Source organism: Camarhynchus parvulus, chromosome Z (assembly GCF_901933205.1).
Source record: "Camarhynchus parvulus chromosome Z, STF_HiC, whole genome shotgun sequence".
NCBI classification, from domain to species: Eukaryota; Metazoa; Chordata; class Aves; order Passeriformes; family Thraupidae; genus Camarhynchus; species Camarhynchus parvulus.
The window spans coordinates 48048658-48119141 of NC_044601.1; the positions used below are offsets into that span (position 1 = coordinate 48048658).

Here is a 70484-nt window from a genome sequence, read left to right on the forward strand (position 1 = left end):
CCTGGTCACACCCTTGTCCCCCCTCTACTTATGTGTCATTGGTCCCATGCTCTGCCCTTCCATTTGTGTACCCAATCCTTCTTAGGTGTCCTGGACACTCCCATGTTGTATTTAAGCTCTGTGCACTCTATCTTCTGTGGCAAACTTCCTCAGCCTTCCCTGGTTCGTTCCCTCCCCTGTTGGTCAATAAACCAACGCTGTTTTGCTGAGGTTGTTTGCTGCCTCCTTTTTGTCCACTCGCTGGCGTCACTGGCGGCCTGTTTATTCCCTCGTCCGAGGGTTGAGGCGCGAAGCCGACCACCTTGACGTGGGAGGTCGCGACCTCAGGTGGCTGGTCTGCCAAGCTCGTCTCCACACCGGAGCTATCGCTTGCTGCTGCTGCTAGCCGCCCCCAGGACTGCTGGACGTGTGCTGCCCGCTTGCTAGCTGGGAATTTCGGGCAAGGACTCCAGCAGCAAACGAATTTGTTAATACTTGAGCCTACTAACTGGAACAAAAACATATCCTACCCTTTCCTTACAGGGATACATTATTATTATAGGTCTAGAAGACAGTCATATGTTCATCTAAGCTGCATGTGAGAAGAAAATTTTATTTGTAGTTTTCCCCCTTAGGATACATATGTGTACAGAATAGCACATGATTAAGCACAGAGGTTCTGCAGAATTACTCTATGTACACCTATGTAGCCTGCAAGCAGTTTTGACAGTTATTGTCTCAGAGCACAACTCTCATAGGCCAAGACAGCAAACCAGATAATCTTTTTTTTCTCAATAATGATTTTATTGTAAAAAGAAGGGTTAATAAAACTTCTCTGTCCATAAGGAAATAATAAGTTCATATTTTACATATGAAAATATTGAAAAATAACCATCCAGCGACGATTACAGCATTTTATCAATGGCTGGGGACTCAGGGCATTTTCACTCATCATCCACAGCAATCAAAAAACCAGTTTTTTTGGTAATCCTGAAAAGTGTAAATCACATTGTTAGCAAAGTATAGAGGTCCAGCCTCCTCCTCAAGGCCCCCTCCTACTCTTAACTGTTGAATGTTGTTTATGACAGTGGCAGTACATGATGACATTTTCCAACAAATCCATGAGAGAGTGCTAGAATCAAAGTTCACTTGAAGCAGTATATATATTCCAAAAGTCATAAATTCTGTAATTAAATTTTAATTGCATTTAAGATACATGTAAGTATTTCTCTTTGTTCATATAAAAACCTAACTGTTGATATGCAAAGCTAACCACCTAATTCTACTTTGAAACCCAAGAAAAGCAAGCTGTTCTAAGGTTTAAACTTGTCCCACCACACACATCCTCAAAAGGATTTTTCTTACATGCTGTCAAATCTAGGACAAATTCTTAATCTTGAATATGAATAGAATGTTTTTCATTTTTTTCAAAACCAATAGTTTTGATATCAGATTCCTTATGCTTAATCTACATAGGAAAAACTTCAGTGCATCATCCTTTATAATCTCTGTTTTGTGTAGCTACAGCTCTGTAGGAATGCATATTAAAGGACTAGAAACAGGTGTTCTGGGGAAGCAGCGCTGCTTCTGGTTAAGTGAGCAAGAGGAGACGGCCAGTTATGTCATCATAGAATCAGTGTCTCCAAAAACCTCACTGATCAGAAGTAAGTGGTAGCAGCAGATACAAAGCACTTATGTTTCACACTTTTCTCAGGCAGTCATCCATCTAGTGGTAGGTTTCCTCTGAGAATAGAGGCTGTTTTCTGAGAAGTATTTAGATTTGGTGAACACACCCCACAGGCTACAGGGGTTTGTTCTCATGGAAAAGCGGCACATACGGCAATGGCATGAATCCTTATCCCAGCAGTCAGCTCCTGGTGCCAGTAATTTCAAAGAGGATACCCATCAGCAAGCACTCAGTTTATTCTGCCAAGTTCTGGAGTACTAACTCAACAGGGCTAGGGGAAAGAAATGTGCTCTGTAGGATGCAAGGCCGTTCTAAGAATTTCCTGGAATGCAACTTATTTTTCTTGGAAATTACATTTGCACATTTCCACCCCCTACAGCAACGCTGTCCTTCAAATTTTTATTTAAACCAAGACTAGAGGATTATTCTTCCAAATCACTATTCAGATTTTAAATTTAGATGGTAATGCTATGTAAGAAGAGCAAATGAAATCCAGGGCAGCAGATTTGCTAGCTCTATCATAGACTCTCTGCTTTAACATTTGTTGGCACTAGAGGAACTACCTTTGAAACCTTTTGGATCTGTCCACCCATCTAAGGCAGTAACAGAACATTATGAAAATCCACATCAGAAAATACATCATGTCTCCATTTCCAGTTGGTAGAAATTGTAATGCTTTTTATACCAATACTCAAAGGTCTCAAAAAGTAATGCTAACTTCCTTACCGCCTCATTTCTAGCCAATCTCAAAACTCCTAGCATTTACACAGAAGCATGGAAACATGTTAAAGCAACAATTGTTCTAGCTTGATAGAGCTCTGGAAACTCTGCTCATTGTCAAATGGCACAAATTCAAATCATTAAGTCACAGAAATCAAGAAAGGATTTCTCTCTTTTTCCTGTCCTTTAGTTAACAGGTGTATTTTAGGGTGTATACCCCCAAATACTTATCACAAACCTTCACATGATCTTTGGGAAAGGAGCTAAAATGCTTAAATTAATTGTCTATGCTATTGTAACTTGACAAGTCCCCACATGCCAGAACACCCCTGGTACTGGGGTCAGCAAACAATGTGCAAGTAATCAGCTGATAACTTTTTTTTTGAGATTGAAAACTCAAAGTAGTGAACCTAAGGTATTTTACTTCTAATTTGACGAAGACTTAGACAACAATTCGAAGTGCCTAAAAAGCAAGCTGAACCCTAATAAGGGAGATTTCTCTCGGAACTCAAGAGGAAATACACTTTTATCAAAGTAGCTCTATTAAAAAAAAATATCACTCGTATTAAATCTGAGTCTCATACTGGCAATGAAAAAGCTGATGCTAACCTGACAGCTGCTATCTAGCATATTCCAGATGTTAAGAAGACCAACTCCAAGTTTAAAAATAGTATTTGCCTCCCTAGTAGAAGGCCTGAGTAATTTAGTGTCAGATACAGGTCTTGAGTCCTGAGCACTTGTGTTGCCACAAAGGTATGAAATACATCCTACTGCCTGGAGAAGACTGGAGGTGGGTCACAGAAGTGTGCTTAATGTTCCGGACCCAGAGTGGTCTTAAAAGTTAACCTCCTTACCTTAAGGCAGAGTGAGCAAAAATCTCTCCTCTGAATCTGATCTACCCTCTCCAACCTGTCATTTCACAGAATATCATGCTATGTTTCAGACTCTCTCTCTTTTCTTAAGTGGTGTGAAGTTAAATTACTTCCACCTGAGTAAGAGGTCTCAGAAAAAAAAGGTTCATCATAATAGCCTATAATTTACTGGGGTCTACCACTCCCCATTACAGAATTAATGGAATAGGGTTATTTCTTCTAATAGACTCCTAAGTATCATTGAAGAGCCTTTTTTGTGCTAATTCTGTTAGAACACATGGCTAAGTAATTCTGACCCCAAACCATATATCATTAAAGGGCTTCAGCCAGTGCTCAGGGAATTAGTTCATTTAGAAAGTTTTTCTTCTAAAACACTGGAAGCATCCCATTCTCTCTGAGCATGCAGCTCCTACTTAAAATTGGTGACTTATTACAAAGTTACCTTGATCTATTCCTTCTGTTCTTTTCCTTTTTAAATTTAAAAGTGCATTTTGTGGCTCCTTTGCAGCTTCAGCAGGACAGTTGGGTCTTGGAAGCTGATTTCCTGGAGTGGGTCCTGGTCGGTTACTGAAATACTTCTGTTTCAATGCCTTAATGATAATCGAAGAAAAAGAAACAAGTAATTAGTATGAAGTGTAATTTACAAAGAGGTTATAGTGAGACCAAGCACTTTTAATTGGGACTTAAAAACTACTTGAACACTTTTATACTACAGAGTGGCCTTGGTGCAAATAAAGGCTGTGTCTGCAATTACTATCCACCCCACATTGATCTGTAATGCAAGAGAAAATTGCACACTCCTATTTTTAACCGTGTTCAGACATCCTGACAAAACTAGATTATTTTGTAAGAAGTCTTGTATAAGTGGCTTCTTGCTCTGAAGAGCTTACATTCTGAATAGACAGATCAGATAAGATGACGATATAAAAGAAAGCAGGAATAAAGAAAAATTAAAGGAACATTTTTGAAGTCTTGATCAGATTCACGATCTAGATACCAGCTGTTTTGTTAGTTTTTAAGATGGGTCTTTCCCCCACATTTCTCTAACTGTGCTGTTTCTACCCTGTAAACTGTGAGAAAGAAATCGCTCGTATTAGAGCAGAAGACAAACACTAGTCAGCAAGAGTGGTTTCATGTAGCAGAATTACATACCTTACTTTAAATTTTTGGAACCATGAAGTAGCTGTTACTCTAGTGGAAGGATTAAGTGTGATTAACAAAAAAGTAGCTGTCTCTCAGGTAATAATTTCTTGTGCCAGTTACATGATATTCAATGTCACCGATAAAGTTTAGAGTAGAAAAGTAATATATATTCAAATCAGTATCCTATAATACGACCTGAAAAATTACTACATACTTTTGAACTATCACAGAGATGTCTCAAGCATAGCAGAACTAATTATCTGGAAACTTAGAGTGAGTGTTCTTAAAGATGGTGGCCAAAACAGCCTGAATGTGCTCTGGAAAAGTCTTCTAGTAAATAGATACATAATACATGCACTGATCTAACTGGCTAACTGGCTTCAAAAAACATTTACCTGACATTAACAGTGGTTTAATGAATTAGGAGATAATCCAAGTGTACTATACCTGAGTAGCTGTTACTCTAGTGGAAGGATTAAATGTGAATAAGCCTTGAAGAAGACTGAGCAGATCATCACCAGCTGCACTGAAGATATGCTGAAGTGGCATTCCAGGGAATGGCTTAAATGTGACATAATCTGGAAGACTTGTCATCCCCTACAAAGACCAAAAATGGAATATATGTTTTTCCCCTAGAAAGAGTTCAGCTTTTCACAGAAAGTGAACTTCATATGGCTCTTTCACCAGAAGCTTTCAAAACATCTTTCAAAACACATTGCTAATACTTGGTCACTGAAATAAAATAACTAGAGGAATAGAAAGTCATAAAAGCTTTTTTTTTTAAGTAACTGTTACAGTGTGAAACAACTTTCCAAATGATCTGTCCTTCCCTTGCCTTAGTTGTGACCAGTCCAAAAGGAAAAACTGTTAAAGGAAGTATGAAAGAATTTTAGACTGGGTCAAACAAATGAAATAAAAACTCCTTTAGTGAATTGACATGGCTCGAGGGAAAATATTTACAAAAGAGTCAGTCTTCACCTTCTCTACATTAATAAATGTTATCTGAACATCATGTGCATTTTGATTTTAAATGCACAACTGAAACTTTATATGGACAATGGGAGGAGGGAAGGAAAATATGCACCAAGCAGTTAAACAAAAAATTAACTGTATACTTTTTTGTCCTCTAGGTGTGAAATCAACCCCACTGTGTTCACATTCTAGCATAAAAATTACACAGACAATTGTAACAGACAATTATACAAACATAATGATTTTGAAGTGTTTTAAGTATTTAAAGCCTTAGTTGTCACACTTCGAGTTTGTCCAAGTAAATAAAATATTAATACAAAGTCAAATATGTGTTCAATCAGTTATAATCTTGATAGTAAAGGCTGCAATTATTAAAATGTACATGTTTGGAAATGAACTTGGGAATGATGTCATCTTTGTTGTGTTAACCAATCTCCTATTCTCTCTTTTCCCCACTAGTATCTTAAATTTTCCTCTCCAAAGGAAGCAGAAATGTCATTGTGAAAACCTTAATGCATTCCTTTTAGAACCTTCAAGAAATATCAGAATTGTGGGGGCCTAGCAGTGCCTCACACAGCAGTTCTCCATTTGGCTACAGCTCCATTTCATGATCACATACCAAAGCATTCCAGCACCACTTACAATAAGGAAAAGCTGTATGGAGTGGGAGCAGAGGTGAACAAGTCTAGTGAGTGCTTCCACAACTCAACAACAGAAGACAACATCCTGATCAGGGAATTCTGGACTGCCTGTGCCTGGGAGCTGGTACAAGTAGCTCATCAGACATTATGTCCTACTTCCTGTCACACTGTTTAATAACCATGGTTAGGTAGGTAATTGTGTGACCTGACAGTAAGTTTGGCCTGGTGTTACTTAACTTGCTGTCATCTCAGAGAAAATTGTACTGATTGTATTTGTTTCAGGATCATTGTTGAGGCAAAATGTTTATCCTTAAAAATTGTTTATCCTTAAAGCTGTTGGTCTGTGTTTCGTACTATCTCCAAACTATAATTTACCAAGGCCAACTTAGGTCCCTGCAAATGGCTCCTACTTCTAAAAGTGATTAAAGCCTTCCAGGTTAAAGCATGCTAATTAAACAAGCACCTCAAAAACGTTAAGCAGCAACAATAATCTCACACTAGTAGCCATGTGAAACTGTGCACATAGAAAGGACATCAAGAAGTGTTGATACTGTTACTGTTGACCAGAGGTTCGGCAAGAGAAACAACAAATTTCAGCTGTTCCATGAGATGAAGCAACTGCCTTCTGAAAAATCTACTCAAGTATTCTGGTATAATCATTTAATTTCAAGAGCTAAAATAGAGAGTATCAAGTAAAACCAGTATCATTCTGTTAAACAAAACGACTCACAGGCCATTGTTCTTCCGTTGGAGTGCCCAGTGTTTCAAATATCCTTGTCAGCTGGTCAAGATCAGAGTCTCCAGGCAAAAAAGGAACCTGGAAGGACATGGCATTTGATTGAATTAGCTTCTGAACTTCAATTTTAGACAGAAGCTTTGAGTGATACTGCATAATTGCAAGGGAAAAGCCCCCTGTATACCATCTCCCCACAAAGAGGTACACTGGATATTTGAGGCATTCTATTTATGCTCAAATAGATTCTGAAAGGTTCATGAAACCAGGCTTGGTATCCTTGATTTGACAGCAGACAGCTTAAACATAAGACTAAGTTTAATCACAACCACATTAATGTAAAATTTACTAAACACAGAAAAGATTTTCTATCGCAGTTTTCAGCCTAAAGTCAGTTGGTCATCTTTTCACCACTTGTTCTCAGGAGGTAGCTTTTATATATATTTAAAGTGAATCACAAGTTTGCCTTATGACATTAAATGAAAACATGAGGGAGAGTAGAGACCCACTAGGAGAGAAAACTGTCTGATCAGTGTCACATGTCATTTAAATAAAGCAAAAAACTGAAAAGGGGATATCTGCCCAGTCCAACTTCTAGCTCACGTATCAGGCACACAATGTAAGGAAAAAAACTTGGTGACCAAAGCAAATCTATGAAGAATTAGAGGCAGTGTTTAATTAATTAGGACAGAAAAAACATAAAGGATATCCCTAGCAGACAGCATACTATATTGTGGCATCAAGAAATCCCCTTGAATATAAACTTTTTTCATAAAAAGCTCTCAGAAGTTGCATTGTCCCGAAAAAGGACACATACATTTCAAAATATCACAGTGATAAAAACTGAACCATAATACACTTTGTGTTTTGTGACAAACCAAAGAATCAACTGAATTCAAGAATTACTGGCTTACTAACTTTGCTTAAATGCATTCAGATTTAGCGGGTCTAATGCATATTTATGTATCCATCACCAGCGCCGCTTAAAAAGACACTGTACATTTCCATATCTGACCTGCCAATCAAATTCAACCAGCACACCTATTTGGTGTGACCAATCAAAGTAAAAGGTTTCTTTCAAAGCGTTTTCACACACAAGTCTGGTTATGATATGGCCACAAAAGCATCCAAAGGTGCAGAAACAGAGCAGAAGTCACTTAATCATGTAAGATAAATTGTACTGCAGGCTACTTCATGCCTTCAGCTGTGTCTGTACCCCAACCCTCCACTGCTCCCCTCACACTTTAATGTCTTCTCCAAAGAGCTGTACAATAAACATTCCACTTCAGTGGAAAATACTCAAGGTCCATTACATTTGTGTACCACACTGAGGAGTGCCATAGGATTATCCTGATGTTAACCTTCACAACTTCATTCCAGTATTGTCAACTAATCGCATTTTAGAAGAAAATTAGTCCTCCATTCATTTTCAATAAAACCACAATTAAGGTACTGGTGATTATAACTGAGGAACAGTGTATAAGGGACACCCTAAGCACGTATATGTATGTGATGTTACATTCCTAGAACAGTAGTGAACTAAAATAGGTATCTGTGGACTGCAAGAGTTACCTACTTGACCTCTACCAGGGCAAGACTGTGACAGTTTTTTAACCCAGGTGTTTAAAGACTTCCAGTGCTTGTGATGTTTATGAAGGCTCAGTTATTCCAGAAAACCACTTGCATTACAGTTAACAAGATTTTGGAAAGTTTCTTCTGGCCTATGTTCACCTGCTTTTAGCAGGAAAGGAAAAACCTATAAAAAGCCAAAGTGAACAGAAGGGCAAATACAAAATGCTTACATTTGAATACTTACTCTGAGGAGCAATTCAGCTAAAATACAACCAACAGCCCACATATCAACACCAACACCATACATTCTAGCCCCAAACAATAGTTCTGGGGCTCGGTACCACCTGAAAAGAAAACACATTTTGGAAGAATAACCTGGCTTTGCTCATGTCAAATGCTACACACTGTAGCAATGCAAAAGCTAAAAAAAGGATATAACTTCCACCTATATACTTTTCAGACATTGAAGAGCTGTATTCTGCAAAGTGTTTTGTTTAAGAAAAAATTAACAAATTTGTGCACACCTCACCACAGGGTCATGTACAACCACAGATTAATTGCAGTTTCCACTGACCTGATTGCAAGTAATGAACAGCAGACACGCAAGGAAGAAAGTTCTTAACATGCAGGTAAACTGAAATTTTCTTAAAATTTTATGTTGAATGAATCACGGCAAGACAGAATTCCTCCCACCTCCCAAGAATTCCCATATCAACAGACCTAATCATAGAGACTACTTTTATGTAAAATGAGCCTTGTTGTTTTGAAAAAACTACTCACAGTGCCTAAGAACAATCAAATTTAACGAAATGACACTGCATTTGACACTATTCAAAAGACAGAAATTCTACAAAGGTGTTAAACCAGCTTTGCCTAAATAGCTTTAGCATCCCAGCAGTCAGAAAGCAGAATGTTGCATATTTTGCAGCACCACTTTTTATAGCCTACCTTAAATAAGCATGCCATAAAAACCATTTATAAATATTTAAATTGGTTCAAGTGTTTGTCTCAAAATAGGTAATGTGAATAGCTCCAAAAATGGTTCTAGGTTCTTGTGATTAGCAGAAAGTAGCAGCTGTCTTGCTCCACAATCCAGGCTTCTAAGCAGATACGCACTATTTCCAGACATTTCAAATGAGCATAATTTTGACAGATAACAGGAACCACCCCCACAGATGCATACTCAGGTAGCTCTTACGGAGACTCTGTTAAACAATGTTTCCTTGTGGTATTTTTATGCAGCTCTTGCCATATCATATGAGCAGATGCCACTATGAATATGTTGATTTGACATGACATATTTCAAGAAACACCTGTAAAGCAACTAAACAATCTCTGTGTAAGAAAAAAAGCAGAGTGTCTTACCTTGTTACTACCTGGTGTGTATAAACTCTGTTTGGGCTTCCAAAAGATTTTGCCAAGCCAAAGTCAGCCAATTTTAAAACCCCATTTTCATCTAGCAACAAGTTATTTGGTTTAAGATCCTGACAGTATAGAAAACAAATAATGAGATTTGCCAGTATTGATAAAAACAGACATATAATGAATCTCCTGGCAGACATGTCATAACACTGTTGCAAAATGAAAGATTTAATTCTATCCTAAAACATACACTGTGAGCAAAAAAATTTAAACCCCCCAGGATATAAGTATTTCATTACATATGAAAACCATAGTGAGACAGACCCATTTAATATTAACACATTTAACTTGCAGAGTTTAAAAAAGCCTCTTGATAGGTTTTACATTTTCTGCAAGTACGGCAGTTATGTTGTCTGCACAGCTGCCAAATGAATAATAAAAAGACTTGGCCATTGCTTCAAATAATGGCAGAAATCATAGAAGTCACACAGTTCAATACAGTAGCAGTATATTGTGGGCTGACCTTGGGCCAACAAAGATCAACCCAACAGTATCCAACAGTATCCAACCCAAAAGCATCCACACAGCCATTTGCTCTTTTTATTCTTATCCCACCCACCACCTTCAATATAGGGGAGAGAAGATCAAAAGCAGGAAAACTCTAGGAGCAGTATAAAGGCAGTTTAACAGGAAAGAACTAAAAATCAAAGCAAACAAGCAAGGCCATGAAAATCTTCACCGTGCCCCAAAAGGAGAGTGATACATAGTCTCCAAACAGCAGCCAGCTTGAAAACCAAAATTCCCCCTTTTTCCTCTACCCCAGTTTTTACCACTGACCAAGGCATTACATGCCATGCAGTATCCCTATGGACAACTTGGGTCAGCTGTCCCAGCTGTATCTCCTCTTCACCTCTTGCCCCAAGCCTACTCATCAGGGCAAGGGCAGAGTGAGAAAAAGAGAAAGCCTTGACACTGCCTGATAGAAAGGAGAAAGACTCAAGAGTTCAGCTGCTGTGAAAAAAGTCCAATCCATCCCAGGCAGACCCAGTTCACAGTGATAATTAAAGTCACATCTAACTGGAGAACCTTTTATATAAGTATCAAAGTCATAACCACATCAGTAAATATTAACATTTCTGGCACTGCTATTATCTCTCCAAAACAGCAAATATGAATGCTTCTGGAATGAGATTGTCTAAATTCCAAAACTACCTTCATTAGGCTTTAGACTCTAAATCCGCCCAATGTGATTTTTGTTGCAGGATAAAGGCTGTCAATTTAGTACATGCTTACCCTGTGTAGAATCCAGTGCTGATGTAAGTATTCTAATCCTTGAAGTGTCATCAGCATATATGCCTTGATGTGAGACTGTGTCAACACAATACTTGTATCCTTTATAATAACCTGCAAAGTGTTGAAGTCATGGTAAAGCTCAGCACACAAGACAACCTTATCTCCACTCTTTCAGCTCAAAAGTTATTTCCACCTTTAAGACAGGCTTCAGATTGACAGTCATATATTCTCTACCATTTCACCCTTTTTCCAGAAAAATAGGTCGATTCTGGAGATCAGAACAAAAATGGGGAGTCCAGATAGCTTACGTGAACTTTGCATAACCCAACAATGAAAAAATGTGTGGGAAACAAGTTTAGCATTTAATCTCAGTTCCATGTTGATACCCAAACTTCCAGGACAAAGATGTACACATTCAAATGATAAAAGTGACAGTAAACTAGAAATTATATTTCCACTTATTCCCTCTTTCTCTTTGCAATCTAAGTAACTAATCTTTGTAAATACAATGGTTTCCTCTTCTATTTCCAAAAAGACCAGAGAGTATGGCCACTTGACTGTATTTAAAAAAAATCTATTCAAGTTTTCTACATTCTTTGATTTTTAACATTAAAATTCTATGGAAAGACCCCAAAGCTTGTTTGTTAATACTACTGTGCTTCTCAGTAATAGCCTTTCATAAGCTGAGTTACAGAAGAGCTAGGACTGCACAAATTTCATGTATGCAGCATATGCTTAATCACAACATTAGGCAGCAGTCTCAGCCGCAGCCTGAGTGATAACCACAATACAATGTAAAGACTGCACACACGTACATCATGCAGTTCAAAAGTATTTAATTTTTCTTTGTACACCAATCTTCTTCATCTCTAAACTTTGCATAATTACTATGTAAACAGAATGAATCCTCTAAAAGTCTACTCATTACTAACCTCTATTAGCAAAAATCTGATCTAACCTTTTCAAGACTTGCATTCACCTAAACTTCAGCAAGCCTGTCTCTAGAAGGTACCGAATTGCAATTACCTAGCATTGCTACATTTGAAAACATGTTTAAAGTGCCTGTGATTTTACTACCAGTTTGTCTCTTACTATATTTCAGTGTCACAGTTATGTGAACATGTTTGGCGTTATGCTTCTCAACTGTATTCCAGAAGCAATAATCCAGAGGTTCTACACTCTGACTGGAGTTCCAGAGAACTAACATAGTAAACACAATTTCTTCCTTTAAGATCATGCTGACAAGTATTTAGAAGTAAAGGAATTAATCAAATGAGAACTCAAAAAAACTGAAATTACTGAAGCTACTTTTAAGACATGATCTTAATCAACTGACATAATAAAAGTCACCTTTCGAATATGGGCAAATATAAGCCTGTTAAAGCAGCACTTTCATAAACCATCTTAAGATACTGAAATAAAAGGTCTTTAAAAATCTTACCTCTAAATCTGTTTCCATAAAATCAAAGACCAGACTAATATTCGACTTGTGTCCAAATGCATCAATAAGCTGCAAAACAAAATACATTATGATTAAGCAGGCTCTGATTCTTCCAGTTTTCTGAAATTCATCACCACTGTAGTCTGCACATGGATTTTCAGCTTATTGAGAATTTGTTTAAGTTCTTTGACTTGTAACACAAAAATTCTTACTCAGTTTAGCTTCTTAACTCAGTTTCCAAACCAGAAAAAAATTCCCATTAAATATGGCAATAACATTTCACATGACTGCCCTTCCTTCCTGGAGATAGGAAAAAAGAGCAAGATTTAACTTTGTCATGTTAACTACAACAGATAATGTAATGCAAACCTTGTCTTCCAAACTTTCCTACTCTAACTATCCTTTACTGAGACAAGACTAAGTTTGCCCATGGATTCAGCTCTGTGTATCTCCTTCCTGTAAGCATACAGTATTTAGAAATTTTAAGTGTTGGGCTTATAAACTTCAGACATTTTTAGATGTGTATTCATTTTTGTAGCTAGTTTTCCAAGGTAAATAAAACTCTTTTGAGGGCATCCAAACAGCCCTTTCTTAGGATGAAGCTGTGTAATGACACAATCAGTTTCTAATTCAAGATAACATAAGCATCATACTGAGCAAAAGCAAGAGATCATTTAGCCTGGTGTTCTTCCTTCAGGATGAGGAAGGTATGTGTGCAACTGGTGTAGCTCATTCCTCAGTCTCAGGTCAGTGTGGTGACCACAAGAATTGGCAAATTGCAAGGTATTTGTTTGAATAGTTCAGAACAGCAGTGACTGGGCCCCTTACACTCCCAAAACCCACAAAAGTTTTGTAGGGGCTACTAAGAGGGGCACAACACCACCTCTTGTTTTTAGAACCTGCTTCTGGAACTCCTGATCATAAATTTGTCTAACTCTTCTTTGAACTGTTGATGCAGTTTGCTTCTACACGGCCTATGGCAACACATCCTATGAATTCATTACACACTCAGTGAAGTGGTACAATCTCCACTCCTGCTGCCAATAGGTTTTAAATACATCTCTTATTTCTAGGACAATGGTGTTTGGAAATATAATTCCTGCATGGACACCACCTATCACCTTGGTTTTGTAGACCTCCCCATTACCAGCTTTTCCCTCTCCAAAGTGATGAATTCCTCACTTTTTCATAAAGAATATGCTCCATCCCTCTGCCATTTTAGTTGTCACCCCCTGCATATTCTCTAACCTTGATAGCTAAAGCAACCACTTTGAAAGTAGGGTCACAATCCAGAAGAGAACCATATTTCCACTTTGAAAAGTATATGGAAAATTCATATTTCATGTACTTAATCATAGTGACACTTTCTAATTATCACTATGATCTAACTTTATAGTGTCTTTAGCTCCAGCTGGGTATCTGTATGCGTAAGTATACCAAAATGCAACTGAACCTAAAAAGATACCAGTCTTACTCCTTCCAAAAGAGATTTTAAACATCATATCTATGTGCTAAAATAAGCCTGCTATTTTATACATGCTAATAAGCCACATGACTTCCCTGTTACCATTGCTTTAAAAAGCCTGCTTTTTGACTGTCACCAGTTCCATATGAAGCAATCAATCAAGTAAATTCAGCACTGTGTTCATTAGTAATTCTACCAGAGATGCAAAACCAAGCAATCTACATTTTCACAATTGTTCCACCATTAGTATCTATGTAGGCCCAGGCAAAAAACTGAAAGGATTTAAAAAAACCCCACCTTTGCCTTTGTTATTGAAATAGGCACATAATAATTGACATATTAATTGTTGAATTACTGAAAGTATTTGAAGACTGATTCTAGAACTAGCATTTATTTTACTTACACCAATAATATTTGGATGGCTTAGCTCCTGCAACAGTTTTATCTCCCTGAGGGCAGTCCTGTTGATTCCTACATTGATGGAAAGAAGAAAAGAAGATGAAAGAACAAAATAAAAACTCTAGATTAAGCTCCAAATAAACCTGTCGTTCTGCTACTCACAGAGTATTTACTACTACAAATTACATTCTTAACACTAGTCAATTTGCTAAATAACATGGACATTGCCATAACTAACTAAATTGCTGCAAAATAAAAATGGGCATACACTTTCTTCCGCGGCAAGTCCATTTCACACCATAGTAATCAGGCTTAGATTATGAAGCAACACATCTACATTTTGGCAAAAAGGAAAGTTGTAGGGAAAAAAAATCACCTTTTTCAGGGTATTGCAAGGCTTCCTTTAATTTTAAAGAAAAGTTTCATTTTGCGATCAGTCCCTCAACATGTCTCACTTCCAGAGGGAGGCATACTGTCAACCCTCATTAATAAACCTCTTTTCTTTTTGACATATCATTAAAGGCACATATTTTTCTACATTCATGCTGTAGCATATATAAGGCATAAAAGAGAGAGCAACCAAAACGTGCTTACTCTTGCTTGAATCTTCTCATAAGCAGATTTTATAGAGGAAAAATCAGGGGCCAACAGGGAGCAAATGGTGCCCTTCAGCAGTCACACTGATGGCACTGTAACAAACTATGGTTCCTGCAGAGTACCAATTCCTCCTTCAAAAATGCTAGAATGTGTGGCTTGTATGAAAACTGGCAAGCAAATACTCCTGTGGTGTATCATGCAGGAAGTTACAGCTGCACATGAGCTGAAAAACAGTGCTCTCCTAAAACCTGGCATATGATTCAATGCTAAGACTAGCAAAGTTTTGGGTCAAGCTACATGGATTACTTTACATTCCTGCTTTGCCTGTTTTAATTACATGTTTTGGAATCAAATTAACAAAGGCTGCTTTTGGGTAGGTACAGTCTTAGATGAAAACAAACAGCATGCCATGTTATCAGATAACACAGGGAAAGCAGATATGATCATTATTTTGAATAACATCTTTCATCTACAGCTAGACATTGTAGAGGCCAAAAGTAATGACCGCCCTAAGGGCCATTAGGCCACTGAGGGCCAAGTGGATCACAACCCTCAGGCCGCTGGCTCAATTGTGAGACTCTGGGATGAGCGATCAGTTTCTCTTTAAAAGAAAAGAACTGGAGAATTGATAGTGAAGACTCTTCACTGGAAAGTTGGTAACCTGACGAAAGAGTCCTGAAGGACAGCAGCCTGCACACAAATAAAATTCTGCTGCACCTCGCAGGTGATAAGACCAAGATTACTCGGCTTCAATTTGCCATATCCACACCTACAGGCACAGGGTTGGTCAGAGCACATGCTCCATAGGGCTGAACATGAAAAAAACACGACCCAGAGACAAGAGTTTTGATCTTGTTTTTATCCACTTTTTCCCCTGAACACATCACAAAAATAGAACAAAGGAAACATCTGAAACACACTAATACTCTCACTCGTCTTAAATACTTATGGCATAGAGATGTATTGATTAAAAAAGGTATTCTAAACTCAGTGCTGTTGTTATTATTACTATTATTCTATGCTATATTAATGTTTGAATTCCATTAAAATTGAGAAGTTATATACTCATATTTAAACATATATCATGCATGCAGGTGTCTATGCTGTTTTTGGTTGTCCCTCTGCAGCTTGTGAAGCAAACCTCTACTAAGCCTTACTGAGCTCAATTTTCTCAGCCAATGGTATGGGAAATTAATGTATCAATTCACAAAAACAAAGCAAACAAAGCACAGCTTCTACAGTATGAATTTGTTTTAAAACTCACCATCTTTAGCTTCTGATCTATGCCCCAGTTTAATCTGAAAATAAATATTTCATGTTAAGCAAGATTAAGATGGTGGGGAATACATTTTTATAGTGTTGCTCCTCTAAGACAGAATTAGAGTAATGAAGCACTTTACCAGCTGGTTTGGTTTTAACTGGAGTTTATTTCCCCCTTAAAAAATAACTGTCTCTACAGCATTAATTTTGACAAAAAAATAGCAATGAGGGCACTAAAAACAGACATAATGCAAATATAAACTACTTTGTAGCCACAAAGCTTTATTACATCACTAAATGAGCTTCTCCTTTGGGAGAAATGAGAGCTAAGTAATTGACAGTTATCTTAGAGTGATTCTAGTAAAATTAGCTGTAAAATGGGCTATAAACTCGGGCAGACTCTAGGTCCTTTTGTCTTAATCATCTAAGGACTTGAAATTTTAAGTCCAGAATCCTACCACTAATATTTCCAGATGATAAAAGTTAAGAAAATATTCTGATAAAACAAAGAATGCTCTCCACCACAGCCTCTACCAGCAGCAACCATACAAGACAAATATTGAAATGCTAAAGGAGTTAGTGCATTAAACAAGATTGCTTACTATTGATGCAGTTCAACCTGTTGAGTCTTCAAATAAAGAAACCACTGTAACATGCCTTTTTCATCCCTTACAAAGAACAGCTGAAGACCCATTTTTAATATAAAAACTTCCTGCAATTCCTTCAGATAGTAACAAGTGAAACACTTTATGACAATGTAAGCGTTTTCATCATTTGTATGCAAACAAGCATGTTGGAGATCCAAGATCACTTTTGTCATATTTTATCAAAAAACAATCATACTGGATAAGGGACATTACTGAAAAACTCTGAAGTCTAGTAAGGCCCTCTGACTACTATTCATTATTCTTTGTTCAAGCTGGCAGCAACACAGTAACAAAAAAAGGACTGAGGGTACTCAAAAGAGACTTGAGGGCCCCAGGAAAATTAATAAAAGGATATGGAGCACAGATAGTGATCCTTCTGGTATCAAGAAATAATACTGAATAGGAATAGGCAGATCCATCAGGTTGCCATGTGGCTCTGAGGTTGGTGTCACAAGAAAAACTCTGGGTTGACAGTTGAACGTTTGGACACCTGTTCTACTGACACCTGATGGGTTGCACCTTTCTCAGAGTGGAAAAAGAGCTCTGGCACAGGAGCTAGCAGGGCTCATTGGCAGAGCTTTAAACTGGCTTGGAAGGGAGAAAAGGAAAATACCTGGCCCAGTGATAATCAGTGGGACAGTGTACCAAAACTTGAGGAAATGAGCACTAATGGGCTGCCTTGATCTGCTTCATGAGGCGTTGGCTACAAAGCACGACACCTGAAATGTTCCTCTACCAATACACGCAGCACGAGGAGCAAACAAGAGGAGCTCAAAGCTTCGATTCAGTCCCAGAGATTTGGTATCATGGACTTAAGTGAAACCTGGTGGGATCAGTCCTGTGACTGGAGCGCCCTGTTGGGCAGCTGCAGGCTCTTCAGGAGACGCACACAGGACAAAAGAGGCAGGGGGGTGGCATCACATGTAATGGAAGGGCTGGAATGTACAAAGCTTACAGCTGGCAATGGTGCAATTGAGTGCCTCTGGGTAGGAAACAAGGGACAAATAATGTGGATACCATTGTGGGAGTCTGCTACAGATCTCCCAGCCATGACAATGATGCCAATTAATTCTTCTTTGAGGAACTAAGGGATGCTTCCACATCAACTGCCCTTGTTCTTATAGGGGACTTCAACTTGCCAGAAAGCATTACACAACTGGTACAGCCTAGGACAGAAGATTCCTGAAAACCTGGACAACTTTGTGGAAAAGGTCCTACGGGAGCCGACTCAAAAAGATGCCTTCTTGGATCTGCTGCTTGTCAACAGAGAGAATCTCATAAGCAAAGTGGAAACTGAGGCCATTTTGGCCACAGCAATCACGAAGCCATTGAATTTAAAATCTCTGTTTACAGCAGGAAAGTGCCAGCAAAACTTCAACCCTGGACATGAGGAGAGCAGACTTCAGGCTATTCAGGGAATTGGTAAGTAAAGTCACCTGGAAAAACATTTTTGCAGGTGCTGGGGTCCATCAGTGCTGGCTACTTTTTAAGCATCACCTCCTAAGGGCACTGGAACGGGCAATTTCCAAATGTCGCAAGTCAAGCAGATGAGGCAGAAGGACAACTTGGCTGAACAGGGATGTCCTCTTGAATATAAGGTAAAGAAGGAAGGTGTATGCTCAAGGGAAGCAGGGTCAGGTGACATGGAAAGAATACAGAGAGGCTGCTTCACACTTATTATTAGAAAGGAAATCAACATGAGATGATGGCAAACCTCAATGGACAAAGCTGCAAGAAACAAGGCTTCGCTAATTCAATTATTCAGGAAACATTTGTCTAAAAATGACAAGACTTGAGGTAACAGCACAAAGGTGATTCATGGGAGTTTGGGTTGGATATTAGGATAAGATTCCTCGTCCAGAGGGGCTGGGCACTGGAACAGGCTTCCCAGGGAAGCAGCCATGGCACCAAGTGGTGTATGGACAACTGCCCCAGGCACATGGTGTGATTCTTGCATTGTTCTGCACAGGGATGAGAGCTGGACTTGATGATGTTGATGAGTCCCTTCCAACTCAGCATATTCTATGATTCTATAGATTTTAAGGACCTTTATAAAGGATAACAGTCTGGAATGAAGGAAATCAGACACTGCCACAGGAACGATTTAAAATGAAAGGAAAAAAAAGCAACTATCAAGGTACAGTAAAGTCTGCAGTTTAGTACTCTGTGTGTGTTGGTTTGTTTGTTGACTAAACCTAACAAATAACTAGAAATTCAAGTCACAGACCATGCAACCCTTCAGAAACTCAGAAACACAGAAAAGCCACTCCCTCTTTTGGGGTGGGTGGGCATTACAGACAGGTTAACCAGATCATTTAAACAAACTTCTCTAGAAATAAAAATATGCCATTTCCCATCAAGTTAGTTAAAGAAAAAAAAAGAGCCGTTACGTTGGTCAAGAGTAACCAGACACTTTGTGACATGCTGAGAAGACATGCTGAAACTTACCTTCTTAATAGCAACGATTCGGTCGTTCGTCCTGTCCTTGGCTTTAAAAACGGTGGCGAACTGGGGACAGAGAGAATGCTGCCGTGAGCACGGCCTGACAGACTGCGTGAGGGAGAGGCCGCCGAGCCCTCCTAGGGCACGGGGCGGGCACCGCCCCGCGCCCCCCGCGCCTCCCTCCCGCCGCAGGCAGGCGGCAACACGGGCCGGGCCCAGCTGGGCTACCGCAGCCCCAGGGCCGCGGGCGGCCCTCGCCGCGCTCGCTCACCTGCCCCTCCCCGAGGAAGTCGAGCTTCTCGTAGCGCTTGGCGCGGGCCCGCGCATCCATGGCCGGCGTGATGTGGGGCGGAACGTGCAGCGAGAGCGGCAACGGGGATGCCCGGAGAGGCGGCGGCCCTGCTCGGCGTTTTAACCCCGCGGCCCTGCCGCTTCCGGCCCCGGCCCGGCCCGGCGCCTGCGCGCGCAGCGGCCCTCGGCGAGGCGCAGGCGCCTTTCCCGGACGGATGGGCCTCGGTTCGGGTGCGCGGCGGGTTCGCGCTGCGGCTGTCTGGTGCAGCGGGCAGCGGTTCGTCCCAGAAGCTGCTTCTGTTTTCACCCTGATCTCACGTCTGACATTCAGGGACATTTCTGTAATTTCTGTGCTTAGGGAGATAGTTTTTTAATAAAAAAATACTATTCTATAGAAAGGGTGCTCTCAGGCACTTTGTTAGGTTCTAGTGGAAATTCTTAATTGTACTTCTATAGTTTCTTCATTATGAATAATTACCTACAATATAGTACTTAAAACTACCGTCAATACCATCAATACTGCTACTGTAAGAGTAGTACAGTATTTCTCATACAGGAGAAATTCTCACTTGAAAATTAATTTCTATACATGCCCAAGCTTTGCTATTATTTAATAGATTAGTCTGTAAGACCAACAAAGTTGTGCAACTATGAAGAATAGCCAACATGTCTGAGAGCACTTCAGTGTCTTTTTCCTGCCTGTAAAATCATCCTCAGTGACACATCCAGGTGAGTCAGTCTAAACCTCAATCCCTGGAAAAGTGGTGGTGTGCCTCGTACTGGAGGCCATCTCTCCCTATGTGGATGACAAGAAGGTGATCAGGAATACTAACATGGCTTCACTAAAAGTAAATCTTGATTGACCAACCTGATTGCCTTCTACAAGGAAATAACTACCTGGATGGGTAAGGGGAGGGCAGTGGATATTGTCTACTTGATGGCAGTAGGGATTTCAACACTGTCTATTAACATCCTCATAGACAAACTCAGGGATGCGGGCAGGATGAGTGGACAGTGGGGTGGATCAAGAACTGGCTGAACAGATCCCAGAAGGTTACAGTCAGTGTCACAGGGTCTACCTGGAGGCCTGTCCCTAGTGGTGTCCCTCTAGTGTCACCCTAGTGGTGTTCAATGCTGTACTGTTTAACTTCTTCATCCATGACTTGGATGAAGGGGCAGATGCCTCCTCAGCAAATTCAGAGGACACAGAGCTCAGAAGAGTGGCTGATACCCTGAAGTGCTGTGTGGCCCTTCAGAAGGATCTCGGCAGGTTGGAGAGACGGACAAAGAACCATTTGAAATTCAACAAGGGCAAGTGTAGGGTCCTGCACCTGGGGAGGAACAACCCCAGGCACCAGCACAGGCTGGGACTGACCTGCTGGGGAGCAGCTCTGTGGAGAAGGACCTGGGGGTCCTGGTGGACAAGAAGCTGTCCATGAGCCAGCAGTGTGTCCTGGCTGACAAGTACCAAGAAGGCCAGTGGTACCCTGAGGGCATTGGGAAGAGCATTGCCAGCAGGTGGAGGGAGGTGATCCTGCCCCTGTACTCAGCCCTAATGAGGCCTCACCTGGAGTGCTGTGTTCTGGGCTCCTCAGGACAATAGAGGTATGGAGCTCCTGCAGTGGGTCCAGCAAAGGGCAAAAAATTTTATTTGGGGTCTGGAGCATCTCTCTTGTGAGGAAAGACAGGGAGAGCTGGGGCTGTTCAGCCTCGAGGAAATAGAACTGAGAGGAGACCTCATCAATGTTTATCAGCACTTGAAGGGAAATTGCCAAGATGGACCAGGCTCTTCCTTGTGGTGCCAAGCAGTAGAACAAGAGGCAATGGGCAGACACTGATGCCCAGGAAGTTCCGCCTGGACATGAGGAAGAACTTCTTTACAGGCTCTGGGATGACCCTGTTTGAGCAGGAAGGTCAGAAAAAATGACCCACTGTGGCTCCTTCCAACCTGATCTATTCCGTAACTTTGTGATCTCAACCAGTGGAAAAATAAAATGACCTTGTTAGATTCTTGACTTTTCAAATGGCTAATTAGAAAAATATTTTAATGGTGCAGACATCATATATATTCAATTGCTATTAGCCATCAACATAAAATCTTTCTCAGTCACAAACAAATCAGTATCTTGTGTGTTGTGTCAATCTTCTCACCCATCATATGGGATTTTATTAAAGCTATTAGTATAGAATAATTTTTAATATCAAGGCATTTTAATTTAACGCCTTTATTTGGAATATAATACCTCATTCTTCAACAGTGGCCAAGAAACTATCTTCTACTTTTATTCTGGACCTCCACGCTGTAAAAAAAAAGCATACAGTTAAATATATTCCACTAATAAAACTTAAAACTGAGATCAAATTCTCTTTTACACTGTTATAGACTAAGAGACATAGTTCTAGTTTTAATTTCTGATTTAAATATTGACCTATATAAGAACAGATAGCATGGATATCAGCATCCACCAGTCACAGCTACATTTTTTTCAAGGGAAAGTACAAAAAATTTGCTACCTACAATTACAGCTGCTTCCATGTCTCTGAAGAAACCTGACTCTTAACCTTTAAAAGGTCTGACAAACACAATGCTAACAGACACAAGTTTTAAAATAACTTTCACTGCCTACATTCCAAAGTGCAAAGGAAAAACAAAGCCAAGCAGAGTCATTACAATCTTCATGAGAAACCAGAAAGGCATTCAGTTCATTATTTTCCCAACAAAATTATTTTACAACTTACCTCACTGTTAAACAAACTTACGCAAAAAGTCAAAAAGTGTATTACTGTGGGAAATAACTGATTTCACTTCTACTATATAGATGCAGCCTACTTGCATACATGAAGATTTCTAGATTTCCTCTAACACAGTTATGCTATTTATGTCCTTACCATTTAACAAAACTTTGCAAGCATCTTTTAATTTCAAACTCACCATCACCTCACAAATTCCTCAAATTTTGTGCATTCTCCCTTTTCAACCATCAGTTTTTACAACTGAGAATTGTTGCAGAATAGAAGCAGGTTTTTCTTGCCTTTCATGTACAATGTCATATTTACAAGTATTGCAGAAAATATTTACATCAAGTTTAATAAAATGTTTCTGCTACTACAAATACAAGAGTTAATTTACTAATAAATAACTTATAAAACTAATTTGAGAAATATTTTTTACTTTGATCACCTGGTAATAGCCTTTTCTGGTCTAAGAACAGACTTCTGTGATCCTGCTCAGCAAAGTCAAATTACACATTAAACAGCTGTTATAAAACAGGTAGTGGTGGCAATTAATGCAGGCTATGACTATCACCAGCTTACCTGCACATCTGTTCTAAGTCCAAATCTCTCTACTCAGTGGTACCACAAGCTATTATGCAGTGAGATTTGGTACCTTCTGTATTAAGAATTGGTACATTGGGTACTGCCTATGAAAACCATGAAAGCCCAGGGCACACTCTTATAAAGAATTACTATGTAATACCATACCAAAAGATGCAGAAATTAAAGAAGAAAACTTACTTGAATATATTCAATCTCTTCATCTGACATTTGTTTTCTTCTGTATTTCTGAGGTAAACTTCTTGTTAATTCAGAAGTGTCTGGTGTGCCTTGTACTCTAACAGGTGAAATATTTTGAAAGGTCGGTGATGTGCCTCCTACAGATTCCTGTGCATTTGAAGCAAGGAGAGATGGCATACTTGCTTGTAGAGATTCCTGTACTGAAACCCAGATTTCAAAACCATTTACAGAAATATTACTAGACTGTAAAATTAGTAAGCAGCCAATAAAATCTACCATTGCCTGAAAATCTTATTCACTATAACAAACACCTAAAAGAATTAAATCACTCTACTTCTGACAACCTTCTTTTATTGTTGTTAAATGTATCAAGTGCAGACTCTAAAAATTCTGACAGGAGTTTGAATGGCAGAAACGCTGATGTGGAAACAAAAGATTTTTCAACATACACCCTAACAATGGCTTTTTCACTGGGAAGCTGTACTTGGAGAAAAAACATAAAGTTATGTAAATGTTTGTGTGTGGGCAATTATGTAGAAGATAACTGAGATTATGCTTTTCGTTTACTGCAACTGAAAAGACAGACAAGTGAAAAAGATCTAGAGGCTTACAGAAAGATAAGGCTTGCAGCCACAACAGGCCACAACATGCAATGCAGTGCTGTACCCATTTTTAATATTACAAAATGGCATCCTATCACATTTTGTTAATGATGTGCAGAATGACCACCAAGTATCAGGCATCAGCAATCAATGTTAATGAAATGTAAAGACCGAGGAGCGCATGAAGTTCTTCACAGGTGAGGATCAGGAGCTAAGCTTCGGGAATTCACATCAGAAAAGTTGCCTTGATTGTGCAGATAGAAGAGATGACAAAAGGGCAATGTCACAGTCAGTGTTCCAAACCTTAGGTCTGTCCCACCGTAGTTGATTTTACAATGGAAATATGCAATTGCCCCACTAGGCAGTACAGAGATCATAGCAATATGCTCATTTCAAGACTCAGTCCTATATATATGGGACAGGATCCATCCCAGGTGATGAGGGAGCTAGTAGTAGATGAGCTTGCAAAGCTGCTCTTGATCATTTACCAGTAGTCCTGGCTCACTGGTGATGTTCCAGAGGACTGGAAGCTGGCCAATGTGACACCCATTCATAAAAAGGGTAAATGAGGAAGGAGGATCCTGGCAATTATAGGCTGGTCAGCCTGACCTCTGTACCAGGTAAGGTTATGGAACAGTTTATACTGAGTGCCAGCACACAGCACTTACAGGATGGCCAGGATATCAGACCCAGCCAGCACAGGTTTAGGAGGGGAAGGTCATATTTGACCAACCTGAACTCCTTTTATGACCAGGTGACTGCCTGGTGGATGCAGGAAAGGCTGTGGATGTTGTGTACCTGGACTTCAGCAAGGCATTTGGCACTGTCTCCCACAGCACACTCCTGGAAAAGCTGGGAGCCCAGGGCTTGGACAGGAGCACTCTGTGCTGGGTTAGGAACTGGCTGGATGGTTGGGCCCAGAGGGTGGTGGTGAATGGTGCTGATCCAGCTGGGGGCTGCTCAGCAGTGGTGTCCCTCAGGGGTCTGTGCTGGGCCAGTTCTGTTCAATATCTTTATTAATGACATGGATGAGAGGATTGAGCCTTTCACTAGTTTAGAATTTACAGACGACACTGAGCGGGGATCGTGTGTTGATTTATTGGAAGGTGGGAGGGCTCTGCAGGAAGATCTGGAATGACTGAATGGATGGGCAGAGTCCAACAGGATGAAGTTTAACAAGTCCAAATGCTGAGTCCTGCATTTTGGCCACAGTAACCCTTGTAACGTTACAGGCTGGGGATGGTGTGGCTGGACAGTGCCCAGGCAGAAACGGACCTGGGGGTGCTGGTGGCAGCCGGCTGAACACGAGCCAGCAGTGTGCCCAGGTGGCCATACAGGCCAGTGGCATCCTGGCCTGTGTCAGGAATAGTGAGGCCAGCAGGAGCAGGGAGGTCACCCTTCCCTGGTGAGGCAGCACCTTGAGTGCTGTGTCCAGTTCTGGCCCCTCAGTTTGGGAAGGACCTTGAGACACCTGAGCGCGTCCAGAGGAGGCAACGAGGCTGGTGAGGGGCTTGCAACACAAACCCTGTGAGGAACGACTGAGGGATTTGGGGGTGTTTAGTCTGGAGAAAAGGAGACTCAGGGGTGACCTTATCACTCTCTACAACTCCCTGAAAGGTGGCTGTAGTCAGGTGGGGGTTGGTCTCTTTGTCCAGGCAAAATCTGACAGAATCAGAGAACACAGTCTTAAGCTGCACCAAGGGAAATACAGGTTGGATATCAGGAAAAAGTTTTTCATGTAAGGAGTGATAAACTACTGGATTGGTCTGCCCGGGGAGGTGCTGGAGTCACCATCCCTGGATGTGTTTAAGAAAAGATTGGATGTGGCACTCGGTGCCATGGTTTAGCTGAGGTGTCAGGGCATGGGTTGGACTCGATGATCTTGAAGGTCTCTTCCAACCTTCTAGTCATTCTGTGATATGTAAGGGTATAACACCTGACAAAGCTGAATGCTTTCACAGAAGTCCTTCCCAATGCTCCAGAAAATTGAGCACAAAAGTGCAACATCTAACAGCTGGACAGAAGCTCTATATAACTATAAAATAAGCAGCATGAAAACAGCATGTACAAAAGCATATGAGCAGCTGCAACAGCACAGTTTTGCCTGCCTTTGCCCTTCCTGGCTCCAGCAAGACCAATGACCACAAAGGAGAGGGAGCCAGTTTTAGCCTTAATGAGTCTGATGCAGTTGCAGGATTGGGACAATCAAACCTGCAGCACTGTGACGAAACTGCCATTGAGAGGCATATTAAGAAGCTGTCAGTCATAAGACTGGGTCTCAAAGTCCCAAGGTTGTTCAAAATTAATGGAAGATCCCAAACAGAGCAAGGCAGAAGTGAGCCCATTAGAAGCAGTGTATTTATTGTGAACAGGGGGCAAAGTATTTTTGTTTCAAGACATAATACACCCATACATACAAAAAAAAAAAAAAAAAAAGGGGGGGGAAAAAAAGCAAGAAAAAAAGGAAAAAAAGCAGTTTCTCCAAGTTTGTTTTTTGTTTCACCGACCACCAAAGTCTAGAGATGTGTCAAGGATTTTCCTCTACTGTATGTTTCAGTCTGAAGTGTAGTTGGAGTAGACTCATTAGTGAATTAAAAACATGAAAACTGCAATAATCAGAAATTTTACTGTTGCTGCTTTAGTTCTATTTCGGTCTCTACTACATCTCTCCCTTCTCAGTTTGAGACCATAATGTTGCAGCATTAATAGGCCCACTGGAATTTGGCTGGCCTTTCACATCCCTAGTTGGGCTCTGAGGAGCCATTTAGTGATGTAGGAGCAACAATCTGGTATAATTAAATGCCGATTTTGCTACAGCATTCAAGCAAGACAAAATAGGTTGCAGTTTACTAACAAGATGACAGATCCTGACGAAGGTAGAAAAGTCTAACATACTTAAAAGATACAGTCACAAGAATCTTCTGACACAGAGATAAACAAGAGGTCAGAAACACATTTTCAAGCTTTTGAGAAAGTAGTTCACTGGCATGAGAGGTGGTGCATTTGGCTGAACTGTTCAAAATGTACAGAATTTTTACAGAAGGTTATTGATGAAAATAGTTCCTGAAGAGTTCACAGCCAAGTCAGAAGAGGCATTTATTTATATGTACTGTGGAGGCTTTCAAATATTAAACTAAACTTAAAGCTAAACTGTGGTCTTGATAATCCTGTGACAAATAACTAGGCATAGTATAATATCAAAAGAAGCGAGAATAATGTAACAGAGCTTTTAAAAACAACTTCTACTTTTCTTTCAGATGCTTTTTGACCCAAAAGGACTTCTAAATCAACATATTGCTAATATAAGTCTGTTGTTTAAATATAATAGTATTGGGAATACCATAAATGTCAACACAGGTATAAAAGTTAATGTCAAAGATTGCAATGAAATATTTTTTTCCCCTTAGCATTCGTTAGTAACACAAGAAAATACTTCTTAAAATGTACAGAGGGCTGGATCTCCTAGCTATAATCATGTTTTGAAAAAACATCAGAAAATACATCACACACTTCAACTAAGAAAAGATGAGGAAAATGCAACATCATTTATGCAAATATCACTGCATAACTAAAGCTGCTTGAAACTGACTTGGGCACAGTAACTTCAGTAAATACTAATATTTGGGAAAATGTCACTTTATATAAAGCAGAACACAAACACTGGAAATCCTTGTGAATCTTTCTTGACAAAAAAAATATAGATTTGCATGCATTACGTGTCTACACACAGCTGCACAGAAAAGAAGTGGAGAAAGTTCAAGAGTTGCCTTCAAACTAAACCAAGCATGTTTCAAAAACCTCACTCCAACTCAGTTCAGCTGTATAGCTGAAAGAGACAAATTGGGTCCCCATTCTTAAATAAAACAGTCAATGTAAAGAAATATGGCACAAGCTGTATCCATACCCAAAATACTTACTTTTAGGTCTGGGACCACTTTTTCTGTCTGGGAACTTTATTAATGGAGTATGTGGCTTGACTACCTAGAAGGAGACCAGGTAGTGGGAGAAACAGACACAGGTTACCTTGAATAATAAAATGTATCAAACAACCACTCTAAACAGCTGCTCTCCGCACCACTACTCTGATACATTTACTGCTTCTTGAAGTCCTAAATTTACCCCAGGAAGAAGTCTACTTTAAAAAGTAGTCCTGCACCCTGAGGTCCAGAGCAGGTACAAGCTTTGTCTCCCTTTCCTCATCAGTCTGTGTGTGTGCAGAAACAGCCACTGCCATTGCATAAATGCAATCACAATGCAATCTGCTCTGGTGAGAACCCATCCAGAGTGCTGTGTCCAGCTCTGGGGTCCCAAAAGCAAAATAAACGCCATGGACTGGAGTTAGTCCGGAACAGGGCCATTAAGATCTTCAGAGGGCTGAAGCACCTCTCCTGTGAGGACAGGCTGAGAGCTGGGATTGTTCAGCCTGAAGAATGCTCTGAGGAGATTTTACAACCCAAAGGGCAGGTTCGGATTAGACAGATTAGGAAGATTAGGAAGAAATTCATTATTTTGAGGGTGGTGAAGCACTGGCACAAGTTGCCCAGAGCATCTGTGGCTGTCCCATCCCTGGAAGTGCCTAAGACCAGGTTGGACGGGGCTTTGAGCAACCTGGTCTAGTAAAGGTGTCCCTGCCCACGGCGGGGGGGTGCTGCAACTAGGTGACCTTTAAGGTCCCTTCCGATCCAAACCATGCCGTGGTTCCACAGTGCTTTAGCACTGCTCTGCCTGTAAAAGCAATTTCACCTTGCAGAGGCCCATCTGAGGGAGGAGCTGCCAGCCAGCTCCGTACCCGCTGCTATCACAGCGCCCGGCACCTGCGACATCGTGTGCGCGCGGCTGCACAGCTCTCCCCAAGGACATCGGCCGCTCCGGCGGTGTCTCCTCAAGCCGCAGCCGCCTCGACCTGCTGCTCGGAGGCGGCAGCAGAAGCGAGCCCCGCCGCCCGAACCAGGGCTCTGGCTGTCTCAGACACGCCATCCCGGGGCCGCCCTTACCTGCACCGCCCTAGTAGCGGCCGCCATCTTGCTGCCCATGGTGAGGAGCCGGAGGGACAGCTTGGGGCCCCGCCCACAGCCACCAACGCCGGCCGTGGGCGGGACCCGACTGTGGGCGGGGCCTGGCCTGCGAAATCAGCCGCTTTACCGCGAGTTAAAAAAAATTCCAAACCAAGCAAAACATTTTCAGGAAAATCAGCGGTTTATTTTTATTATTAAATCAAAGTATCCACTTACAAAAAATAGCTGGTGATCACTCACCAAGTTAAAAGTGAAGCTACACACGAAGATAACAAGGGACACTACACATTCCCAAACTGTGCTATGCCCCAAGAGTCGATTTCCTTCAAACATCAAAGAATGCCAAGTAAAAAAAGCGCAAATGCTAGTGAAGACATGCAATTAAAACACTGCTTAGCTGCACAGTCGACAGTATGAAGTCACCTCTGTAGACAAGAGTCAGTGCTAAAAAGCGCATAAAATTCCTGGTATTTAAAATAATACATACTGCCTTAAAAACAAAAATAATTCCAATTCCAGACTTGCTAATAAATTTTCCTGACTGAGCTTTTGACTGGGACTGAGCAGAGTTGTGCACCCTGCTTAAGCTCTATGGCCTGCTGGTCCCCAGGAAAGGGGTACAGCAAATCCTCAGTTTAAGTCCACTTCTACATGAAATCTTGAAACTTTTCTTGTGTTCTTGCTGCCTCTCAGAGGAAAGTAAGCGCTTGAGACAGGAGAGCTTGAGAAATGAGTCTTCAGGTAGTTTTCTTTTCATCAGCTCGACTGCCTGCATTGACACATTCTATTTCTCTGGAGAGAACAACATCTTCTAAAAAGGTCAGATTTTAAAATTTGAGATACATATAATTTATCAAGTTTAGTTAAAATGCACACAAATGTATAAAATAAACACCACATCTCCTGACTCACTGAAAATGCAAATTTTTTTCAAGCTGTAGAACAACTGCCTTTAAAGATTCATCTTCTGCCCAGTTAACTCTGCTTCCAATTATGATGCCCTATAAATGAGAAAGATTTACAGGTTAAAACAAGCCCTTGTAAAGGACAATTCCTAGTAAAACATCTCAAAGAAAGTCTGCTTTATAATTTAATTTGAAAGCCCTTGAAATTCACAAGTGTTTGAAGTAGGCAGGATGGAGGGAAAAAGGAGAAAGGGAAGTATTGCTTTAGATCCTATTGTTGATACATAGGCAAAAAAACTCCAAATCCATGCTCTTTTATTTCCTAGAGGGCCGTGCATACTAGCTCTATGTTAAACACAGAAACTTAGAGAATGTTTTTAACTATGTGAAATAAAGTTTGCCTCAACAAAAATAACACAGTTAGCATTCTCACCCTGCCATTCTGGATTGAAAAGGGGAATTTAAATTTAACCAAGGACCATTTGCTCTACTTAGGGCTGAGAAAATTTCAGGAATACAAAGCCAAGAGATAGTTGGCTCTATCGAGTCTAAATTAAATGCCAGTACAATATTAAATTTCTTGTTCTGAATTTGAGATGTAAGACTGTCTCTAAACTCTGCAAAAAAATAATACAAAGATGCTTGTGACAATTTCATTCTCTTAGCCTTTAAAGCGGGAGAAGTCTTCCTTCTATACATAGCTCTTCCACTGTTAAACTTAAAGGTTTTAACAACACAAAATTGTTTTCTAAGTTATATTTGCCATACACTATATTATCTTGAGTGTAATCAAAAATTGTAAACTTCTTCTAAAAGCCACACAACATTACCTGGAACACATTTTGAATTATTGTAGTCATCTGTCTTTCTTTTTCTAATTTATCAAGCATCTTCTCTGTTTCAGTTACATTCACATCTGTTTGTTTCTCCTTTTGCCTTTTCCTCATGGTATGAATTTCCTGTAGTTTCTCTCCTCCATATTTTTTCAGTGCTGTTACATTATTAGGAAAATTAAGCATTAAGTAATTAGGGGTACAGTAGAACTGAAGATACTCTTTTCCTCACAGCCACCTAAAGCACTTCCAGTTCATAACCCTTATCTCACACTCCACTCCTTCCCTCCTATATTCCTCAATATATTTCTTTTATGAAAGAAGCAACACATGCTATGGCTACTTGGTTATCAAACGACATCAATTGGTTCCCTGGCCAACTGCAAAACAGAAAGTACATTGTATGCTGCCTGCATTTCCCTCACACAGGGAATAATTTGCATCTCTGTCCTATACCCTATTTTTGAGTGCCACAAATTTTATAGGTCTTTTTTATACCTTTTAAAGACCCTTACTCCTTTTTCAGATTTCACTGAAACCAAATTCCAAAGTCATACAAGGAGCATATGAACATGACCTGCGAATATTACTATTTTTATAGGAAACCAGGTTAAAAGCTAGACTGATTAAGTGTTTAGGGGCAGTTCATGTGTTGAAAGAATGCTGGCAGAGCATTCCTTCCTTTATCTGCAGAGATATCAGTATGTTCATTTTTCCCATGTGAACAGTTATTTCACTGTGTTTGTTCATTACTGTCTACATATACACAACTCCCTACACGTGAATCAAACAATAGCTGTTAGAATTGGTGGCAAACCTGGTCACAAAAGAAAGAACATTCAAAGAACACATTCACCATATGAACTTCTGCATATTGATGTCACATCTAAATTTGACCCACTCTAACAAGACTACTGAAAACCAATATATATATATATGTACTTCTAAGCAAATTCCCTCTCTATTCTGCAAATACCTCATAAATGTGCCGTAGGACAAAAAATTATCTTTTAGGTGCTGTAGGCCTGATTAAAATGACTAAACAATGTGTAACTTTCTGAGGAGCTTACCTGAAATAATAAAATGCTGCCACATTGTTTTTGAGTATTGTCTTGCATCTCTCATTCTAATAGGTCAGTCTCACAAGTAGGGAACACACCAGCTCATCTCTACAGTACTTTCTACTCTTTTAACAAGTTTTACAACTGTGTTGAGTTTTGCTGCTTCCCATGTAAATTAATATTGCTACAAGAATAACTTTAAAATATGAACTATATGAACTCTACATTAAAATACAAACCAAAGTTAATACAGGTAACACACTTACAGAGTCTTTTCCTTTTAATGTCAATCAGCTGCTGTTCCTTCTGATGTACTTGCTGAAAGGAAAAAAAAGGTATTTTCCAGACTCTTGTCTTCAAAAATACTGAAAGATGCTAATTCAGTCCCCCAAAACAGCTAAGGGTAACTCTAAACCAGACTTACTTACATGATTACTTGAAGTAATCCTTAATTTTGACAGCAATAGGAACTGCACCCATGTTACCACATATTTAGCTTTGAATGACTTGTGCAGTCATGGTGCTTTCAAAGTGCGCTGCTGCCCGTGCTGAGGTTGGTTTACCTGCACAACCGTAACAGAAGCTACAACTGCCACTCACCTGCTGAATGTCAATGATTGTCTGGCTGAGCAATACTATGCGTTTCATTGTTTCCAGGATCAGACTAAGGAAGGAAGGAAACAGTTGCATACCTTAAGAGCACTAATATAAGTCAATATCATAAATGTTTAAATCAACTTTATTTAGTTTAAATAAAGAATTTCTCATTTCCCCTAATAGCAAATTAGTAATACATGTCACTTCTTTTTGCACTTACACTTACAATATCACTTCTTTTTACAGTTAATATACTCAGTGTCACTGTAGAGGCCAAAGAGTTCCATTACTTCCCTCTCGATTTCTCTAAGATTTCATTTAAGTCTGCCCAACATTTTACATCACAGAGTTTGGATGGCATCAAGAAAGCCTAGCCATCACAAAATGGCTGTGAATTAAAGCTCCTAAATCAAGGAGATGCAACCTCTTAGCTGTATTTCTGACAGAAATTAAATTTCTCATATTACAATTCATATGCATCCACCTGTTAATAATGGGCAGGCAACGAAAAGCTACTTTAAAAATGTTTAAGCTTTCAGTTCTATTTCAAAGACATTTTGCTCCTACATAGTTAGTTAATAAAGGCAGCAAGCAGAGGCAAGGCCCTGTTACAAGCCTGTAATGTACTCGGCTATCATAAAAGCAGGTAATTTAGGAACTAAAGACAAAAAGCTCTCTTGGCTACAAGCAGTTCTCACTAGTGAATTAAGAGTTATGATCTCTGTAATCAAAGATGGGTAAATTCAGAGCCCAACTGCAACTCTACCATGGGTGTATGACGTCTGATCATGCTGATTCTAGCCAGAAGGTAGACAGTATATATCATTCTGTCAAATCTAGAAAAAGGAAGCTTGCTTTCACAAGAGGTAAAATGAAATAATCTAGAAATGTGTCACAATAAACTGTGCAAAGTCCATTGCTTTCTAGCTGTTTGACTCCCAAGAACACCTTACCGTGAGTCCTCATCATCTTGTTTCAATTTGTTTCTCAGGGTATCCATAATTTGGGTCCTGCATATTGCAAGAAATAGCATATGACTGATGAGAACTCATAAGAAACTGAGAAAAGCAGGAAACAGAGAGAAGCAGATTTAAATAAGTAATATAAGAACATAATTTCCAGGATTCCACTTTTGTCCACTTTCACATTGGAATTATATAAACAAAATACTCAGTACCTTTTAAATACCACACTTAAATAATGGGCCTTAACTCTCAGGACAGGAAAGATACATCAATGATTATTTGTGAGAATGACAACTCCTTTTTCTCTTGACCAACATATTTGAACACCATTAATCCCAGAGTCTGCAGAAAGGAAGCTGGGCAAAAGCATGAATTCAAATAAACAGCCATGAAACACATGCCTAACATTATTAACTTCCATCTTCTCATAGGCATTTGGAAAATACTGCCAAGAAATATGCTTACTGATCTGTACAGTCACTCTTTCCCAACTGTAAAAGAACTTATGGGTGTACACATTTCAACCTGTAAGTTTTTTGTTTTGGTGGGCTTTTTTTTTCTTTGTTTTCTACAGCATATCCATCTGCATTCCTATTGTTCAGTGGTACTTAAAATCTCCTCAATCTCCCATATAACTTTAAAATCCTGTACCTATGTATATATGCATCTACGTATGCACACACACAGCGAAAAGCTCCAAATAAGGGCGAAGAAAATTCTACCTTTGCAGGGCCAACATCCTGTTCTGGAAAGAGGCTTTTGCATCCTCTAGCTCTCCTTCCAATTCTTGTATGGCACTGAAAGACAAAAAGCAATTAGACAGACAAACTGAGTGTGAAGATAACAGAGTTTAAAAGCAGTGTCACATTTTAACTTGCTTTCTACATATCTAATGTGAGAATTTTTCATGTGAGCCACAAATCATTAGGGCCAGGAGTAATTTAGCATGTGGAACTATATTAGTGAATTCTAGCCATCATGTAAAGGACTGCAAATTTAAAACCCACATCAGATACAGAAGTACATTGGGAGGATGAATACAACATATCTTCCCCACAATTCCTCTTAGTTTCCATTATTTTCACCAATCTTTTCTGAAGTACTGATTGTAAATCCAGCAATTCACTAAGAAGGAATAACTAGAAGAGAATTTTGAAGTTATCCAGTGACATACCTCTGGGTAAAGTGTTCTTCAATTTCACGAGCAAGAAAATTTTTCTGACCTGCAAAAGACAATGTTGCTAAAACAAGCACAACAGAGACTTTTAAATACAATCTGTAGAGCACAAAAGATTAGCATTTTTTTGTGGGAAGAAGTTATTTCTTACTTCTACCTTAAAGCTTCATTATCTTTTACTGTTAATGAGGCTAGGCTATCAACCAGCTGTATCAGAGAAATAATTAATTTAGCATTTTTTAGATGAGTTAGAGCTGGTTCTTGCCATTGCTCTATGTATGCCACTGGACAGTTCAGTGGAAGAGCATGTACCCAACTGAACCCTGGGCTGTATCAGAAATGTGGCCAGCTGGTCAAGAGAGGTGATTCTGCCCCTCTACTCAGCTCTTGGCAGCCTGGTGTGCTGCATCCAGGCCTGGGATTCCCAACATAAGAGGGACATGGATCTCTTAGAGAAGGTTCAGAGGAGGGCAATGATTAGAGGGCTGGAGCACCTGTCCTATGAGGAAAAGGTTGAGAGAGTGGTTGTTCAGCTTGGAGAAGGAGCACGGTGGCCTTGCTGAGTCTTTCCAGTCCCTGGATGGAGCTTACAAGAGAGCTGGAGAAGAACTTTTTACTAAGCTATGTAGTTCGTATTTGAAAGATGGTAGGTTTAGATTAGTTATACTGTGGGGTGATGAGGCACTGGTAGAGAGATTGCCCAGAGAAGCTGTGGATGCCTCATCCCTGGGAGTGTTCAATATCAGGTTGTCAGGTTGAATGGGGCTCTGAGCAAGATGATTTAGTGGAAGTGGCTGTGCATGGTGGGGGGTTAGGAACCAGATGTGTTTAATGTCCCTTCCAACTCAAATAATCTTGTGACTCTATAGGTAATGGAAACACCTTATATCAGTATTGCAGCCAAACACTTTGACAAACTTTTGGCAAGACTTCAGTGACCAGATTTCTGAAAACCATCACTACGTTTTAGAGGAGCCTAAAATTCAAACCCAGAAGAGGAAGGAGAGGGTAGTGGACAGCAGCTATATGGCATCTTCGCAAACATTCAAATATATCTCAAAAGCTGCCTAGAAAATGTGTTAAAATGTACAGCCAGGAAAAAAAACCCATCATTATCGTAAAGAGCACTTTTAATAAGTAATTAAAGAAAAGATTAACAAACTATGTAGATATAAATTTATATATAAACATATAAATATAAATGCCACATCCCATTCTTTGTTAGTGCAACATCCCACTGCGAGGAGGGATATACTTACCGGTAAGAACAGCCGTTTTGTACTCCATGAGCCGCTCCTTCATTCGGTCCCTCAGGCTGCGGCGGGAGTAAAGAGACAACGGTCAGAGGCTGCGCATCCCTTCATCCCACCCCCGGGCTGCTCCCCGTCCCGCCGGCACTAACCTGACGAGAGTGAGAACATTCACGCCGCCGTAGCCTCTGTTGCTGCCCTGGGACCACGCCGGGGCCGGGGCTGGAGCTGGGGTTGGGGCCGGGATTGAGGCCGAGGCCGGGGCTGGAGCTGGAGCTGGGGTTGGGGCCGGGGCCGGGGCCGGAGCCGGGGTTGGGGCCGGGGCCGGGGCCGGGGCCAGAGTTGGGGCCGGGGCCGGGGCCGGGGCCGGGGCCGGGGCCGGGGCCGGGGCCGGGGCCAGAGTTGGGGCCGGGGCCAGAGTTGGGGCCGGGGCCGAGTCCCCGCTCAGCGCCGCCATGACAGCACCTTCAAAACGCGCGGCTCCCGGCGGCCCGCGCGTGCGCCTGCGCAGAGCAGCGGCGGGGTGGTGCTGCCTTCTGTGGCCTGGTCCCGTACGAGGAAGGGAAAAAAGAAAATAACATTGGCAGAGCACAAGGTAAAGCGCAATAGTTCTTCCCTCTGACCTAGTTCTCACGTAGAGATAGAAGTAATAGGTGCAAGCTACTAACGGAAGTAAGAAATTGACTGCAAAAAATAAACACTAAGTGAAGAGAGTTGCTGCATAGAACCAGACTTAACTGGGTTTAAGAGGAAGTGCAGCTGTCAACCCAGCACAGTGAACCTGTTCGCCATTATACTATGACCTCAGGTGTCATATTCACACATTTTTGAACATGCCTAGGGATGCTGACTCCTGCACAACTCTGGGCACCTTGTTCCAATGTCTGACTACCTTGGACAGCCTCTGTAATTGTCTAAGGGAGGGTACATTACGGCTCCACTAGCCAGTCCCCGAGAGTCCTCAACAATTTCTCCTTCCTCTTTGAGCTCTGCCACGAGGCAGAGCAGATCACCACCTCACACAGCTGATTTCTCTGCTGCCCCCAAGTCCAATCTGGCAGACACTCCTCCACCAAATAGCAGAGCTCATGGCAGTGCTGCTATCCATGCACCACGCCGCGTGACCACGGCGGGAGCCACGGCACCTGAGCTGGCCCGAGCTCAGCCAAGCTCTCAGCACTGCTCACAGGCTCCAGGGAGATGAGTCAGCTGCAGGAGGAAGGTAACTGTGCTGCCCTCCCCACCGGAAAAACCCAACCAAACAAAAATTATAACAGCTTTAATAAGTTTAATACAAATAAGGTACTTTGTATATATAGTGAGCAGCATTCTGCTTAAATTCATATAAAAGTTAAAAATTTTAACCAGATCCCATATAATGGGGGACTACAACTGTTCAATGGTGCTTATCTTGGTGTTGGCGGTGCTGGTGATGCCTTAAAGGCCTAGAAATGAAATAAGACTTTTGAGCCAGTGTTAGTGTGGGAGATAATATAAAGGCTGGTCTTTATTGGAGGCCTCCAGGGGAAGATATGGAAAAATGCTGCTCCCCCCACATGGGGTGAATACAGTTTTATAAGTTTAGCAAATTAACATAACTGAACATAACAAGAATTCTCAATTACATGCACAAGTGATGAAGTAATTCCCACCTGTTCAACCATCTCTGAAACCTCTCCCACTCCCTGCTATCTAAGGATAGTAGCTAAACTTTGCTTTTGAAAATGTGTCTCAAAGAGCTGCTTTCAATCTTGGCTCCCAGGAAGAACCAAGATAGGATAGGGGCCTTGAACCCCCGGGGTTTGGAGCCTCTGGAATGTGTTTTATCTTTCTGCCTATCAGGGTAGGGAAAAGGTGAGGGGAAGTACGGGGGCTAGCTAGCAACTATGTACAACAATAATCTACAGAGCTATGAATATATGTGAAGAAAGTATAACACCAAAAATCATTCTGGCATCAGTGGCATATTTCTTCGTAACTGCCTGCAGAGAAATAAGGTTGATTATGTTTACCCTGTTCACTATTTCAGCTCACTTAATGCTTGGTGATCAAGCCAGGCCCATCCTAGTACACAAACCCCATTCATGGATGGTCCATGCCACCGAAGCAAGATAAAGATCTTCAGCTCAGAAGTGAGCAGATCTTATTTAAGTCTGTCTGCAGTGACTCAACTGAACCAGCCTCTATGTGCCATGTATCAATACATAACCACACATATTCCCCCCACACCCCTGCACCCTAAGATTCTTACCTTTGGCTTGGCAGCACACTTATCCACATTGATTACATTCTTTGACATATGACGTATAACTGAGAGAATATCACTCTCAGTGTAATGTGTAGCATTGCAGAAGTGGTAACTGAAAGGAAGGGAATCCATTAGGATAAGCCTGTTAGAATAATCCAAGTACACTGGGTTCTTCATCTTCAGTTTTGCTTGGACAATTATGGTGTCTTGTCTCACAGTGGGAGGTTTTAAAAGCTACTGCCCTACTGCTGTCCCCTTTTAGTGGTCCACAGGGAGACAAGAACATGGTGAAATACCATGAGAAATGGAGGAAGCGTCACCTTGTAAGAGTGGTCTTTTCAGGTGCTGCACAGGCACACTGAGTCACAAAGTAGGAGGTGGTCTGACAAGCACAACTTACAAACATGCATCTATCAAAGAGTTTCAGAGACAAACAGAAGGCAGCAGCTGGAATAATGGATGGAGGGATGTGAACCATGTCATAATTCACAATGCACAGCTCCATCAGTTGCTAGGCCAGAATGTTCAGTTTACCTGCAGTAAGTCAGAGTAGAATATTGGCTATCTCCAGGGCACAAGCATCCTGTCAAGCCTTGGTTTCATTAAACAAGAAGAAATACTTCCTTAGAGAACTCTTTCAGAGTACAGGGTTGACATTCAAGTGCCTTAATCACAGAACACTTCTGTGTTATATTAGGCTGCTCATAGTTTAGGACTGCCCCTTTCAATGGCAGTCTAGCAGTTACCTGCAATATCAGTGTCATGTTTCACTGTGGGAAACTGCAAGGAGTTCTTTTAAAATTAAATGGTCAGGGTCAAACGAGACAAACATTGCATCTGAGAACCGTTTATTCCTATGAAGAACAAAATGAAAGAGAGTTACTCTGCTAAAAAGGGGTAGACAAGACAGAGCAAGAGGAAGAAAAATGGGAAAGGAATGGGGGGTGGAGAAGAGAGAATGTGAGTGAGAAAGATGCCACTGGAGGTCAGGGAGTGTGTCCACGAGGTGGGGAGTGTGCACACTGCTTCACAGGCGACTGGGCACGAGGTGAGGGGGCACTCAGGCCCAGAAGCCTGGACAGGGTCGCAGTGAGGATCACAGCAGTGGGCTGGCTCAGAGGCCAGCAGGGTTGGATGCAGGTGGCTTAGGCAGGGACACAGGGAGACAGAACAGACACAAAGGTGAGCAAGAGCCAGCGAGGAAATGAGAGCCAAAAGGCAGGCTGGGGCCAGGGCAAAGAATCAGGGGATGGCCAACAGGGCTGACATCAAGAATGACAACAAGGCTGGTGGGAGTCTGTTACAGATCACCCAACCAGGACAAAGAGGTAGGTAACTTATTCTACAAGCAGCTGGAGGATGTTTCAGGATCAGCAGCCCTTGTTCTTGTAGGTGACTTTAACCTGCCAGACATCTGCTGGGAACTCAACATAGCAGAGAACAGGCAGTCTAGGAGGTTCTTAGATTGCATGGAGGACAACTTCTTGTCACGGCTGGTGAGTGAGCCCACCAGGGGAGGGAGAATGCTAGATCTGCTGTTTGCAAACAGAGAGGGGCAGGTGGGAGATGTGGTGGTCGGTGTCCATCTGGGGCACAGTAATCATGAAATTATAGAGTTTTCAATACTTGGTGAAACAAGGAGGGACATCAATAAAACTTCCATGCTGGAGTTCCGGAGGGCAGACTTTGGCATATTCAAAGAGTACCTTGGAAGCAGCCCTTAAAAGCAAAGGAGTCCAGGAAGCATGGATGTGCTTCAGAACGGAAATCTTGAAGGCACAGGAGCAGGCTGTCCCTATGTGCCAAAAGATGAGCCGATGAGGAAAACTACTGGCCTGGATGGGCAAGGAGCTTTTGAAGGAGCTTTTCTTTTTTTGAAATAAAAAAAAAAAAAAGAGGGTGTATCACTCTTGGAAGGAGGGTCAGGTATCTCAGGAAATGGTTAAAGGAGTTGCTAGGTCATGTAGGAAAAAAAAATTATAGAGGCAAAAGCCCAGTTAGAACTCAATCTGGCCACTTCTGTAAAGGACAATAAAAATTACTTTTATAAATACATTAATGGCAAAAGGAGAGCAAGGACAACCTCCATTCTCTGTTAGATGAGGGTGTGAATTTAGTAACTAAAGATGAGGAAAAGGCAGAGGTGCTTAGCACCTTCTTTGCCTCAGTTTTCAACTGAAAGACAGGTTGTCCTCAGGACAACTGAGCTGGTAGATGATGTCAGGGAGCAGAACAACCCCTGTGTAATCCAGAAGGAAGCAGACCTGCTGAGCCACTTAGATGCTCACAAATCCATGGGACCAGATGGGATCCATCCCAGGTGATGAGGGAGCTAGTAGATGAGCTTGCGAAGGCACTCTCCATCATTTGCCAACAATCCTGGTTCACTGGTGAGGTTCCAGAGGACTGGAAGCTGGCCAGTGTGGTGCCCCTTCACAAAAAGGGTGGGAAGGAGGATCCAGGTAACTCCAGGCCAGTCAGCCTGACCTCGCTGCCTGGCAAGATTATGGAACAGATCATCTGGAGTGCTGTTCACAGCGCTTACGGGATGGCCAGGGTATCAGACCCAGCCAGCACAGGTTTAGGAGGGGCAGGTTGTGCTTGACCAACTTGGTCTCCTTCTATGACCAAGTGACCTGCCTGGTGGATGCAGGAAAGGCTGTGGATGTTGTGTACCTGGACTTCAGCAAGGCATTTGGCACTGTCTCCCACAGCACACTCCTGGAAAAGCTGGGAGCCCAGGGCTTGGACAGGAGCACTCTGTGCTGGGTTAGGAACAGGCTGGATGGTTGGGCCCAGAGGGTGGTGTTGAATGGTGCTGCATCCAGCTGGGGGCTGCTCAGCAGTGGTGTCCCTCAGGGGTCTGTGCTGGGCCAGTTCTGTTCAATATCTTTATTAATGACATGGATGAGGGGATTGAGTCCACCAGCAGTAAATCTGCAGGTGACACAAGCTGAGAGCATATGTCAATCTGTTGGAAGGTAGGAGGGCTCTGCAAAGGGACCTGGACCAATGGGCCAAGTCCAACAACATGAAGTTTAACAAGACCAGGTGCTGAGTCTTATATTTTGGCTGCAGCAATTCCCTGCAGTGCTACAGGCTGGGGACAGAGTGGCTGGACAGTGCCCAGGCAGAAAGGGACCTGGGGGTACTGGTTAACAGCCAACTGAACATCTGCACCTTGAATATTGTATCCAGTTCTGGGCCCCTCAATTTAGGAAGGATTTTGGGACACTTGAACATGTCCAGAGAAGGGCAAGAAGGCTGATGATGAGCTTGGAACACAAGCCCTATAAGGAACAGCTGAGGGAGCTGGGGTTGTTTAGCCTGGGAAATGGAAGCTTAGGGGAAACCTTATCACTCTCTAGAACTACCCAGTTGCAGTCAGGTGGGAGTCAGTCTGTTCTCCAGGCAAGCACTGACAGAAGTTGAGGACACAGCCTTAAGTTGTCCCAGGGAAAGTTTAGATTAGATGTCAGAAAAAAATTCTTCACTGGAAGAGTGACTGGGCACTGGAATTGGCTGCCCAGGGAGGTAGTGGAGTCATCGTCCCTGGGCATGTTTAAAAAAAGACTGGATGTGGCACTCAGTGCCATGGTTTAGTTGATGAGGAGGTGCTAGGTTGGGTCATAGTTGATCTCAAAGGTCTTTTCCAACCTAGTTCACTCAGTTAAAAAAAAAAAAAAAAGGGGCAACAACTGGCTAGGGCCAGGGCAAGAAACAGACCTCAGCAGGCTGGAGCCAAAGCACAAGTATAAGATTCAAAAAGCTCCTCTAATCACCAAGCCTCAAATGAAAAACCAGAGTCTCAAAAAAGCCCCAAGCCCAAAACTCACACTTAAAGAGCAAGTTTCAAAAGGCCCCCGGCAATTGTGACACAATTACTTTTTATGCCCCTGGCTTCTCCCAGAGCCCGTCTGCTGGCAGGAGACCACTGGCCCAGTCCAACCTTTCACCATCTGATTGGAGAAGTCCCTCTGGGGAGTTCAGTGTCTCCTACTACCTGTCCCTTGTGAAGTGTTGCCAGGTGAATTCCTTCCAGAGACTAGAGGCTTCGTCTAGTTGCCTCCTATATGTTGCCCATGTGCACCCCTCCTCCACATGCCTCCAACAGCCATTGTTGAGGGAAATCAAAACTAAATTGGCTCCTCACAATCAGGCATGCATTTTAACACTGAATTTTGGTAAGTTAGACTCAAGTCACAGGAACAGATTAATAAAACTCATTTCTATGTGGAAGACATGTTTCAGCCAGGCTCAATTGCAGTACTCAAAAATTTTCAGCCATTTCAACAAGTTGCCACAGTTAAGTATTGCCTTTTCCAGATTCAATTTACAGTTACACCTGTTGTTAACACTTATGCGGTCTTTGAAGTTCTTAGGCAGTACTGAGACGGCAACCCAGAGGGAAGTCCAGGGCTTTCAGGATCTTCATCTCCATGTGGTGGAGATGGACCTTTGAGCAAGTGTGGTCAGCTGCATAGCTAAAGTCTCCAATATATAGGTGAAGAATCTCCTCATATTTGGTGGCAGTGTACATAGCTATGACACCAACCAGCAGCACCTTCAACTTGGAAACAGCATTGTCCTGTAGAAAGAAGCAGTAGAGATTTATCTAAATTACTTGGTTCAGAACACAGGCTTTCCACTTAGTCAGTGTAAGGTTTGTTATGTGGCAGGATGTTCATATCCACTTGCACAGAATAACTACACATCCTCTGTTACCTCGGTTGGCACCTGCAGGGCTGTTAGAAGGCCTTGACTTCAAATCAGGGAGAGGAATAAGCAGTTTTGATACATCAACTCACTGTTCATAGCCAAGAACTTTTTGTGGTACATACAATTGAGAATCGAATGTCCTTTGTTGGTCATCTGTATTATTAAGGGTATGTTCAACCATGTAGGGTGTTACTGACCAGCATTCATGCTTTAGCCTAAGGTAAAAGCCCTTTGTCAACTGGCACATCCAGTCACTTCTTGAATGTTTCTGGAGAGTGACTTTCCCACTTCCCTGGGCAGCCCATTCCAGTATCTGACCACCCTTTCAGTAAAGAAATTCTTCATGTTCAACCTGAACCTCCCCTGGCACAGCTTGTGGCCATTTCCTCTTCTCCTGTCCTTATCCAGAAGTTTTGTACAGACATAACCCATGGGTGTAGACCACAGGGTGCAAAGGTTTTCCTTGCTCACAAGACATGGGCTAGAAAGAGCACAGTACTAGTATTAGTAGTTGATTGGTCTATCAACCAGCATCTCTTCATATTATCAGCTGAGTTCAGTCCTGTATTTTAAAGTTGATGGAGGCTTACTAATGCCTCTGGAGAAATCATCAGTGAAAGTAAATCCCAACTCCAAGGCAAGCCACACCTACAAGGACCGTTTACTGCAAATGTCATTAGGTGCCTACCAACCTCCAGGTGTCTCAGATAGTTGTAGATGTCCTTCACACAGTTGCTACACAGGTTTGGGTTATTACTATCGTCCATGTCTGGGTCTTCAGACTCAAGCAAGACATTAGAAAAAGCCTGACATATTATCTGTCTTCTGCTGGATGGCATTCATGTATTTCTGTGGGGTTTGGAGACTGATGCTTTGACTACAAGGAAATTCAGAAAATCACTGCTGACAGCACCTCCCTCCACAGCCCAGTGTGGGCCAAGCTGCAATCCTGCGGCATGGAGCACTGCAGGGGCTCATGACCCCTATTTCAGGGCACCAGAGGGAAGGCACGGCTCTGCCGCAGCGGCAGCCAAGCACTGGGCTGGGGAGGGGGCATACAGTATAAAGAGGCCGGGACTGGTATTGGCAGTGGGACTGGGACTTAGGCTAGGACTCACTCAGGGGTTGGCGTGGCACGTTTTCCGTAGCGAAAGCTTCCCAGGGGCGGCGACCTACTTGACACTCGGCTGCCCGTGGTCTCCCTTCAGATTGGCGGCTGGGCGCACTTTCGGCTCAGCCACGCAGTGCCGATGTCCCCCCCATCGTGGGGGCGGTCGCCGTTCCATTCTTGGGGACCGGCGGCGCCCTCTTCTCTTTCGAGGGATCGGCTGCGGAGCGGGACTGCAGAGAGAAGGGCGGTCAGCGGGACGGCGCGGGGGGGCGTGCGCTGCACCGCCGCACCCCCGGGACGCGGGGACGGGGGAGCCGGGGCAGCGCTGCAGGCAGCGCCGGCGGGCTGGAGGAACGGAGCCGGGGCAAGAGCTCCGCACGGCTTCGGAGCCGAAGAGCCGTAGAGGCGAAGCTGAGTGGTTTCGCGGCTGCTTCTCTTCACACTAGAGGGCTGAAGGGGAGCAGAGTGAGGGAACGAACGGGCTGTCCCAGAGAAAGAAACACCCACCGCCCTCCCCGCCAAGCAAAGACCGGGCTGGCCCCCGCACTGCCCGCCAGGCTGAAGGGAGGGGAAGGGAAGGAGCGAGCAGGACACGAAGGCCGGAGCAGGTGCCTCCCCAGGGGCCACGGCAACAGCCCGCTCCCGCTCCGCTCCCCCGCCCGCGCCGAGCCGGCCCCACCGCGCACGTACCGAGGTGGACCCGCCGGGTCAGGAGAGAGCAGCGGCACGGCCGCGCTGCCGGCACCGCTCCTTTCAAGCGCCCAGGCGCCGCCTCTGGTTGGCCGCCCATCGCCCGCCCATTGTCTGCCGCGCCTCCGCAACTCGCGCCCTGCTTACGACCCCACGGCTTCTGCACCAGGGAATAAAGCCTTACTGGAAAACACGAACATTTTCCTCTTTATATACACACGTACTGCTCGCTCGGAGTTCCCTTTAAACCTGCTTAATCTTTCAAAGTGTTTTGTTTCAACTCTCTGCATACGGATCAGGTGATTCGATTGAACCTCCCCATGCCTTCCCAGTACTGAGATATTAATCAACTGGCCTACACCTGTGGTTTGAAAAGCTGCCCACAGAGCACAATTCCCATAGATCTTATGGGGAATCCTGAACCCTTCTTTGGTGAATTATTGGCAGACTAAACAAATTTAAGATGGACATTGTAAGATAGACAATGCTTGTTGCCATCATCTTCCTGCCAGGAGAGCCAGGAACAACACTGTGCATGTGTGCTGGGTAACTTACTAAAACCTGCCAAATGCAAGCTAACATGCAGGTCTGCACTTGCCTGTGAAGTATACAGGTATGGGCTCATCTTCACTGCCATGATCACAGTGCCAGCCACCTTGATTCGTTTTGGGTTCTGAAGCTACAGCTGAGGTAGGAAATGGCCATTTGCTCAGAGGAAGCTGTGACAAGCACAAAAGCTTTACAATTATGCTAAGATAATGATTTAAAAGACATACTCACACTCCTTTTCATCATCTTCATTTCATGTCACAATGGGGTTTTACTGAAATATTATCAAGTCTAGTACAACCATCTCAAAACAGGAGTGGCATATGTAAACATTAAGTGAAGCTTTGAGATTGGTTTCTAAAGCAAAACATCACCCTAGTTCTAGACTGAGCATAACTGTAGCTCATCAAGTGATGAGCCTTCTGGAGGAGACAAGGTAAGAAAAACACCATTAAATGGGCAGAAAACAGGATCCAGCTTTGAGGAGGTGGCGGACTCCCCAGTGCTGTCCCAAGATATGAGGGACTGCAATTTATGCACTTTATCTTCATCACTCTACACAAATGCAATGCAACTTCTAGAAGTTTTCTGACCACAGTTTTCCAAGTCAAGTCTTGTACTGCAGACAGTGTTTTAACATAGGGTGGGAGGAACTCCTTCAAGAGTAACAAAACAAACCACAGAAGCTGTACAACAATCTGATAACAAGACAAGCAGAATGGCTCAAGGACATCCCTAACTGCATTCCTGATAATATAAAGGAATTATATAATTCCTTTATCACTCTGTTCTGTCCTTCAATTTCACTAACATCAAGTCTATTCTTATTATTATGGTATTCAAGAACCACTGAATACCAGAAACAAGAAAACAGTACAACAAAACAATACTGCCATGATACATGGGATGGTGAAAGATGTATTGTACTTGTTAACCACGGAATTAATTTCTTAAATTTCAAGGAAAATATTAATGTGCTACAGATAAGAAGAGGGGGGCACCAGAAGCCTGTGAACAGATGTAAGCACAACTACCTCTGAAGATGTATTTTATTATCCCATTGACAGGTTTTCACTAAACACATGGATTTGTTTTCTTTGCAGTATTAAGTCCTCAACATCCATAATTCTTTCTTAAAGGCACTCTCTTTCACTTTCCAGTCAAGAAGTCTCAATTTACTGTTCGTTTCAGCAACTTGTCAAGTCCAAGACTCTTTCATAGTTTAGTATTCTAAACCTGAACTTCTTCCCTAGGTAACACATGGACGTACAGTTGGCTACAGTACACCTGCAGCTGTCATGGTATTATTAAAAAAAATGAGTGAAGTACAGGATAACATATCTTGAAAAGATGAAGTTTAGCAGAGTGCTAGGATGCTCACTGATTTATTACTTCTAGACTTCAAATACTGCATTTGCAGTTATTAATATAAAAAGTACAAGAAGTTTTATTTTAAGTGGTTTGAGTTATGATTCTGAGTCTTCCCAGGAAAAAGTGTTTTCATTTTTCTTCCCTTCCCTATTTCTCGTTGTTAAATCTGTGGTTTTCTTCTAAAAAAAATAGGTTGATACAAATGTAAAATGGTAACATATATTTGCTCTGGTGCCTTAAGTATAGAAATCAGATTTGTATGCTGAGACATAATATAAAAACTGTATATTTCTCTTATCTAACAAAATATGCAAAACACAGGACTTGATGTTTTTTAATCCCCATAATAAAGTGGTTTTTTCATTCCAAGAGTCTTCAAGCTATCCTTTTGAAAGAAAGAAAAGTAGTGCCCTGTTGATTGTTTGCATTCCAGTATAAACTACTTCTATTTCCCACTGCTAACAAGAAATTAAAATACCGATGTTCCACACTTTGGAGAAAGTATGGAAGATATCTGTGCTCATCTGCAAGTTTCAAGAATTCTGTTTAATAAACACCAAGTATAGTATATAAGATTTCAACTATTTTCACATTTACAGCAAGTACTCAAGTCCTTCTTATTTCCTTTATAAAAGCATCTCAATCCAATTAACAAAGAGAGTACACTTACAAAAATTCAAATATATAGTACATTTGTTTCTGTACACGTATGTGCAAGATCTCCCCGCAAAAATACAAATATGGAATCAATTAGCTTGACCATTTACATCTCCTTTGGCAAATACAAATTTGTATCACATGATGTAAGTACCATCTTTGTAGTATTTCATGGATTCTAGTTGCTGAGTCATTGCAAGGACATCCTGAAATCCTGTACTGAGTCCAGACATGTGTTGAAAATAAGCTTCTTTCTCCACTTGGACAGTTAAGTTGTTTACACCAGCATCTTTCAGAATTGCTGTGACCTGAACAGAATGGTACAGTTAACATTAGTATCGCACTTTACATGTATCTCACAATAACTTGCAGTATACTGGCTCTGCAATGCAGTAAAAAAACCCCCATATATCATTGTGAAGAATTCAATTCTCTGGAAAGCGAAGACTAGCTTTAGAGGGTATGGCTTTGCAACTTCTGCACACTGGGTGACTTTCAGTGTTGTGCATAGGAAACGTGTATCTTTTTAAGGAAAAGAAAAACCCATGGCAGATAGATAGTGGTAATCCGGTTTTAGACACGTGATTAGCATCCAGATATCCCTACTGTTTATTTCCTGTTTTGCAGACCTGTTTTAACACCTCCCCTTCTTTTCTCAGAGCAGACGTACTGCCACTGTCAGTCGTGTTTTGGCAGATGTTCTAGCAAATAACACTTTACATGACTAATTTCAAGCTAGCAGGAAAGGGGCAGTACAGCATTAGAGACCAGCTCTGAGACAATAATGGAGAGCTACAAGAAAAATCATACATGTCAGATTGAAACTTCAATCTGTGACCAAGAGGGAGATGCCGAGTAGGAAATTAAGGAATTAAGAGTCTAAAAACCTTGCACTGTACCTGCTGTACAATTCTCTGTTCCATCACATCTGACACCACTTGCACATGTATTGTGCCTGCCACCACAGTTGCAGAGTGACACCAAAAATGAGGATCCCTGTAGGATATAACTCCCTCTATTTTTTGAATCTGTGAAGAAATTTCATTAGCAAAAACTAAGTAATTTTAAACTTGTACATGGCTATTGGTAGATAGTATTTCACAAGGAAACAAAACTGTAGCACAGCAGCTTTCCAACTAAGCTATATACAGATATATCTTGTATTGAAAGGTTACCTTGCTACTACTGTAAAATTCTAGAAGGTAAAAGTCAAATCAAATGAAAACTCCAGAAGAGCAATGCTAAATAGGATGAGGAAAAAATCCCTTGATTTATGAACAGATCACAGGAACACAAATGGATACACTAATCAGAATACTGGTCCAGCATCTACTAGGGCAGTGGCTACCTCACTGTTTAGCAGCTGTATTTAGTTATCACAGCTGAACTTTATTCAGAGACATAACTTCTTTTCCATAATACATTAATTTTTTCAAATTGATCTTTGTTCTGGGTTGGCTGTGATGGTTTTTCAGAGCAGCTGATAAGGCACTGTATTTTGGATTTCTGCTTAAAACCATTTCGGTAACACACCAGTGATTTGGCTATTGCTGAACTGTTCAAGCTATTTCTTTTCTATCAGGCAGTTTCAAGGCTTTCTATTTTTCCCACTTTGCCCTTGCCTTGGCGGGTAGGCTGGGATGGGCAAGAAGCAGGGAGGTGACACAGCCAGGGCAGCTGACCCAAGCTGTCCACGGTGTGTTACTGCACACCATGTAACACCTTGCTCAGCAGTAAAAACTGGGGTAGAGGATGAAGGCAGGATTATGGCTTCCAAGGTGGCTGTTGTTTGGGGACTGCTTTTTTTTCTCTATTTTCCACTGCTCTTCCTTCACCTATTATATTGCTCCCAGGGTTTTTTTGCTTATGCTCCCATCCCACTGGTGGTGGTAAAGGAGGGGAGTGAGCAAGTGGCTGTAGGATGCTGGCTGCTGGACAGGGTCAACCTACATTAAACACACTTTTTTACTGTGATGTAATTTTTAAAATGCTTTTCCTATTATCTTTTAATCAACTGGTCTTTGACTGTTTTCAAAATGTACTTTATTCTTCCCAAGTCTCTCAGAATTGCTGTCTTCCCTCATCAAAAAGTGAAACCACACTTTGCATGTCACTGTCCTTTCATTACAAGAATCTCTCCCAGACAATTCCCATTTGTTCTTTTCTTTTTTCTTTTTCTCATGCAGACAAGAACACATTTTCCCATTCAGTAACTGACAGGACACCATAAGGATAGTCCTCCTTGAAGCCTCTAGTTGATGGCATCCTCAAAGAACTTTTAACTCATTCTTCTACAGAGAGGAATTCTCCACACTGAGGTCCACATTACTATTCTGGGCAGGAACTTAAAATAAGGCAACAGCAAAGACTAGGTACAGCCTCAAGGCAAACGCCATACTGCACCAGACAGGAAGAGAACACTCTAGAATGAGAAAATGATTTGAAAAAACAACTTAAGTTTTGCCATCTCACCTACTGTGAACCAGTATATCCTTCATGATATGGATAAATCAGAAAACTTGAAATTACAAGTTTGTGATATAATCCTGTACCCTGAATGTTTGTAACAAGTTTAAAAAGGATGCAGGTTTAGGGAACTGTATACTGCTTTCTCAGTACTACAGTGTGGTACATTTACCAAACTGTTACCATGCTTGTCTGAAATTATGGGCTATCCATAAAACCAAAAAACAGTGGAAGTCTTTTTAGCTGCAAACCAACTTTTATAGTTAGAACTAGTCATCCTGTCACTTCTCTGAAAAACAGATTTTAAACAACTTGAGACATGAAGTTGTCTAAGACAAGAGGAGCTGACTGATCTGCTTGATTTTAATAATCATTAGAAACAGTTACAGCTTTGTATGCTTGTATACAAAACCACTTATAATTGTACCTTTTCTAAAGCAACATGCAGGTCTTTCTCCTGTTCCGGAGGTATCCTCAACAAAAGCACTTGACAGGCATCTTTCAATAGTGGGATAACACTAAGAAAAATCAATGTAGCAATAAAGAGAGAGCAGAGTGGATCAGCTATGAGCCATCCAAATTGCTGAATAAATATTGTGGATACGATAACACCAACACTGCCAAGAGTGTCTGCTAACACATGCAGAAACACACCTAAAACCAAAACAAACAGAGTGATTAACAGATCTGTCTAAAATGTATGTATATATTCAATAGCAGAAACTTAGTAAGGCTTAGTAAGTATCCTCAAGCTAAACAGAGACGACTCTTTGCTAACCTGGGACAAAATACACAAAATACAAATGTTTAATTGTAAATTATTGTAAAAAACAATTTTTAATCTATGGGCCAAAGATGTAGGTAGGCATCCACAGACTAAAGTATATGCGAATATGTGGGATTTGTACAATATAGCATAATCATCTACCTCTGTATATAAGGACTCATTGATCCCTAACAGAGTTAGAAGATCAGTGTACACTGCTTGCTAATGTGGACATACATGAATGTACAGGCTGTTTTTTGTATGCCAATTCTACTCCAGTTTTACAAGAGAATTGTTTTTGTGCTATTGCTATGAATCTTATACTTTCTACTGCTTTAACTGTGAGCTCTTTCTCAATGTACACTCAATGGGCATAGAAAAATACTCTTCAACCATTGGTAAGATTAGTACTAGTTAGGTGTCAGGATTTTAAAGAATATTGTAACATGACTATATACAGACTTTAAAAAATTACAGACATGATGAATATGAATAACCAGGATAATCGAGTTAAGACATAAAATAACATATGAAACATGAGACTGTTCACCATATTCTGACAAGCTTACGCAGAAAACACCATTTTTAAAGGGGTTTTTTTATAAGCCAGACAGTTGGTAAATAACTATTTTCTAACTACTAGGGAAAAAATTCTATGCTGAACTTTTATATACAGTGCTCATCTCAGTTAGCTTCAGGATTTCATATTTGAAAGTTTTTCTTTACCACTTTATCTTCTGAATCACAAATAAAAACATATGCTATGCTGGTCTGTATTTGTTCTCCTGCTTCTTATCCCCTTCCCAGTATTGTTACAAACAGCTGTCACATGATTTCTAGAAGCATTGTAGTATCTTTTTAGATAGAGACACTGTACCTTCATTTCCAGTTTGAACTTACAAACAAGGACTTAAAACTTTTTGAGTATGGTTTACAGTGACCTTTTTTAATGTTAGCGAGTACTATGGATTACTGCTTTTTATTGTTCCTTATGTATTACATACATATGCACAGAAATATCTCACATTTCTTCAAGTTAAACTCATAAATGGTTTGAGCAATTCCTGTATAGTGCATTTAATGCCTGTCAGATCACTCCTCAAAAGCGTTTTTAGATTGAGGCATAATACTGCATAGGTCTGATCCTGAAAATCTTCAGTCTCCTAGAAATCACGTAAATGCCTTATGATTCAACAATCTGTACTTGCCTCTCATGTTGGTGTTCATGCCTCCTCCAGAAGATCCATGGGCATGTCCATGGCTGTGGCCATGGTCACTGTGGGAATGGCCGTGCCCGTGGCTGTGGCTGTGGCCATGGTGAGAATGGCTGTGATCATGTGTGGGACAGCCTCCTCGAGAAGCGCCATGGGAGTGCGCGTGGCTGAAGGCGCAGATACCAACAAGGTTTACGATCAGCCCTCCAACAGAGACCGGCTGTGAGAGGGAGAAAAGTCTTTAACTCCACTGCATCCTCACAGGTATTCAAACTTATTTTCTAGAACATGGTAACCAAAACCACCACACACTTAATTAAGGAAAACCGTGGAAGCCACAACTTCTCTGGGCAACCTGTTCCAGGGCCTTACCATCTTCACAATAAAGAATTCTCTCCTAACGTTGAATTAATTCCTAATATCTAATCTATACCTGCCCTTCTTCAGTTTGAGGCCATTTCTACTTGTCCACTAAATGCCCTGGCAAAAAATTCCTCTCCAGCTCTCCTGAAGGCTCCCTTCAGGTACTGGAAGGACTATCACCCTGGAGATAAAACATAAATGAACCATTAACTGCAAAACTACACTGAAACAGAAGGATAAAACTTACAGTTAGCATATTTGTATCTATATCTGGAGGATCTACCAGTCTTGCCACTGATTCCATGAAGACAAAGAAAGCAATCACCATCAGAAAGAGGCCATTAATAAATCCAGAGAGAATTTCTACACGTCCATACCTGAATGTAAACACATATACATTTGAGAGTGAAGAATGGGTACTCTGAACAAATGTCAAAGTTATAATAAATGAAGTTATAATTATTTCAATACAGCATTAAGATTGCTGTAGCTTTTTTTCTCAATGTCACATAATCATGTCTCAATTCCTGAGTTATTTTTTTCTGGTCAAGACGTGGCCAGTTTCCAACTGTCCAAACTCCATTATAATAGAACAATGTGGAAGTATTCTCTTATATATACTGCCCACTCAGGACTTCAAACTGCTAAACTGCTTTGCAAACACATAAAGTTCTATTATTTCAGCCAAATCTAAATCTTCATACGAACACTGGTTTTTGACATAGATTTCTATTTGACATAAATGCCTAGCACAAGGCAATTTCTAAAGAAAATTCACAGTGATAAAAGTTTTACTTGTAGAGATAAATGAAAGTTACATTTCAGACATTTTTTTTTGACAGATAATAAGAGAATAGCATGAGTACAAATGGAAGAGAAGAGACACAGCAAAAAACACACAGAAGCATGCATTACTAAAATATCCCATACATACCAGGACATTTTGAAAATGAGCAAGGAGAGTTAAGTTTCAAATAGTCCTTAAAGAACCCAAGATACACACCCATATGAAAATATGCGAGTTGCTTTCCACCTTGTCATCAGAGCTGCAAAAAGCCCCATCACTAACGCAGAACAATCAAAAAGCATGTGAAATCCATCAGAAATAAGACCAAGGCTATTGGTCCATACTCCATAAAAAAGCTCCACAAAAGTGAAAGCCTAAAACAAAACAGAGTTTAAGTTTTTCCTTAAATATTAACTTGCGTATTAATGTTTTAGTAGATAGAAGGATATTCTTTTCATAGAACACTCAATATTTTTCAGAGGTATTACTCTAAGTATTTCTTGACCATTTTTCCTCTCTTCCAATGAAATACATGATGCACTCCAAGTCTATAAAGACACATTTTTTAACCCACTCTCCTTACAGATTCACACATAAAAACCAACTCTTTACAGGAGTAAATTTTCTGTTTCAAATTTTGAACTGACATTCTGCAGACAAATTCGAAGCATTTTATCATTAAAAATGCAAGAGTTCTGATCTAATACATTATTAGTGTAAAAGTAATGTTGTCTATAAATCTGTTAATGCCAACATTTTCTTCACTAGTAAGTTGACTGTTTAAATCTTAGGAATTGGTTCTGAGAAAGGTACACAAGTAATTTTTAATACATACATTTTTAATACATACATTTACCCTGTATTATTAATCCATCTGCTCAAAAACTTTTTTCCAATCTTTCATATTCCATAATGGAATTCCTTACAGTTAACACAGATACTTCAAGTTTCTCCCCTTATTTTCCAGAAGATCTTTGCAAATGAGGTTCTACCAGTTTTGCTTACTGAATCATCTTTTCCTATTCAAGAAAGAGAGAAGCTAAAAATAAAACTAGCCTGCTCCAATATGACACTAATCAATCCCACAACTTGTACTTTATTGTCCTAATCCTTATCACTTTCACTGAGGGCTTATCAGTTTCACCTGCTGGCAACATTGAGGTATATCAACCTTCAACATACTATCATACAAGTATTCAGTTACTGGTGTAACCCTTACACATAGAACCAGTGCTGCACTGTGACAACAAATCAGTGATCACTACTTACATTGCCCTGTCAAAGGCCACTTTCAAACGAATCAATTATGGGAATCTTCTAAAGAATAACTCTTCTTTTTTCATTATATATGCACTATTGTGATTGGGTTTGAAGAAAAAAACCATGCACTTACCAGATTTAGGCACAAGAAATAGAAGATCTGCCGAGAATCATACTCCTCAAGGATTTGTTTCAGTGACTCCTTAATAAACCGGGGCAATGACTGGGAGCTTTGCTGTAATGCATCACCCATGAAGTTATAGAGAGGAGTGCCTTCAGGGGAATAGCCAATAAGGGTACCCTTCTGCCCTTTCCTGGAGGGGGAGGACAGGATATTGGCAGCTGCAAGGAAAGTATTGAAGTTTTTATTGCTGTTTCTAAGCTTCACAGCTATTTTATAATGTGTTTAATCAGCAATCAAAGTTTACATGAAATTTTCTGGCAGCAAATTGATTGCCAACTTCATCTTGAGGTTTATTATTGGATTTCAGTGCTATGTAAAATTAGATCATCGCTTCCACAACAGATCACATTCCTTTTTTTTTTTTTGGTAGACAGACAATAGAAGAGCGAAAAGCTACAGGCTGCCTTATGCCAAAGAATCCATAAAAGCTCATCCAAAAGAATTCTGCACACTTCAATTTTCTGATTGGCTTCCCAGTCACACAGACCACAGATTTACTATAGTTTAGACAAGAATACGTACATAAAACAAAGAAGACAGCACTCACTACCACACCTCCAGAAAGAACATGCTCTGTGCTTTCATGGTGTGGTGGCTTGTTCATAGCTCGAAGCTGGTCTGTTATTGGATGCGTCCAAAAGTTTCCAAAAAGCAGAGCACTAATGAAAATAAGAAAGGATCCATATCGAGCACATGTGGAAGCTTCCATCTTCACAGAGCATATGGACTCCACGTAGAAATCCAAGATCACAACAAAGAAGATGACTGTTATGAAAGGCATGATGAGAGAAGACCAAGACTCTACTTTACTCTGCAACAAAAAAAAAATTTCAAACAGGACTGCCCACCAGAAGAGTGATTGTACTTACAGCATTAAATGTAGTTCACTTGAATTACAAGTGTTTCCACTAATCCATAAAACATAAATACATTTATCTTTTCAATTTATCATATAAACATATCATTCCAGATATAAAAAGAGACATATATCTAAAATGCACTGAAGCATTTTATTTTAAATACTCTCCTGTTTGCAAAAGGAATTCCATATACAATGCCATGGTTGCAATGGCCTATTCTCCCTATGCACGCAAGCATAAAGACAATACGACAATATTAAAATGACAATAAATGATCTACTTCTTAGGGATAAAAGAGCACTGTATTTATAAAGTCATTAATGCTTGTGCAATATGAGTAGATGAACCCGAGATATAGTATCTGAGCTAGAAGGATGAAACACATTTATCATACAAACAAGGAAATTAAAGTATCACACAGATAAAAAACAAATACAGAAAAAAAGCATAATGGAAAATTTTCAAACAAAGCTTACTACAAAAATAAAGACAGCAACACTGGTAATTTTAAAGATATTTTAAAGGAAAGATTCAAATTACAATTCACAATCATTACAAATAATGGTTTATTTTTGTACTTAGTATCTTACCTCTGTTGTCAGAGAGAGAACAATAACCCATGGGCACAACAGAAGGACGGAAACAAGGTGGGACAAAGCCTGAAGACGCTTGGCTCCACCTACATCTACAGATAGTTTTCGGGATGCCATGTGAAAACCAACTTTGCAGCACAATGCCAGTACCAGAAGCAATACTCCACCCTGGAAACATAACAGGATTCCATTAGCATTTCTTAAGTACAAAAACCTCACTCCAAACACAGTGACACTTACAAGGAGGAAATATTAATGTTTTCTTTAATCTGGAAACAAAAGCCAAAACTAGGATATTTTCTGTAATTTTTACTCTAGCTACAAACAGTAACACAGCATACAGAGTTGTGCCTTAGCACTATTCACAAGCCTCAGTTGAACTTTAAAACTCTCAATAGTGTGAACTGGCATACACCAGCAGCAAAATGGTAGCAAACAGCATCTGAGGAAGAAGAAAAATCACTCAGAGTTTTCCCATCTTCCATTATTAAAAGCGTGTTGAAAGCATACATAAACCCCCAAAGATTCACATCATCTTGTCCTCTAGAATCTTCATAGCCTTTTCATCCACTTACCTTTGAACACACCTTGTTTCTTCACAATATACTCTTTCAAAATCTTTCTTTAGATGAATTACAAGACACACAGCATCTCATCTCCCTTAGATCACACTTGCTTTTCTGCACCATTAACCAGTCTAATATTTGATTTATTTTTATATTAATACATTTTCAGCTGCTCCATTTTTTTCCTGTTTTAGTCCTCAATTAAGCCACTTTACCAAGACTAAGCTAACACAACTCAATCAGCCAGTTCAACCCTGTACAGTCAGATTACGATATTCAGCTATTCATACCACCAAATACAATGGGACTATCTTACTGAGAAGTATCAGAATCTGTGTCTTCAAATACAAGTATAATGTAAAGACTGGGGAAGGCTAAATATGCAGAAACAAAACACAGGTACCAAAAGTGAGGAAGAAGTGGTTTGTAGGCAAAGCATTATAAACACTAAGAACACTGATGACAGAACATTTCACGATAATTTTAAAGTGACTTGTTAGGCTATGCATTACAGCAAAGTCCTTATCAGCTACAGAGGTTGAATATTGTATGGTTTGGCTTGCTGTATTGAAGCTCCTCATAGTCCAATCAGTGTGCAAAAATTACAGTGCTAGTTCAGTTCCAATATGGGGTAGGGATGTCCAACCTTTTGGTTTTGATTCAGGCTTGGATTAGCTCAGATCTGGTGAAATTCTTACCTTCAAAACTTAGATAAAGATTCTAAAATACATATTATTTACCTTGTGATCTGCAACACCCAGGAAAGCAATGATTGTATATAGAACATGAGTAAGAGCACTGTCATGATGCCCCTCAGCTAAATAAAAAATTAAGGAAGAATTTCTTTAGATTTTCTTTTTTTTTAAGCAAGAACAAGAACAGTCAAAGGTAGCAGAACACAGAAAGCAGAGGTAAGCAAACTGAGCTTTATGATGTGTTGGCATGCGTGGGACAACCAGAGATCAGGCCCAGCTGTCAGCATGGGTTTGTGAAAGGCAGGTTCTGACTGACCAGCCTGATCTGCTATGATGAAGTGACCTGCCTAGTGAATGAAGGAAAAGCTGTGGATGCATGGACTTCAAGGCTGCATGGATGCCTTGGACACAATGTCCCACACGAGAAACCAGCTGCTCCTGGCTTAGGCAATTACACTGTTCATTGGGTAAAAATCTGCCTGGATAGCCAGGCTCAGAGAGTGGTGGTCAGTAAAGTCACATCCAGCTGGTGTTCAGTCACCAGTGCTGTTCCCCAGGGCTCAGTACTGGGGCCAGTGCTGTTTAATATCTTCACCAATGATCTCATGGAGGGCACCCTCAATCAGTTTGCAGGTGACACCAAGCTGGGTGGGAGTGCTGATCTGCTGGAGGGCAGGAAGGCTCTGCAGAGGGATCTGGGCAGGCTGGATCATGGCTGAGGCCAATGGTGTAAGGTTCAAGAAGGCCCAGTGCTGGGTCCTGCCCTTGGGTCACAACAACCCCAGGCAGCTCCACAGGCTGGGGCAGAGTGGCTGGCAAGCTGCCCAGTGGAAAAGAACCTGGGAATGGCTGAACATGAGCCAGGCTGTGCCCAGTTGGCCAGCAGGAGCAGGCCAGTCATTGTCTCCCTGTACTGGACACTGGTGAGGCTGCACCTCAAATCCTGTGTTTAGTTTTGGGCCCCTAAGTACAAGAAGACACTGTAGTGCTGAGGTGTGTTCAGAGAAAGGCAACAGAGCCGGGGAGCACTGACAAGGAGCAGCTGATGGAGGTGGGGGCTTTTAGTCTAGGGAAAAGGAGGCAGCTCAGGGCAGATCTTACCAACTCTACAACTATCTGACAGCATTCTGAACCCAGGTGGGGGTCAGTTTTTTCTGACAGGACAGAAAGAAATAGCCTTAAGTCTCATTGTATTGAGTAGATTGAGTATTAGGAAGAATTTCTTCAGACAGAATTATCAGCATTGAAACAGGCTGCCCAAGGAAGTGGCTGAATGAACATCCCTGCTGGTTTTTAAAAGACATGGATGTAGCACTTAGGGATATGATTTAGTGACAGGCTTGGCAGTACTGGGTGAACAGCTGGACTTGATCATCTTAAGGTGCCTTCCAACCCAGGCCATTCCATGACTGTTTTATGATTCTACTCACAGAAAACTAAATAAATTCATCAATAAGGTTACAGAATACACCATTTGCGTAATTCCATGTTTTTATTCTTCCTTTGGAAAGTTTACTTTCACCTTGTTCGTTTTCACTGCCTATCTGTAGATGTACTACCTTTTGTCAGTACACTATGATAAGTTGAGAACTAGCTTCAAAATTTTAATTATAATTTAATTCAGTACACTCAATTTCACATTTTTTCTCCTCCAGTACTAAGAGTCACTTGCTCTTTCACATAAGAAAGGATACGATGTTCTGCTATTTTAGCCATGAGGTCGTCGTTATCAAAAAGTAGTAAACAGATGATAGCTATGATGAAAAATGCAGCACCTCTTGTCTGTAAAATAAACCCAAACAAATAATAAACAACCAAACAACAAAAAACCCAAGTATTTCTAAACTGGTGCAACAGAATACTGTAAAAAAATCTAGGAAATCGGTCCTCTCCTTTCCTGCTTCCTGATCAATGTAAGCATACTCCAATAAGAAAACCATTAAAGAAACCCCTATTATTTTTTAAAAAGTGACCTTGACAATATAATTGCACATTTTTTCTGTTTTTCAGACTTACCAGATAACCCAGGACATATCACCACTGCAGCAAGCTAGATGCTGGTATCTTATGAACTTTAAGTGTGATTACTTTCTTCATGGTGTCTTTCTGCCTGCCAGAATGCACTGCTACTTCAGCCTGACGATTTAATATTTCATAGCATCAATGAGCTACAAACAAGATCTGTACAAACTGTTGGATTTTGTCTTATGGTACCTAAAGGCTAAAGAACTATGCAAAGACTATCAGAAAGAATAGCTCTGAAGTTCTTTCGCTGGGAAAGGACAGAGGTAGCTATGAAATCCCAGCTCCCAGAGCTTTCACCATCTAGATTTAAACCACTGCAAGTAGTATGTCTTACTATTTCACCACTAATTAAACTAAAAAAGCACATTTTCTATGAATGTGGATCCAAAACACAGTTTGCTCCAGGTAGAGAAGTACTTGAATTTATAGGATTTAGTATGTTTTACATTTGGTAAAAGAGATTTTTAAATACCTTTGCTGGTCCTCCACCTGAGCTTGTGAACAAGACACTAAGGAGAGACACAACAACCACATCACTGTGCTCAAACAGTAATAATGTCCTATTAAAAAAAAAAGAAATAAATACTCTATTTACAATGAGTTTACCTCAAAACCTTGATATACACTATTTCAGCTAAAATTAGTGACACAACAAAGATCTATCCTATTATTACAACAGCAGGTTTAACAATTCAAAAGAAAAAACACAAATCAATTTGCCTTCACCAGCAACAGATCTAGCTGCAGACAACTATACATGTTGCAAAACAGGAACTTCCTAATGCAAGTAACAGATTAAAATTATTCATTTATGGATAACTTTAAATTCTATTTTCTTCTAACAACACTACAAGATACCAACTTGCTCAAGTTGGAGTTCTTGCTCCCACTATAATACCTCCTCTAAACCAGTTTCTGCTTCCAGAGAAAAAACATGTCTTGTTCTGTACTACTGTGTCCTTTTCATTGAGGTGCTGATGACCTAGTAGCTTATGCCACCTCAAAACCTCTTAATCACTGAAAATAAAAAATTCTAGCTTCCATGCTACCTCCTTCAGACAGCAAACGCTAACTACCAAGCTGTATTGACAGCTTTTCTGAGCAGAACATGAAAGTAATTCTTGTCCTCAAGTTTAGCAAATGCTTTTGCAATCCTCTCTACAGCAATAAACCATGACTGGACCCAATGTAACTGGTCTGGTTTGGAAAGACTGCCAGCATCCAGAAAGACATAAGAGTATTAACTACATTAATATAATTTATCACAGTATTATTACTCTTAGGTATGCCTTCTCCTATGTAGATGATAAAAATTCACCTTCATAAAATATATAATTTAAGGCTTTACTTTCCTCTCTAGATTGAAAGATGCTTTCTAATATATTAACCTTTATTTTTGAAAGTCTAGCTACTCTTTCATAGCTACTCAGTCAGAAGTACTAACACACAGCACAAATGGTTACCCAATTTCAACACAGAGCACACAGCCAACCAGATAATGAAGTACTCTGCAACAAGTCCAGAAATTGATTCTAGTCACCTGTCAAAGAATACCAGCTGCTACCATTAGCCATCAAGCCATGGACTCTAAATAGGTAAACAGTTGGCATTACATGAAGGAGAGCAGGGAAGTGACAAAAACTGCACTAAGTCACCTTGATGCATCACTCACACCAAGTGTTTAAGCACTATGAAGAATTTCACATGCATCTCATTTAAGAAATAGTTCTTCTGGCAAAAGAAATTTACCAGTTCTACAGAAATTATGTGTACTTTTTCCCAAGCACTAAAAATTTCACATGAAAATTCGTAAGGATTCAGTAAGTTTTTGTATATACATCAAATGGCTAGAAGCATTGTCTGACAGACAGAAAAAAAAATCAAAAGGAGCAAAACAGGGAAGGATCACAAAAGAAAACCAGTATTTACAGTAGATATGTATTTACCTCAGTGGTCCACATAGAGTAAGGCCAAAAAACCATAAGAGTGAAATGATACATCCAACAACAGCATGCTTAAAAATTTTGATCCACTGCAAATGAGAGGTATTTCATTAAAATTTTCTCCAAAGTTTCAAAATAAACACTCTATTACTAGCATTGTTTTAGCACAATAGTTGTAGAAATTGAGGGGAAAACACGTGCTTTGTAAGTTCCATAATTATAATTTAAAGTATGATTATTTTCTTGGATACTTTGCCAGGCAACTAAGATTTATGTGCACATACTATGAACCAGAATTTTTTAATACCACAGTCCTAAATTCTGTAACATTGTCTGAGTTCTCTTCAATAAAAATCCCGAAAATTAGTTAAAAAAAATCAAGTCCATTTACCTATCTTGTAATCTATTGTATATATCAGAAAAAGATAAACAGAATAAAAACAAGATAAAAGGTACAAATTGAGGCTAAGACCTTATACCTACAAATACTTTTGCATGTGTTATATTCTTTCTTCAGGAATTGGGCTGTAACTCAGATATTCAATACCTTATTAACCTCAGGTGCAAGTTTTAGAATAAATTAATTCTGGAAATACGGTAAACAAGGTGAAGCACCTACAACAAACATAACATCTTCAAAATCCAGAATTTGAATTTTTTTAGCAAAAGTAAAACCATATATGGACAGATTTTTCTGAACTCAAATCAAAGATGCCATTTATTCCTGTTTACATTTTTAAAATTCTGCCATACGCATGTAGTAATGAAAGCAGTTGACACAAGGAACACTTTGAGGCTATCCTTCAGATTCTGTCGACTTGCTGCACACACTAGATCAAGTTTTTGTGCACACATTTACATAAATGCAAGATGAGTATGAAGAAGGTGAAGAAAATTTATTTCTTATAAATCAGCACCTTCCAAGCTGGCTCTACTCTAAACTCCTTGGGATACTGAGAACTCACCAAGGTCTGATGAGCAGCTAGATTAGGCCCTCATCACATGCATATGGGACTCTTCTGCTCTGAGTGAAAAGACTGGAGCATTTTGACATCTTGGTAGTCCAGAAATTGCCTGTCTAACTGTCCAGGTCAGCTAAGTAGACTGAGCTGTTTGAAAATCCACTCCCTACAGCTGATGCTGGCTTGTTGATAAGGACAGCCTTTTCACTATACTCTCAAAAGAAGCTATCAAAAGCGATGAACAACCAATGTTTCAGCCCACAACACACTGAGTTAGTAGTATACCTCTAGAACCTGTAACCACATCTTCTAAGTGGAGTCATCTTTGTTCACCTTTCCTTTTTGGCAAGAGCCATACTGCCAAGAATATTTACGAAGATGCAAGTCACTCCTACATATGTCAACTCACCTGACGCTTGGTTACCGCTTTTCCAGATGAAAATGGTTTTTGAAACAAAACCATAAAAAAAGCAGACCTGTCAAAAGGAGAAAGATTTGTCTATTAGTTCATTAGCACTCAGCTTTTTATTCAAACCAGATCTAAACAACTAGGTTTCTCATATCTGGCTCAGTTTACAAAATGCTTTCCTCTACATTTTATCCATTAACAGGCCACATTGACAACAGTCACTGGTTTTATTTTCCCTGCTGCATTACCAGCCATAAATACCATTTACTCAGTAGAAAAACTGGGAGAACTACTCACATGGGGTCTGATTGTGGTTTGGGGATGGCCCAGGTATCATCATTGTGTGTTGAGCAGATGCATTGTGCATCACTTCCTTTTATTACTATATTTTGCTTATTAACTTATTAATAATTTATTAGCTTATTAATTTCAATTATTAAACTCTTCTTATCGCAACTTGCGAGTTTTACTTATTGTTTTCTTCCTCATTCTCCTCCCCAGCCCCCTGCGGTGGGGGAAGGTGAGAGCACATTTGTGTGACGGTGGATTGCCAGCTGGAGCAACAGTCGCACCATCATCAACAGCACTGTCAGAACAGGCCCAACTTTGAAGCTGGAAAAACACTGAAGTTTCTTGAGGGCAGAGAGGCCTTATAGAGACATGTGGAAAGACTAGAAAGGTGGATAACTGCCAATGATATAGAAAGAACAAGCGCTGATTCTCCATCTGTGGCAGGGTAACCCTGTTTGCATGCACAAAGCAGGGAACAAAAGGATGGACAGCAGCCCCACAGAAAGAAATCTGGAGGTCTGGGTTGATGGAAAATTGAATATGGGTCAAGAAAAAGGGTCAGCTGTATCCTAGGGTGCATTTGCATTCGAGCACAGCATCATCAGCTGCTCAAGGAAGGTGACTGTCCTGCTCTGCAATGCTCTGATGGGGCCCCAGCCAGGACCTGTGTGCAGTTTTGGGTGCCTCTGTACCAGAAAGACATCAAACTGTTAGAGGGCATCTGGGGGAGGCAGCCATGATGGTGTAAGGTTTCAAGAGCAAGAGGAGTATCTGAGGTTGCTTGGTTTGTTCAGCTTAGAGAAGGCTGAGGGGTGACCTCATGGGACCTTCTTCAGTGGAGGGACGGGGGAGGAGGAGATGTTGATCTCCAGTGACCAGTGATAGGGCATGAGAGGGAATGACACTGCATCAGGGTAAATTCACACTGTATATTACGGAAAGGTTCTTCCCTAAGAGGGTGGCCAGCCACCGTAACTGGCTCCCCAGGAGTGTCACAGCTCCAAACCTGTCAGAACTCAAGGATATCTGGAGAACACTCCATCTGGAGAACACTTCAGTTTCAGGTAGTTGTGTGAGGAGCAGAGAGTTGGACTCAATAGACCTTACGGATCATTTCCAACTTGAGACATTGCAAGACACTGAAATTACAGTGAACAGAAATGTGAAGCAAAAACACTGCTATGAACAGACCACTTCCTGGATTCATTATTATGCCTTCTCCTCTTCGAATAAACGATAAAAACATAATGCAGGGTTACAACCTTGACGCTGTCAAAGAACACCCAAAGTACTACGCGTGGGGGACAAGGCTCCACCCTCTGCACACTCACCCCAGCTGCACTACGAAGATAAACTGCACGAGGTGGACTACTTTCAGAAGATCATACGATTCAAACAGCCCCACGGCTTTTAAAACCTTGGCGAAGCACAGCAGCACGATGTACCGAGTCAGCCTGTGGAAGGAGAGAGGCCGGTTCGCACCTGCCACGCCGCCGCCCGGGCCCGGCCCGGCTCCGACGCCTCAGCGAAGGCCGCCGTCTCCCCGCCCCCGGGAGGGCGGGGGGCGATGCCCGCTGCCCCCCTGAAGAAGGGACGACGACGGGCCGCCCGCCGGAGCCAGCAGAGCGGCCGCTCCCCCCCGCCGCCGTTACCGGGCGCTGGGCACATCCACAGGCCCCAGCGCGCCGCCGCCGGCCAGGGCCTGCCCGCCGTACGGCTGCTCCATGGCGGGACGGAGGGAGGCAGCTCCTGCAGAGAACGGCTGCGAGCGCTCAGAAGGAGCTCAGGCGCGGCCCGCCTGCCCTGCGCCGGGAGCACCGCATCGCCCGCGGGCAGTGCGGCGAGGCGGGAGTGAGGGGAACGGGACGGGAACCGGGAGAGAGGGACGGGAGCCGGGAACGGGGAACGGGAAATACGGGAGGCAGGACTCCCGCTAGCGCGCGTGCGCGGGAGTAATGCGCAGGCGCTGCAGGGCGGAGCGGGGCCGTGAGGGGAGCGGCTCCCTCCCCTCGGGGCGGGGCGCGGGGCGGTGATAGAGGATTTTTTTTTTCTTCTTTTAACGCAAATTGGTTTGTGTTATTATGCCGCAGAGCTCTGCGCTAGTATTAAGCATCAGGAGACAGTTTCCCTGTCAAACGCTTCAAATATCCAGTTGAAACTGATGGGAAAATTGAGGCGGAAGATGGGAAATGTCCATATTGTGAGCTAGCTGCTCTCTTCCAGCCGTGTAGCAAGCCCTCTCGGTTTTGGTTCCTAACACATGATTTTGGTACACAGTTCAGCACTGAGGCAGGAAAAAGAAATCAAGAATGTATTGATTGAATTAGCTCAGCAATGGTCAGCTGCATATTGGATTTCTTTGAAAAAGACTTGGATAGATTTTAACTAGGAAGGGATGGAGAGATAGAAGAACAGGGGGGTATGACTGCTGGCAAATGAAATTTTCAGAATTCACTGGTCAAAAAGCAAAGGTTTTAAAAATTTATTTACAGATTTTCAAATTATTCCCAGTACAGGTGAAGACCTCAGCATGGCAAGCATAAACCTATCAAAATGCCGTCTCTCTGTTCCAGCTGTCTCGCGCGGACGCCTTCAAAGTTTAATCCACAGGTCTTGTCTTCTGTCAAAAACCCTCTCATCTAACAGCTTGGAGACCCTGGAGCGCATGGATCCGCCACAAGATGTCGATAAGGTTTGTAAGCAGGGGAGGGGTGAAAAGGCGTGTAGCTCGGTGCAGAGTGCGCCGTGTCCGGGAGATGGAGGTGTTGGCAAGCCCCGCATCGGAGAGGCCGCGGACGAGAGGCGGCGGTGCTGCACGGCCCGGGGGCCGCGCACGGAGACCAGGGACTGTGGAACCGGGCACAGGGTGAGAGTCACCCTCTGGGTCAGAAACATGGGGAGAGCGGGAGAGAAAAAGGCTAGTAAGGCACAGGGGAGCGCTTTCTGGGACCAAAACGGGGAAACACAAAAAGAAAGATATGAGTTAAATGACAGCATTGCAAAGCTCAGAGGATACAGACATGCATCGACAATGCTTTTTCAGGATGGGTGTATGTGGCATCTGAGGCAGGCTGCTGCCCATCAGTGGCTCTCCTGCTCACACAGGCGGTGTTACAGTCGCCAGCCTGCCAGCTCACTTAGCTGGTCCTGACTGAGTGCCTCCCCAACATGTCTCAAGCACCTGTGCCAGGTGGCATCCTCTTGGCGGCTGGGGGTCCCAGGCTGGAGGGGTGGCATGGCATCCCTGCCTAGGGTCTGCACCCCAGCAGGACCCCGGGCTCAAAGGAAACTCCTGGAAGGACATGTGTCGTGCCACTTGAGCAGTCCTGTCTCACCTGTATCTACATAAAACATACATAGGACATGAACTTAGACCAGGGTGTAATCTTGACATACTAGAAATCACCTCCTGGCTTGTCAGCCTGGTGCAATTGTACTTGATTTGGCCAAGAGATGTCTTGGCGTCAGCATGTGAACTCTATTATGTGTGAAAACACATACTAACTCCATTAGTTTTGAAAATACTTGTTACTAGGTCCTGCCAGGGCTTATCAGATGTGCATGTTCATATGTTCTAGTGGAGCACCACTGCACACACAGATGGTTACTATCCTGCTGCAAAGATGGGGTCAGGTATCTAAAAAAGAAAATTGCTGTATCAAAAACCACACAGTGAAACTGGTTCGGGTTGTTCAAGGGAATGGTGAAAATAATGACTACTAGTGAGAGCAATGTTGGTGTCTACAGGAACAGCTGAAGAAGAGAGAAGCTGAAGTCCCAGAATGAATAGACCTAAACCCACAGACTTCACGACTGAAAAGGAAGACGTGCAGAATATGGGGTTCTTGGATAGAATTTGAAAGGACTCTTATTTAAACCATGCAAAACATGCAGAAAAGGTCAGAAAATCAAGACATAACGTATCTGTATGTATCACAAAAGATCTGTTGTTTCATTTAGTTCTAAATGTGTATTAAGCTAGGTTTCTGTTTGCTTGAATGTTGTGTACTCCTGAAGACTTAAATTGTGAAATCAGAGTATTGAAAAGGTTAGAAATCTGTGGAAAAGAGTAGTTGAAGTGGTCCTAAGGGGTCTGTGTTTCTTCTCAGTGAGAATGTGATGTGGTAAGAAGGAGAACACAGGCGTAAGAAAGGTCCCTGTGAAATGATAAACCTGATTGTTACTGCAACCTAGTGAGACCAGGGGAAATTTGGAAGGAAAAGGCTCAGAGAAATTTGGGAGGATAAACTTTTGCATTTTCTCCACTAAGTGAGATCTTGGAGCAAAAATCCAAGGAAGCAAAAAAGGTCCACTTTTTAAGCTATATACTTCTTTTTGTTATTTCAAGATTGCAGTTAACCATAGTAAATTAGGGGAAAAAATTTCCTCCCTATGAAAGCAAAGCTTGTGCCCAATGAAGAACTGCAGTCATTTCAAGTTTGGACTTTCGTTCTGTAAAGAAACATCAAGCATTTTTGCTCTGCACTGAAAGAAATGGTGTCTTCATTTGCCACCAAATGCAGGAGCAGTTATCTGGAGATTGCTCTGGACTTAAGTCTATGGAGAGGCACACTCAGAATAGTGGCAAATGTCCTGGTGAGGGAGCTCTGGTAGAGCAGTGCATGCAGTGGGCATTTATTTCAAATTGTGCTTTTATGAAGAGATTTGTTTGGGAGGTGTCTTAATAGCTTTGTATTTATTGAGTAATGGTGACACAGATATCTGTTCCAGGAAAAACTCACTGGGATTAACTGAGTAATTGGAATGGCAGAAAATATCTTTCTGACTCGGCTTAGGAGGACAGTGACTTTGCTAAGACTTGACTTCTGCTCTTCCTCCTTTTGATTCTAATGCAAGCTGTGGTCCTTCGTTTTTCAGCTAGCAGAGAACATCTAAGTAGAGAGTGACATTATTGGGAAATGCACAGATATCCATTGTTCCTGTCACCATGCTAAAGCGACACACATAATTTTGCAAGAAATTTCAGACAGTTGGTGTCTGAGGAAGTGAGGAAAGGAGAGCAACTATCTCTGAAATAACATTGTAACTTGGATTGCGGTGAATCTCCATCTCTTCTTGTGCTGCTGCTATTGTATATATGTATCACTATGCAAACTAGTGAAATTACAGTGATAGAAGAGAAATAGAAGAGAAAGTAAAAAAAAATTCTTTGGTGTAGCAATTCAGAGAAAACTATGTAGCAAGAAAGCCTAATTGTGATTTTAAAGTGTCATTTTTCTGTAACAAAGCTCCAATATTAACTATGTAGCAGGCATGAAAAGGGAAAAAGTGGCTGATAGAAAATCAGAAGTGCCTGAAAATCAGCATCGTTTTAGAGACTTTTGTGATTTCCTGTAATGTGACATAAACCACCTATTGTATTTTTGCTGGGAAATTTGTAGCTGAGGTCAATATAGCAGAAGATAAAACTTGAGGGTTTCTGTGCTAGAATGAGAGTTGTGTTCATTATCAAACCATTCACAGAGGATGGTGCCTGTTCAAATTTACATAAAGCATGCTAAAATGTATGTTAGGCTGTATTCTATCATGTTTGCTGCTCCCTGTCAGGAGGAAGAAGCAAAATGTTTAATTTTGCATCATCAGAATGCTTGAATTTAGATACAAGCAGACTTTTTTACTTGGACTTGTTAACACAACTTACTGCTCTGGCAGTAGTTTTCCTTCTTCTCCCTGTGCTTGCTGCAGCCTGACACCATCTTCCTGGTGTGGCTCAGGCTGTGCCGTGCTTGGCACAGACGGAGCCCCTGGTGGGAATCTGGCTGGTTATAGCACTGCTGTGTTAGAGGGCAGTCAGCCTCCTCCTTCTAGCTCTGTGCTCAGGTCTGCAGCCCTGCTGCTCAGGTCTGTAGCCCACCTTCAGTCTGGCCTGGATTGTCCCCACAAAAATCAAGAGCCCCCAGAGATCAGTTCTTCCTTCTGTGTTCTCCCCTTCAGGGTTTGTCCCTTTGGTAGTGGTGGTGCATGCAGAGAGCTGAGCATCTACCAAGGTCATGTGTGTGGTTTGATAAATGTTTAGTAAAAGGAACCCTTACAGCAAGGGCCAGAAAAGTGATGTGGTTTCATAGGGATCTCACTTGTTGACTGGACCGCAGTCATAGGCCAGTGATTTAACAAGGTCAATTCCTCATTCATATGAGTTTATTTACTAATAAATCTGAAATAAATGCTTGAAATTGTCTTAGATAATTTTTTGCAACTTTCCAATCAGAATTAATTAGATGCTATGAGTTGAGCAACTGAATAATTGGAAATGATTCACTGCTTTCCTTTCTAAGGATGTGAATTAGCACATGTTCTGTTTGCTGATGGAGTGCATTGTGCTTTAGGGAACCCGTGGAGTATGGCTAGTGTGAGTACAGACAACTACATGGTGCTAAGTTTCTGTCTAAATTTAGAAACTTCAGTTAGCTCTGATCTTATGTTGTCTTCCCAGTGCCAGACCTGAGTGATAAGAAACTTGTGTTGCTGAAAAGGTGAACAACATAAATGTCCTTTAATGGCATTTTGCCTCAAATTTCCCCTTTTCCCAGCATGACTGAAAGCATCAATTATGGGTTCACAATCATGTGAATATTAGCATTAAAGTGTTGTCTTCCCGAGTCTCCATGATGATGCAATGATATTAATGGTTATTTTATGCCAGCTCGCTTATGTTTTCTAAAAATTGTATAAAATTGAAGAGAGCTGGCAATGCAGGCAGGAGAGATGATGGAGATGTGGTGAGTTCATGGCAGTAGATAATCTAAAACTTGTGACTTGCTTCACCACCCTCTTGCCTTCCCTCAGAAGCTACCAGGGGCTTAAAAAAGAAGGCCTTGGGCATGTGTTACAAAAAAAATAATAAAATATTCTTTAAAGCCCCTATATTTGGACTATGTACTGGTTGACTGTGCCTCGCTGTATGTGGCTTTGTTCTGGTCTTAGCCACGTGTGGCCCACTGCTTGGACCTCCAGTTCCTGGCCACGGAGGACTACAGATGTATGGGCTGGACATGATGTGGATAGTGTGCAAGCCCTGCCTCGCAAACAGGCCTGGTCAGAAAGCTATCCACGCTGACATAGATAAATGGAAGCTGTAGAAAAGTGATAGAAAGCAGAGTTCAGACTATTCTCTGTGGGTGATATTCCTCTTCATGTTTTATTTCCAGTTATTTTAAAATTAAGCCATAAATCGAAAGCAGAATTCACATTGCGCGTTTATCTCTTCTGTAGGCCCCAGGGGGACAGCTGGACTACTTTTTCAGGATGGAGAGTGGAAGGTATCTGACCGTTGCTGAGCTCTTGTGTGAATGTATGTGTACTGCTTGAACAGGCAGGTGTTTTACATTGTCCTGGGATATATCATGCTTTTTTCCCATACTGTTAAAATCCATACTGATATTCATCAGGTCTTGTTTTGACAAGTTGTATACTAGGACTTCATCTCTGGAGAACCAGGACTTAGGCTGAGGATGCATTTTTGCTCATATTAGAACATAGGGTTTTTTATTTTATTTTAAATTTAAAACCTCATTATGATAGCAGGTAATGTGAGGAGAGGAAGGAAGAAGAATTAAAAAAGACACTGTGAACAAAGAAACATTTTTTCATCAAAACCATAGCAAGTAATAACAAGCAGGTTATCTGGAATGACCTTCTAACCACTGAATCAATTAACCCTGAATGAAAGTTTCTCTATTACTGAGGCATTTAGGATGGTCTTACTCTGTGTGGATTCTCTTTTGTGTGGTAGTTGGGTCAAACTCATAGTGAAGACTTTCCCCAAGGGGACGCCAGTCTGGATTTCTATCCTCCACCTGGGTGCGTATTTTCACAAAACTCTGGGAACTGAATGTCTCTAGGACCTCTGTTGCTCCACCAGTTGCAAAGGCTGGCCAACAAGTGAAAATATCTTAGGAGGAGATGAAAGCAAAGCCACTTTGGTCTGTAGATAATACTTGGGAGAGCAGTCTGGTAGGAAAACGCAGAGATGATCATGGATTTGTTTGGATTGGAAGAGACCTTAAAGGTTATCTTGTTCCAACTCCTGGGCAGGGACACCTTTCACTAGACCAGGTCACCCCATCCAGCTTGGCTGTGAACACTTTCAGGGATCCAGCAACAGTGAACTTAGCTAGGAAATTAAGCTGTGAAATGGTTTGGCTGGCTTCCGGCACATGTGGCCAGGCTGTCTTGAGGTATAGGTTTGGCTCTAGCCCCAAGGGAACTCATCAACATGCCTGCTCACAGCTAATTCACTCTGTGAGATCTCATGGATTGGTATGATGGAGGGTGGCTGGCTGGCTTGCTTAAGGGAG

At 41.4% G+C, this 70484-nt stretch overlaps 4 protein-coding genes and 1 long non-coding RNA gene across 7 annotated transcripts; 1 reads left to right on the forward strand and 4 right to left on the reverse strand.

Annotated features, from left to right (window-relative positions):
* Positions 1-759: 759 nt before the first annotated feature.
* CDK7 (cyclin dependent kinase 7) lies at positions 760-19735 on the reverse strand. The gene is made up of 12 exons (XM_030968975.1): positions 19497-19735; positions 19232-19291; positions 16141-16174; positions 14284-14351; positions 12416-12484; positions 10975-11085; positions 9685-9803; positions 8564-8663; positions 6745-6831; positions 4849-4998; positions 3701-3848; positions 760-969 (listed from the first exon to the last, which is right to left on the reverse strand). Exons 1-12 carry the CDS (start codon positions 19554-19556, stop codon positions 944-946), a joined length of 1032 nt encoding a protein of 343 aa, XP_030824835.1. The 5' UTR covers positions 19557-19735; the 3' UTR covers positions 760-943.
* Positions 19736-21455: 1720 nt separating this feature from the next.
* MRPS36 (mitochondrial ribosomal protein S36) lies at positions 21456-28751 on the reverse strand. 2 transcript variants are annotated; one of them, XM_030968720.1, is made up of 4 exons: positions 28378-28617; positions 27552-27615; positions 23033-23232; positions 21456-21816 (listed from the first exon to the last, which is right to left on the reverse strand). In XM_030968720.1, exons 1-4 carry the CDS (start codon positions 28609-28611, stop codon positions 21799-21801), a joined length of 516 nt encoding a protein of 171 aa, XP_030824580.1. In that variant the 5' UTR covers positions 28612-28617; the 3' UTR covers positions 21456-21798. The 2 variants fall into 2 exon arrangements, with proteins under 2 accessions (XP_030824580.1, XP_030824581.1); XM_030968721.1 differs by lacking the exon at positions 28378-28617 and adding an exon at positions 28629-28751 and having other exon boundaries at positions 21541-21816.
* A 43-nt stretch (positions 28752-28794) lies between these two features.
* CENPH (centromere protein H) lies at positions 28795-35928 on the reverse strand. Its single transcript, XM_030968718.1, has 9 exons — positions 35590-35928; positions 35447-35502; positions 34185-34233; positions 33733-33807; positions 32999-33055; positions 32049-32112; positions 31715-31766; positions 30385-30545; positions 28795-29650 (listed from the first exon to the last, which is right to left on the reverse strand). Exons 1-9 carry the CDS (start codon positions 35892-35894, stop codon positions 29558-29560), a joined length of 912 nt encoding a protein of 303 aa, XP_030824578.1. The 5' UTR covers positions 35895-35928; the 3' UTR covers positions 28795-29557.
* A 10717-nt stretch (positions 35929-46645) lies between these two features.
* On the reverse strand, positions 46646-64103 carry SLC30A5 (solute carrier family 30 member 5). 2 transcript variants are annotated; one of them, XM_030968442.1, is made up of 16 exons: positions 63819-64103; positions 63498-63620; positions 61876-61942; positions 60508-60593; positions 59034-59121; positions 58231-58318; positions 56582-56658; positions 55273-55443; positions 54345-54633; positions 53772-53980; positions 52595-52752; positions 51839-51968; positions 51223-51448; positions 49676-49902; positions 47682-47810; positions 46646-47090 (listed from the first exon to the last, which is right to left on the reverse strand). In XM_030968442.1, exons 1-16 carry the CDS (start codon positions 63890-63892, stop codon positions 46920-46922), a joined length of 2313 nt encoding a protein of 770 aa, XP_030824302.1. In that variant the 5' UTR covers positions 63893-64103; the 3' UTR covers positions 46646-46919. The 2 variants fall into 2 exon arrangements, with proteins under 2 accessions (XP_030824302.1, XP_030824303.1); XM_030968443.1 differs by having other exon boundaries at positions 46653-47090; positions 54378-54633.
* A 10-nt stretch (positions 64104-64113) lies between these two features.
* On the forward strand, positions 64114-68518 carry LOC115915214. Its single transcript, XR_004061492.1, has 3 exons — positions 64114-64585; positions 64683-64858; positions 65914-68518. It is a non-coding gene; the product is annotated as an uncharacterized LOC115915214 (long non-coding RNA).
* The last annotated feature ends 1966 nt before the right edge of the window (positions 68519-70484 follow it).

What these genes read in the sequence shown, in the direction of transcription:
- CENPH (XM_030968718.1), bottom strand. Translation starts at nt 35,894, where the DNA reads ATGGCGGCGCTGAGCGGGGACTCGGCCCCGGCCCCAACTCTGGCCCCG. An exon ending in CAAGATGATGAGGACTCACG is followed by an intron (nt 32,113 to 32,998) that starts GTAAGGTGTTCT and finishes TTCCTTCCTTAG; the next exon opens with TCTGATCCTGGAAACAATGA. An exon ending in CAATCATTGACATTCAGCAG is followed by an intron (nt 31,767 to 32,048) that starts GTGAGTGGCAGT and finishes TTTTCCTTTCAG; the next exon opens with CAAGTACATCAGAAGGAACA.
- SLC30A5 (XM_030968442.1), bottom strand. Translation starts at nt 63,892, where the DNA reads ATGGAGCAGCCGTACGGCGGGCAGGCCCTGGCCGGCGGCGGCGCGCTG. An exon ending in TGCTGTCTTCTTTGTTTTAT is followed by an intron (nt 53,981 to 54,344) that starts GTACGTATTCTT and finishes CTTTCCTTGCAG; the next exon opens with CTGCCAATATCCTGTCCTCC. An exon ending in AACAGAGAATTGTACAGCAG is followed by an intron (nt 47,091 to 47,681) that starts GTACAGTGCAAG and finishes CATTCTGTTCAG; the next exon opens with GTCACAGCAATTCTGAAAGA.
- MRPS36 (XM_030968720.1), bottom strand. Translation starts at nt 28,611, where the DNA reads ATGGCGTGTCTGAGACAGCCAGAGCCCTGGTTCGGGCGGCGGGGCTCG. An exon ending in CTCAGATGGGCCTCTGCAAG is followed by an intron (nt 27,616 to 28,377) that starts GTGAAATTGCTT and finishes GTCTCCTTCTAG; the next exon opens with GTAGTCAAGCCACATACTCC. An exon ending in AAGTGGTCCCAGACCTAAAA is followed by an intron (nt 23,233 to 27,551) that starts GTAAGTATTTTG and finishes TCTGGGTTTCAG; the next exon opens with TACAGGAATCTCTACAAGCA.
- CDK7 (XM_030968975.1), bottom strand. Translation starts at nt 19,556, where the DNA reads ATGGATGCGCGGGCCCGCGCCAAGCGCTACGAGAAGCTCGACTTCCTC. An exon ending in ACTTCCTCGGGGAGGGGCAG is followed by an intron (nt 19,292 to 19,496) that starts GTGAGCGAGCGC and finishes CTCTGTCCCCAG; the next exon opens with TTCGCCACCGTTTTTAAAGC. An exon ending in TTATGGAAACAGATTTAGAG is followed by an intron (nt 11,086 to 12,415) that starts GTAAGATTTTTA and finishes AACACTTTGCAG; the next exon opens with GTTATTATAAAGGATACAAG.